The sequence below is a fragment of the Anser brachyrhynchus genome (genome assembly GCF_964034855.1).
Source record: "Anser brachyrhynchus genome assembly, chromosome: 4".
Lineage (NCBI taxonomy): Eukaryota > Metazoa > Chordata > Aves > Anseriformes > Anatidae > Anser > Anser brachyrhynchus.
The window spans coordinates 14,524,309-14,576,235 of record NC_137698.1 but is presented as its reverse complement, the minus strand read 5'-3'; the positions used below and the strand labels follow the sequence as shown (position 1 = coordinate 14,576,235).

Sequence of the window (51,927 nt, the reverse complement as noted above, 5' to 3'; positions counted from 1 at the left end):
GGTTACTTTTGATTGGCTGTCATAGCTCACCTAACTTATCTCTACTGAGTGTGCTCATTACAAAGGAACAGTGGTGGAGGGGAGGACACCAAATCCCACATCAGCATACATTAGCATTTTGATGGGCGTGATTTTTAATATGTTAATGACCCTTATTGAGCAAAAGGTAACTATAGTTGGAAAACCAGTCTGGAGCTGGTTTTCTCCTTCTTCTTTTTAACCTTTTATCCCTTATCTTCCTTGCTTCTGCTAGCTCAAGGCTACCTGTCTCTTTCCTTCAGCTAAAAGACTACACAAGCTGCAGGCCTCCCAATTTTCTTCAAGGTTTTCTTGTTTTTTCCCAGCTTTGGGACTACATTTGGACATGGATGGGGGGATCGGAGCACTGGTGCTTTGGCCCTGACCCTCCCCATCCCACCAGTGCTGAGAGGTTTGCAGGCAGCGCTGCCTGGCCCCAGCTCCCACCAATGCCACCCTGGGAAGGACCCAGTCCACAGCCGCTGTGCTCTCTGGATTTTTATTCTGTGGGTGCTCAGGCCTCTGCAAGCTCGGGGACGTCTTCTGTGTGCCCCGAGAGATCTTCTGCATGCTCTGGGATGTCTTCAGCATGCTTTGGGCTGCCTTCTTTGTGCTCCGGGCTGGCTTCTGTAGCGTGGGGAAGAAGAGGCAGTGTCAAGATACGGCCCCTGGCCGTGCCCTCCTGGGCACCGTAGGGAAGGCGGCTGGGGCAGCGCTTGGCGGCCCCTGGGCCGCCCCGGTGGGAGCGGAGCAGAGAGCTCCGTCCCGGCTCTCACCAAGGACGTGGAGAGTGGCATCTGTGGACCGCTACTCCAGTGGTGGCTTCTGCTGGCGCTTCAGTGTCTTCAGCAGCTCGGGAGCATGTGTCTCCTGGGGGAGAGCAGGGAGGTGTGAATTCTGCTTGGGCCGGAGAGGCCTCGCTGCCGAGCCCTCAGACTCCCGGGGAGCATGCGGCGGGACGGACGGACGCGTCACGCCATGCTCCCCGCTCGGTGCCGGGCCCCGTGGCCCCAGCGTCGCCCCGGGACAGGGCTCACTCACCAGGTAAGAGCAGACCTCGCTCTGCAGCTGTGCTCCACTGCGCCCGATGGCATTCTTGACGACTACCTGCAGCCCCTTTGGCTCGACGAAAGGAGCGCAGACATAGAGGGCTGTCCTGCAAACCTGGAAAAGAGCATTGTGCTCGGTCGTTCCTTCTCCCTTGCCAGGGAGGCAGCTCCTCAGGGAGCCTTTCTGTGGGTTGGCAAATAAGCTCAGGGGGTTCTTACGCTGGATACTGCACAGCTGGGGTCCTGGAGGTGCAGGAAGAGGCTTCCCAATATCTGCTCCACTTCTCCGCTGAAGAACGTGGTGAGATTGTCCTTGGCGCCAGCAGCCAGGGCCGTGTAGAGACTGAAGGCCGCAAAACGAAGGTCCTCTTGCTCCTGCAACCCAGAAAGCCATCTGTGAGCTGGGTCACGAATGCATCGTCTCCCAGCCTCTCTGCAACAACGAAGCATCAGGGACTGACAACTGAGGGCGAGCGAGCACAGCGCTGTTGGCAGTGGCCCTTTGGAAACCAGCTCCAGAACGAGGTCACCTCATCCCGGCCCCTTCCCTGCCATGTGGAAGGTCCCTTCCTCGTCCCACCCCTAAGAAATGGCACCTGAGTGCCGGGGCGCTCGGTGCGTCCCACCCGCAGGAGAGAGAGAGAGAGGGGCCACGGCAGCTGGTTGCCTGGAGGAGCACCTCCACGCAGCACGGGCAGGCCCCTGCCCACCCCACGCCCCTTGGACAAGTGGGAGAAAAGTAGGTTCACTCACGGCATCAAGGAACTTCCTGGTGGAGCGGGCGATGCGTCTGAAGGCCCCGCCCAAGCCCTTCGCCGTCTGCTTTGCAAGTATTTCTGCCAGGGCCAACATGCTCTCCGCAGCCACCTCTGGATGGTCCACGTTCCTCATTTCACGCTCCAGTGCTGCCACGATGCTCCTCTTGTGCTTTTGAACCTGCAACGCCAAAGATGCGCACAAGCTGCTCGCGGCTCCTGCCTGCAATGCCCACCCTTTCTCCCCACGTCTGTTCGGCAAGGGGGTGCGGCTGCGGCACAACCCCGTGACGAACGGCACTCGCACGGTTCCCCGCTGCCACCGTGCTGAGCTTGGAGAGCAGCCCGGCCGTTGGGAAGCCCCCATCTGCCCGTGCTGCTCTGCCCCAGGCTCCCGAACTGCCCCGCGGCTCTGCTTGGCTCTCACTCAGCCTCTGCCCGGCTCTCTGCTGGGGGGCTGCAGCCAGAGCAGAGGAAAGTGCGCCTCACCTTCTTGGGCAAGCCACTGACAGCACTGCCCAGGCCTCTCGCTGCCATGTGCTGCACAGCACAGCTCGGATGCTGCAGCTTCTCCAGGAAGAGCCGTACCAGGGGCTTCAGGAGATCCTTCCCCTCAGCTGGCGGGTCCTTCATCAGCTACAAGACAGCCAAAGGTCTGTTAGTGCTGGCATGGGACCTCGGCTGGTCTCTTCCATAAAGAGACACCCCAAGCAGCAGTTTCTTCCGAAAAGCCCTCTGAGCCCGCCCCGCCCCACGCGCCGCCTCACCTCAGCGAAGAAAGCCAGTGCCGTGACCTGCAGGTTTGGCAAGGGGGAGTGCAGCCACGGCAGGAAGGTCTGTATGAGCGCACGCGAGACGAGCCGGGCACGGAGCAGCACACTGCACACAGAGCACAAGCAGGTGACGTGGTCAGGTGGGAAGGCCACGGGCCACGGCCCGAAACGTCCCCTGCTGCGACGCAGGCGCTGCCCTGCCTCCCAGGAGAGCTCCCCAGGCACACGGGAAGGGTCCTGCGGCTGCTTCCCGGGGCACAGCCACCCGCTGGGCTCTCACCTGGTCAGCAGCTGCACGCTGTTGCAGTGCCACTGAGGCAAGTCCAGGGATGGCCACACTCCGTGCCTGCAGAGCACCTGCTGCCACCTCTCGTCCAGGCATCTTCTCAGCACTTGCTCCAGAGCATCACAGTAGAGTCTGGCGAAAGAAAACCCACAGAAATCTCACATCGTGGCACCAGAGGGGAAGTTTTGTCTTGGCTCTGCCGAAACGCCCCGGTCCCAGCGCCCCGGGCTGCCCCACGCCTGGGGTCTCCCCTGTCCCGAGAGCTGCCAGCCCTGCGCAGGGTTTGACGCCCGGTCTCTCCTGGATCGGTCCAGGGAGAGGAAGGACACGCTGTAATCGGGGATGCAGAGGAGACAGGCCGAGAGCAGCCGTCGGTCCCGTCCCGTCTGGGAACAGATCCTTCTCCAGCAGAGGACAGAAGTCAAACGAGCCCCGGCGACCCGTTTCCACACCTGGGAGACAGGGCAGGCTTGGGAAACAGGGCAGCCCTTTGGCTCCCTCAGCACCACGAACAAACGTGCCTGGCTGGGGAACTGAAGCCCCCCGTTCCCCGCCCCTGCTGCTCCTTACCCGCACAACAGCTCCTCTTGTCCCGTGTCCTTGAAGAGGAGGAGTCCTCTTGGAGGACTCAGAGGGGGAAACAGCAACTCTACCCCCAGTTCGTTGCTGACCCACTGCAGGAGGACTGGAAGGAGGTGAGGAAGCAGGTCCCGGACTGCCTCCGCGGTCAGCAGAGCAGACACTACCTCAGAGATCGCACAGAGGAGCTGCAGGGAAATGTGACCCACAAGAACCTGTTAAACACCGCCTTTCCCACCAGCCCGCTGGTGCCCCTGTCCCCCTGGGGGACTCTTCCTGCCGGCAGGTCTCACACCTGGGACAGCCTCGGATGACCCCCAACTCCCTCACCCTGATGAGCTAAGTTAGAAAGCAGGTGGGAAGCTGCAGAAATGCTTCTGCCGACGAACATACCTTGAGACGATGCGGCTCTTGATCAGCATCGTTGCACAAAGGTCTGGTTTTAGGTGCCTTGTCCAGCCTCTCTGCTAAGTGCCTCAGGACCTGAGGCCCGAGGTCGCTGCTGCCCAGGCTCCTCCAGAGCTGCACCATGTCTCTGCAAGCAACCAGACGTTCACCCGTGAGCCCCGTCCTCTGGCAGCCCTGGTGCCCTCCCCAGAGGCCAAACGCTCTCCTTGCCAGCAGCGGGCATACGATGCCTGCTTCCCCAGAGGCACGAGCGCACGATCTCGCAGAGCCCAGGCTTCTGGGGGAGGAATGGGACCTGCTGCTTCCCTGGATCTGCCTTCCGCAGGCAAGCCTGGGGTTGCTGTTTGGCCACAGCGGGGCAAGGGGGGAGCGCACATACCTCTCTGAGGGCAGTTCTGTCTGGAGGAGGCTGTCCACCACAGGCTGGGGGTGGAAGCCGGCCAGGAGACGGGCTGCCTTGAAGAGCAGGTCCCTGAGGGTGCCCTGCTGCATGGTATACATGGCCTTCCACAGGATGTTCACGACTTCAGGCACCTGCAAGGCAAGGGGCGAGATGGCACACCTCAGCGTATCCTTTGCCTGTGCAGGACCCCAGCACGGTCACTCGGCGCCTGAGCAACGCCTGCCGCCTTGGCACGCTGACAAGCCCTCGTCCCTGAGCCCTGCCTCACGGCTGGGGGCGCGTGTGCTCTCGGCGCTGACGCACACCAACGTGCACACGCGCACACCCCCCTCCGTCGCTGCGTGTGCCTGGGGCCGGCGGTGGCAGCAGCTGAGCGATTTGAGCACACCGAAGGCCTGGGCACGTTTTATGCCCAACAGCCTGGATAATCGCCGGCGCACGGCTGCAGCGATGGGAGATCGCAACCCAGCAGGCTCCGACACCTTGCAGGCAGTGGGGAGGAACGGGAAGGTTGGTGTGTCCCAGCGGTAACTGCCTCGCCCGGGGCAAGGACCTGCGCCGACGGGAGACTTGAGAGTGCAGTGCCTGAGTCCTCGTCAGAGGACCGCACAGAGCAGAACGTGTCAAGCAGCAGCGGTCCCCTCAGCTCCGCGCTCGGGCTGCATTTCTTCAGCCCACACGAGGTGCAGCACAACAGCCAACAGAGAGAAGTCAAGGCCGAGGGGAACAAGGGTCTCCCTTACCTCTGGACGTATTTCCTTTCCGCACGCTTCCAGGAATCCGATCATCCAGTCGCCAGCTGCCTGTGCACGCTCCTCGTTAGCGCATTCGAAGGTCTTCATGATGGCGTCCATGAAGCTCCTGGCCTGTCCCTGGGGGAAGTACTGGCAAACCCCCTGGAGAGACAGGAGAGACACTGTCACAGCTCTGCTCCGGCTCTTTAGAACAGAAAGGAAACTCCAGGGGCCTCTGAGCTCAGCAGCTCGCTGGTCACTGAGAGGGCACTCAGGGCACACTCCTCTGTGCATACGCTGCTTTTTTGTACTTCCTGCAGCGGAGGGGTTTAGAACCATCTCCTCTCGTCTTGTTTCCCTGCGTGCGAAACGCACCTCCTGACAAATGCACTGGGGCCCCCACCTCACTCTCTGGAGCCAGTTACCTTCGCTATTTTGGCAGGGTCCTCACACAGAGACCCGTCCTCCGTGCTCTTCAGCCTCTCACACAGCTCCTTGCAGTCAGGCACTTGGAGCACCGCTCTCCTGGTCTTCGTCATGCCACATGCTGTGAGAGAAGGGAGTCCTGGTTAGGGGAACTGAATCTCTGGCGCCAGACGTGGATAGAGGAGGCTGGGGAGCAAAGGCCAGGGCCCTCCCAACCCTCCCGTGGCAGGATGCCACCAGCCCGGCTCCGTGGCTGACACATCCCGGGCCGCACAGAGCCCTCCTTCCCCTGGAGCTGTTTTGGGGCTGTGGGGTCCCAGCAGCCGCAGGCCTCTGCTCCCAGCTGCTGCGTCCCCAGGTCCTGCACCGGGCACCAGCGTCTCCGGGAGGGAGCAAACCTCCCCGCAAATTCCTCAGCGCAGACGCTGCTCACTGAGGAGGGGGCAGGAGCTCGCTTCCAACCGATTTCTTAGTGGGAACGGTGATTGTGCAGGGCCACAGAGCGCCCCGTCCACTCCCCTCATTCGTCGCGACAGTGTTTCTTGACTGGCTGGGAAGGGACGTAAACAAAAGCCCTCGCTGGGCAGGGAAGGAAGAGAAGATGGGGCTGATGGGGGCCAGGAAGAACCCGCTTTCCTCACCTTGGATCCGGAGGAGGCAGCTGAGGCAGGCCCCTGCCCTCTGCCGGGACGTGGCCTGGGAGTCGCTCAGCAGAGGCCCCAGCACACCGACCAAGGAGCCGAACTGCGAGCAGGTGCGTTCCCTCTGCGGGGGCGAGAGGCAGGAGGAAGCTCGCAGGCAGCCCAGTGCCTGCTCGCCTCCCCAGGCCATGGCCAGGCGTCGGGGCCGTGGCCAGCAGGGAGAGGGGACGGGGCACGCGGGGCTCCCTACTCACCGAACACTTGAAGAGCTCTTCGTAAGTGCCCAGCAGCTGGGCGCAGACCTGCAGGGCCCTCTCTCGCTCCCATGCTTTCGTTGACGTGAGGTGGCGCAGCAAGATCTGGGGTGGAGCACATGCGTCTCGTGACGGGTGTCCTTCTCTCCCCAGCACCCCTCTCTGCCTCCCTCCTCTTCTGGCCCCTTCCCGCAGGGCCTGCCCTGCGGCTCCGCGTGGCCCCAGCCCCGCCAAGCACCGGCACTGCCACCCCCCTGCCCCGCTCGCTCCACGCACCCCTGCCCTCACCCAGGAGCCGTTTCCCCACCGGCATCTCCCTGTGCCAGCCTGGCACTTGGGAGCCTGGCTCTTGGCTTTGCCTCCCACAGGGCCCGTTCCTTTGCCTGCCCTGGCACTGCGGCAGGGAACGGATCCTCCTCTGGGCATCCCCTAAGGCCCCAACTCTGCCCCACTGCCTCATGGATACTCACGGAGACCACGTCCGCGAAGGCGCTGGAGGTCCCTTCTGCTTTGAGAAGGGCTGACACAAGCTGGCCCAGAGCTTCCTCACACGATGCCTGCAGAGACTGAAAACGGGAAAGGAGGAGTGAGGCTGAGCACCGCGGCAGCTGCCAGGGCACAGGGAGCGCTGAGGTGTGCAGGGAAGGGCTGGCAGGTACCTGCAGCTCTGTCTCCTCAGGAGGGCACGACAGGACTCTCCAGCAGCACACAGCCACCTGGGAGCACCTGTTCTCCCAGTCCATGCAAGGCTTCAGCGTGCTGGATGGAGAAAAGAAGGAGAGAACAGTGAGGGGGTTTACCAGCAATCTCCAGAGTGGCCCAAACGCCGACTGGGTTTGAGCCCCAGACCCGGCCCCCCCAGCCCGTGCTGGTGAGCTCCAGCTCCGGCAGTTCCTGGCAGCTCCCTGGCAGCGGCCAAGCACTCACCCCCAGGGGCAAGGAGACCCCCCCCAGGTGCCCGTTCCTTGCCCTTCCCGTCCCCTGGAGAGCCAGGGCCTTTCTGCCGGCACAGCGCTCATGGCTCGCTGACCATGACAGCCCAGCCCCGTCTCTGTGGATGCGGCCCCCCAGCCCCAACAGCCCCCCGGCCTTCGGAAGTCACCCAGGACGGGGCACGCCGTCCCGGCCCAGAGCCGCACAGCTCCCTGCCCCGTACCCGAGACCACTGGGGCTGCACCAGCCGGCTGGGCTGGGACGCACAGCGAGCCCCCACAGCCTGGGGCACAGACCTCACCTCAGCTGCTCCAGGAGCTGAAGCATCTTGAGATGCACTTGGGACACAGGGGTGTCGCAGGCATCCTCCTCCATCAAGTCCTGCAAGTCCCAGAGAGACGCACTCAGGGCGGGCAGTGGCACGGAGAGCCTGCCCACCCGCCCCAGGAGCCGGCTCTGCTGACAGGCCTGCGCCCGCACCAGCCCCTTCATCCCCACGGCCACCACAGAGCCACCGTGCTCCCCAGCCACCGAGTGCCAGCTCCCCAGGGCCCAGAAGCTGGGGACAAGGCTTCGGGAGCTCAGGAGCTGGTGGGTGGCCGGGGGAGACCATCGCACCTCCCCTGCGGGCAGCCCCGGCTCCAGGCACTCACCAGCAGGATCTCTAGCAGCTCCGGCTTCTTGCAGAGCCTGAAGCTGTGCTTGGTGTCCGCAGCCTGGATGGCACAGGTGACCTCCTTGATGCTGTTCAGCAGGGCGAGCTTGTGCTGCAGTTCCTGAGACCCGAGAGAGAAAAACACCAGTTGAACTGCTTGAAGAGCTGGGAGAGGAACACGGGCGAGGGGTTCTTAGGGGCTGGGGTTGGACCTGGACATTCAGGACAAACCACTCAGGGGACGTTCAGAAAGAGACCGTCCACCTCGGCACGTGGGGGCCCCCAGCCCTCCCTGCCCCTCTGTGCCCCACGCTCCTACCTTTCTGCAGGCATGGAAGAGCTCCAGGATGTTGGCCAGGATGTCTTCCTCCACGCAGGCCAGCAGTTCTGACTTGGGCGCGTGCAGTGCAACCTTGCCATAGGTAAGCATGGCTGCAGCCCAAGCGGCCTGAGCTCTCTGGTGTCCCTTCTGCGCCTGTGTTGAGTAAGATGCCCCGAGATGTCAGTCCGCTGGCCCTGCTGTGCCCCAGGACTCGACGAATTTGTGGGGCTGGGGAGCGGGGCTGTAAGGGGCTGTGTGGCTCAGCTGTGCAGGGCCGTGGAAAACCATCCGAAGGAGTTTGTCCCATTCCTGCCCTGAGGTGAGCAGCCTGTGCCCGGCAGGGGCGTACTGGCCATGAAAGGCTTGCCCATGGCCCCCAGGTGAGGGGCAGAGCCAGCAAGAGCTCACAGGGCTCCGGCTCCTGGCCCTCAGCTTTCTGGAGGGGGCAGTGCGTCTTAGGTAGCTCTTACGGGAGGGGTAAATGCAATGTGGCTGCCACGACTCGGCCGCCACTGTTCAGGAAGTGAGAACAGGGCAAGAGAAGGCCGAACACTAAAACCCTGCACCCATTACCTTTCGACGTCTGTCGAATGCGATGAGCCACTGGGTGAACTCACGCATTGCATCCAGGGCCAGGTAGAAGTGGCGCTCAGCAGCATAGGAGACCACTGAAGCTATTCCCTGCAGTGATGGAGAAATGGGAGTGAGCTCTGGCACACGCTGGCCAGTCCTGGCCAGCTACGACGGCAAGGCAGGACATTGCCCGAGGGAAACAGCAGCTACAAGGAAATGAAAAAGGTCCGGAGCAGGGCTGGGACGAGGGGACACCGGGCAGAGCAGGGGCAGGAGAGGAAACCTCACCTGTCTGTCACATGGGCTGGTGGCATCTGTTTCTTTTAAGTATTTCAGCAGCTGCCCTTGGACGTGGGTGAGCTGCCGACAAGAGGCCAGCACCGTGCCGAGAGCCTGGTACAGGAAGTTCTGAAAGAGAAGAGACCGAGACCGAGACGTGGTAACGGCGCGACTTGTCAGGACAGGGCCTGGCCGCGACAGGCCCCAACAGCCCAGGGAGCAGCCGCGGCGCCCGGCTGTAGCCGACCCTGGGCAGCACGGAGGGAAGCATCTTTGGGGCGAGGGCAGGGGGAGCGGTGACGACAGCCCGCACGGGGAACGCGCTCCTTCAGCCCCAGCCCCGGAGCTGGGTGCCCCGGGGCTGTGCTGCCAGGAGGGCGCAGGCAGGGCGCAAACCTTGTCCTCGGCGCTGCTGGAGGGGTTGCTCAGCTGCTGGCTCAGCTCCCGGCTCAGGCACACGACCCATGGCTGGTCCACCAGCATCTCCTCCACCGACTCCGTCAGGAACTGGGGGGGAACACGACAGGAGGCAAATGTTGTCTCGCCCTTTGCCCGGGCCTTTCACGTTCACGTGCCCCAGGAGCTGTCGGGGCACAACTGCCCACAGCCTCACCCCCAGGGATGCTGTACCTTAAGCAGATAGCACTGCCACTCTTCAGAGTCCAGGAAGCCCTCTGTTTTTTCTGGAAAGCAAGAGGAAGCAAAATGCCTCGCTGTCACTTAAGCCAGCACCGGAGAAGAAAGAGTTCAGTGCTCTCCTTCCCTGGGAGCCAAAAACCCCAGAAGTCCCGGGCTTGAAAGGGCCTAAAATTGCCTGCACCAAAGCTCTTGCCAGGCTGCAGACCCGGGCTGGATCCCAGGGACATTGGCCAGAGCCACCGACTCAAGCCGGGGAAGGAAAGACTGACTGGGGCCGATCGCCGCTGCCCGACTGTGATCCCCGCACTACTCGAGCACCGTGCCCCAGCGTGCACAGCCGCACACATTTTCTCCTGACAGACCCAACACTTGCAGCCCATTTAGGGCCTCCTCCCAGGCTACTGCGCTGCCCAGCGTGGGACCGAGCTGCCCAGAACGGCTGCTGCAGACCTGCCCCAGGCACTCGGCCTTCCAGAGCCAGGGGCGCTGGTCCCACCCCTGTCCCAAGCACCGCCCCAGCAGGGGCAGGGGGACACTGCCCAGACCTGCCCTCCACGGGGACATCGATGGCCCCGTCCACCCCTGGGACGAGCTGATCCCAGCAGATCGCTGCCCCCAGCCTCCACGCTGGCTGCCTGGAAGGGGGACGGCAGCGGTTCCCCTACGCCATGCTGGGAGGCTGTTTTCCTGCCCCCTCCAGCTCTCCTGAGCCCGGCCCTCCACACTGGCACCTTACCTTCAAGGTACTGCAGCATGCGGGGGATGCGGATGGGCCACAGTCCCCTCAGGGAGCTGTGGATCCTGCTCTGCAGGGCCTGCAGCAGCTGTAGGGCAGCAACCGCGCATTCTCTGCACTGATCACAAGCCGCCACCACCTAGACGAGGACAGAGAGAGACGGGGTCACTCCTTCCACCAGGGACGCGGCTTCTCCCACGAGGGAGCTCGACTCTGCCTCGGCGCCTCCCCCCACGTGCTTCCAGCCCCAGGGAGGGAGCGGGATCCCCAGCTCGTGGGCTTGGGCACGCTGGGACGCGCTGCCTCCTCCTCGGGGCTGCCAGCAAAAGCATCCCTGCCCCAGCATCTCCCCCTGCCCCTGGCCAGAAAAGCTCTTGCCCCGGGGCCCCGCTACTCACCAACAGCCGAACCAGTAGGGCCTGTGGCGTGGGCTTCTTGGCTGCAAGGAGGAAAAAAGGCAGGGTGAGCCCCTGAGCACCTCTGCACCCAGCCCCTCGCACCTTCGACGCCCCGACGCGGGGCTGAGAGTACCCATGCAGCTGCAGAGCTGGCCTGGGGGCTGCCAGGGTGCAGGGAGGCATGCACCAGGCAGGCCCCTGGCCGAGCCCGGCACAGGTTGCTGGGGCACCTTCTGGTCCCACCTTGCTCCTGGACGTCAGCAGGCTTCTCGGTGTCCTCTTGCCCTTCCGTTTGCTTCTGCCTCTCGATCAGGGCTTGGAGACAACGCAACAGCGGGACCAGCATGCCGCAGTACTGGGCCGGCACCACGTACTGCAGGAGCCGTGGCCACAAGAGCTGCAGAGGAGGAGGAGGAAGTTTGGCACATCAGCATTCCCATCTCGGCTCAGAGGTGAAAAGGATGGCTTGCGCATCCCTTGGAGCCCATTAGGGTCGAGCTCCGGGGGGGCAGGCGAGGGCTGGCAAAAACACCCTGAAGGTGAAAAGTGGCTGCAGCAGCAGGGAGCAGGACCACTTACTTCGGTCATCCCTTCCACAGAGAGATCCAGAGACTCCAGGATACCTATGCACTGGGCCTGAAGGTCTCTTTCCTCTTGGACGTCTTCTACCGCCTGCAAGACAGCGTTGGGAAACCCCCCATTACTCTCAGCTCCCACCTCAGGAGGCTCTGTGGAGGATGAGGACAGCCAGGCCCCACTCAGGGGCCACGTCCCAGCCCCAAGGAAGTGCTGGGCAGCTTGGGAGCAGCGAGCGCTGCACAGGGCTGTCGGGCACACGAGGTTCTGCGGGGCCCAGGCGATGCTGCGAGTGCCACTGAGGGAGCTCTCGGCACAGCCTGGGCACGGGACCGAGCCGCGGGTGTCCCGCTCTGTCCTTACCAGTCTGTCCGAGGCCCGCCTGAACTCGACAAAGATGTGCGCCACCACATCCCATGCCAAGCAGCTCGGGATGCTGACGCTGAGCAGATCCTTGATGAAACCCAGGAGCGCTCTCCTCAACTGCCAAGGAGACAGGGTGGTTACGGTCTGCCCCGCCAGCAGCCAAAGGGAAGCCACCTTTGCCTGGGGGCAGCCCTCGCAGCCCGTGGAGAGGCAACGAGTGCACAGGAGAAGCCTTCGCTGCCAGGGGTCGGGGCTAGGCTTTGTACAGCACAACAACCTGCCCGCTCTGGGGGCTTTCTCTGCCCCACTGGTCTCGCTGTTCCTTCCTAAATGAGCTCACCTGGGTGCCGGACTCAGTGAACAAGGGCTGCACGGCCTCTACAATTAGGGGCAGCTTCTCTCTCACTGCAGGTTCTGCAAGAGACACAGAGAGGTATGCGTTCAGGCAGGGCTCAGATGGCAGAAGGGATCCCTCGAAGCTCCCAGGCTTTTCACAGACGAGCGGGACAGCACAGCAGGGCTGGGCTCTGACTGCAGGGGAAGCACTGGCGTCCCAGAAGGACTTTGTTTCTGCCGCTACTACTGCATTACAGGGCCTGAAAGCTCTGACAGCAAATAGCTTCAGCCCCCTGACTGCCCCAGCCCTGGCTGGCGGCCCTGGCCTGTGGTACTGACCGTCAGAGCGGGCCACAGCTCCCAGCAGAGTCAGCGCTGTCCCGCGGGAGCCCTGGTTCTCGCTGCTCAGCTGGGACAGCAGGAACGTGACCGTCTCCTCCGGGTAGATTCGAGCTGCGGGCAAGAAACCACGTTTTGCATGAATAGTCAGCAAAACCCCATGGCTGAGGTTCACAAGGAAGTTGGGAGAACACGACAGGCATCGTCCCATTCCCTCCCTTACCTTGAAGCACAATGCACTGCCTCAGTTCTTCTTTATGGCCTGCACTGTGCTGCCTGGTCTCGTCCCCAAGCTGTGGGAGAAAGGTCCATTTTAGAGAAAGATCGCAGGCAGAGCAGCGATCAGAGGCTGCCTTTTGGGTCCCGGCACTCCAGAGTCCTCCTGCCAGGTGGCTGAGAGGGAAGTGCTGAAGGAACTGAGCTGCCCCTCGGGCCTGCACAAAACAGCCAGGATCAGGGTGCTCACAGCCTCGAGGCACCTCCAGGAAGGTCCTGGTGGAAGGACGCCCTGCCCTGCCCTGCCCCTCTGTGGCAATCCGGCCTGCAGGACCTGGGCCAGCAGCACAGGCACGGGCTCCCTTTACCTCGCGGTGCACAGCAGCAGCGATGGCACGGAGCTTGTCCTTGGGGGCGACAGCGTGAAGTTCCTCCAAGGTCTTCAGGAAATAATGGAGGCTCTACAAGAGAAGGGAGAGGACGAGTGGGTTAAAGCCACTGAAGCCACGTGGGAAGGAAGAAACCCAGCACGCCTGTGGCATGGGGAACCCCTAACCCCAGCTCCCAGGGAGAACCCCAGAGCTCCTGCCCAGGGCTTCCTGCTCACCTGGGTTGTTCTCTTCCTGCCCGAGCAGCCCAGGAAGCCTCACAGCTCCCCTGCTGCCCCCCTGCCTTCTCGGAGGGCTCCCCGACACCTCGTGGCACTCACACGCACACCACAGCCGCACCAGACCCCGCGCAACGCCTCACCTCTGTCACCCGGGAAGTATCTTGGACCTCCTGGTACTGCTGCAGGAGCCAGACGACCTGCTTCCACACCCGGTCCTGGTGCTGCGCATCATGGAGGACGACAGCCATCATAGCAGTCACTGCTCCGAAGATGGCCTGCTTGTCCTGCAGAGGGAAGAGACGAGATGCTCTGAGGGCTGTCTAGCACTCGGCGTCCCCCAGCACATGCCTGCCTTTGCACAGAGAGGGCTTTCCCTTTCCCTTCTGCCCCACAGAAGGGCTCTCTCCAGAGGACAGCAAGCATTCCCCTGCCAAAGGGCCCTGGGGCCCAAGCACTTGCCAGCTGGGAGCCCCCAGCCCCGGGCACGGCGTCAGCCCGCCCGCTCCCTCCCCTCACCCCTCTGCTCCCACCCAGGGGGCACGGGCAGCCCCAGCCAGGCACAGCCCCGCTGCTGCCCCAGCAGCGCTCACCTCCTCCTTCTTATGGCGGCCCAGCCAGTTTACCACAGCGTGGCAGAACAGGGAGTACACCTGCTCGCAGAGCTGCTTCTCCCCGATGCGAGGGAAGGGGCACTGCTCCCAGGCGTTGAAGTAAGCGTTGATCGCCCTCGACCACTGCTCCAGCACTGCACCAGAAGGAAGGAGCTCGTCAAAGTCTGCAACAGGCAGCGTGCCTGGCTCCCTCACCCACGCCTGCGTGGAGCAGTCCCTGGCTCACCAGGCATTGGCTTGGGACTGCCAAGTGCTGCGCTCCCGGCATCTGAACTAAAATACGGTGCCCCTTCTCCCCTTCTGCACACCGCACCTCCTCCTCCTCCTCCTCCTCCTCTTCCTCGCAGGCCTCTTCCCCTCCAGCACTTACCATTGCAGCCCCCGCCCTGCCCTTCCCAAAGTTTGCCCCCCAGCGCAGGACCACGCCGCGATCCGAGCGAGGCACCGAGGGCCTGCCCGGCCCCTTCCCCTCTACTCACCACTGCAGATGGTGCGCAGGATCCGGCTGCTCTCCACTTGTCTCAGCATGGCGTGCAGAGCAAGGAGCGTCATTTCGACGAAGGGGATGCACCGCAGGGCTGCAGAGAGAGGACAGGCAGAGGGACAGAGGGAGCCACGGTCAGCCAGAGCCAGAGCAGCACCGCGGGCAGGAGGGCTGGGGCTGCCGGGCTGGGGGACGTGTCAGAGGGACAGGGGAGGTCGCTGCGGGTTCAGTCCCCAGCAGCTTCCACCCTTGCAGCACTGGCATTGGGGTGGTGGGGCGGAAATCCCAGCTCCAGGCGAGGAGGTGCCACAACCCCACAGCCCTCCGGCCCAAAACAGCGTTCAGGGAGGGGCAGGGTCCCTGCTCCTGGCCGTCATGGACCATAACCCAGAGCACGAGGCCAAAGGGGCCATACCATAGCTGCTGGCCAGTTTGCTCAAGGTGGTGAGCACAAACTCCTGGCATGCTCCTCCCCTCATGGTCTTCAGGTGGCCCTGGAGCTCGGACATCACAAATCCGAAGTGAGAACGAGCCAGAGCCACCAGGACGTCACCAGCAGCTGCTGTCACATTGTTCATTGCACCCTGAAAAAGAGCCACAGGTGAAATGCTGCCCAGGAGAAAGGCTGAGGCACCAGGTCAGGCCCTGCTGGCCAGTGAGGACCACGGGGCTTCAGCTCATCGTTTTGCTGTCAGAGCCACTGGCGAGACGACCGCGTCTCCCCCACAGAACACCCCCGGGACAGCTGTGCCCGAGCTGGGACGCGTCCCCAGAGCCTCTGCGTTAAGCAGGAGTCGCGCGAGGCAGGAACTGGGGGACTGCACGGCCCAACTCCGGCCCTGGGAGGTGGCGCACACGTCGCCTGGCGTGGAGGAGCTCACCACGCTCTGCACAGTCTGGAGCAGGGCTGGATACGGCCTTTCCCCTAGCGGGATGCGCTCCCTGGGAGAGGGAGCAGCCACAGGGGCACTGGGGAAGTCCCCAGGCCTGAATCCCAGTGAACCATCTGTGCGCCACTCCATGTCACACCCACAGCTGGGGAGAGGCAGGCTGCTCCGTTCGCCCTTCTAGAGAACAAGCTCACCTGGGCTGCCTTCATGTCTCCAGACACCTCTGCGAGCACTCGGTTCACAACGCCGCTCTGCAGACGGGTATCATCTCCTTGCAAGACATGCTGGAGGCGGCGGTAAGTCTCCGCTCGGTCACCCTAGGGAGAGACCATGACACCACTTGCTTTGCCCTTATTCCCGGGCAGCTGCGAGCTGCTGCCCCTCACTCTAGAGTGAGAGCCCACAAGCAGCACCACCGCGTCCTGTCCCAGCTTGTGTCCAGCTACACAAAGGAGCCGAGGGAGCAGCAGCCCTGGGAACCGACCAAACACCAGGCACCAGCCTGGGACCATGGTACAGGGCCAGGACAAGGATGGATGCTTGGGCAGCTCCAGGCTGAGCTGCTGCGGGAAAGGAGGCAGCGCAGCAGCGTCAGCCCAGCGTGACCGCAGGATCAGCCTTTGGGGACCGGGCACCAGCAGCAGGACAGAGGGGCCATCAGGCAAGACCCCTCGGTGGCACCCAGGGTGGAGGGGAGCCCTCAACCCCCCACGGCACAGCGGGATGTCCGCAGCTCACCTCTCTGTCTTGCAGCTTCTTTAACAAGGAATTCACGACGGTGGCAGAGATGGCAACAGTCTCAGACCCTGTCTCTCTGCCACCGTCCTCATGACGTGTAGGTCCAGTCCTGACCCCTACACAAGCAAAGGAAGCTGGAAGGAAACAACCAAACAGTTTGCGTCAGCTTGGCTGGCTGTGGGGATTCGCACCAGGTTGGGGCAGGCATCCTCCCAGCCTGGAGAGGAATCCTCCCCAGCACCAACAGCACAGGCTGGGGTCCCCATCTCTGGTCGTGCTGGGAACTCATAGGGATGCAGCCCCCGGCCTCCCCCTGCCCCTCACCAAAAAATCTTCTCAGCCTCCCCATCACAGCAGGATCACCCCAGAATCTCTCTCCAGGTCCTCCTCCTGTGGCCGCCGAGAAGCAATGGGCCACCTGCGCTCACCGCAGCAGCTATGAGGCACCCAGCCATTGTGAACTCCCTGAGGGCTGCCATGGATACGGGGACACATCACAGGGCAGGGCCGGAGGTGGCAGCACCCCCATGGCCCAAACCCACAGCATATCCCCACTCTCCATCGCTCCAGTTCGCTCCGGTCCTTGCGTGGTTTTCAGCAACGGCCTTCCGTGCGCTTCTCTGCCCAGCCCCGGTCCCATCTGGTTCCACTCTCCAGGGGCCCCAGGTCCCTGGAGAAGGGAGAGGACGAGTGGGTTAAAGCCACTGAAGCCACGTGGGAAGGAAGAAACCCAGCACGCCTGTGGCATGGGGAACCCCTAACCCCAGCTCCCAGGGAGAACCCAAAGCTCCTGCCCAGGGCTTCCTGCTCACCTGGGTTGTTCTCTTCATGCCCGAGCAGCCCAGGAAGCCTCACAGCTCCCCTGCTGCCCCCCTGCCTTCTCGGAGGGCTCCCTGACACCTCGTGGCACTCACACGCACACCACAGCCGCACCAGACCCCGCGCAACGCCTCACCTCTGTCACCCGGGATGACACCAGGCACACGACCCATGGCTGGTCCACCAGCATCTCCTCCACCGACTCCGTCAGGAACTGGGGGGGAACACGACAGGAGGCAAATGTTGTCTCGCCCTTTGCCCGGGCCTTTCACGTTCACGTGCCCCAGGAGCTGTCGGGGCACAACTGCCCACAGCCTCACCCCCAGGGATGCTGTACCTTAAGCAGATAGCACTGCCACTCTTCAGAGTCCAGGGAGCCCTCTGTTTTTTCTGGAAAGCAAGAGGAAGCAAAATGCCTCGCTGTCACTTAAGCCAGCACCGGAGAAGAGTTCAGTGCTCTCCTTCCCTGGGAGCCAAAAACCCCAGAAGTCCCGGGCTTGAAAGGGCCTAAAATTGCCTGCACCAAAGCTCTTGCCAGGCTGCAGACCCGGGCTGGATCCCAGGGACATTGGCCAGAGCCACCGACTCAAGCCGGGGAAGGAAAGACTGACTGGGGCCGATCGCCGCTGCCCGACTGTGATCCCCGCACTACTCGAGCACCGTGCCCCAGCGTGCACAGCCGCACACATTTTCTCCTGACAGACCCAACACTTGCAGCCCATTTAGGGCCTCCTCCCAGGCTACTGCGCTGCCCAGCGTGGGACCGAGCTGCCCAGAACGGCTGCTGCAGACCTGCCCCAGGCACTCGGCCTTCCAGAGCCAGGGGCGCTGGTCCCACCCCTGTCCCAAGCACCGTCCCAGCAGGGGCAGGGGGACACTGCCCAGACCTGCCCTCCACGGGGCACATCGATGGCCCCCTGCAGTACAAGCACAAAAAAGCAATTTCTGCTGTTGGAGACTCCATGGGCTTGGTTTGCAGATGTGTCTGAGGGAAAAAAAAAAAAAATATATATATATATATATATATAAGAAAAGGAGGCAATTGGCATCTCCTGGACTTGCTTCACTAGATTACCAGGGGTGGTGGGAGGTGCACCACTAGACCTTCTGTTCACAAACAGAGAAGGACTGGTGGGAGATGTGGTGGTTGGGAGCTGTCTTGGGCAGAGTGACCACGAAACGGTAGAGTTCTCTATCCTTGGCGATGTCAGGAGTGGGATCAGTAAAACTGCTATCTTGGACTGTCGGAGGGCAGACTTTGAGCTGTTCAGGACACTGGTTGGCAGAGTCCCTTGGGAGGCAGTCCTGAAGGGCAGAGGAGTCCAGGAAGGCTGGGCACTCTTCAAGAAGGAAATCTTAAAGGCTCAGGAGCAGACCGTCCCCACGTGCCCAAAGACGAGCCAGCATGGAAGAAGACCGGCCTAGCTGAACAGAGAGCTCAGGAAGAAAAAGAGGGTTTATGGCCTTTGGAAAAGAGGGTGGGCCACTCAGGAGGATGATAAGGCTGTTGCGAGGCTGTGCATGGGCAAAATTAGAAAGGCCAAAGCTCATCTGGATCTCAATCTGGCTACTGTTTTTATAAATACATGAACACAAAAAGGAGGACTAAGGAGAATCTCCATCCTCTACTGGATGCGGGGGGAAACCTAGTGACAAGAGACGAGGAGAAGGCTGAGGTGCTTAATGCCTTCTTTGCCTCAGTCTTTAGCGGCAAGGCCAGTTGTTCTCTTGGGTACCCAGCCCCCTGAGCCGGTGGAAGGGGATGGGGAGCAGAATGTGGCCCTCATAATCCACGAGGAAATGGTTGGCGACCTGCTACAGCACTTAGATGTATGGAAGTCAACGGGGCCAGAGAGGATCCACCCGAGGGTGCTGAGAGAACTAAGTGGTGGAAGTTCTGACCAAGCTGCTTTCCATCACTTATCAGCAGTCCTGGCTATCAGGGGAGGTCCCAGTCCACTGGCGGCTAGCAAATGTGATACCTATTTAAAAGAGGGGCCGGAGGGTGGACCTGGGAAACTATAGGCCTGTCAGTCTGACTTCGGTGCCAGGGAAGCTCATGGAGCAGATTATCTTGAGTGTTATCACGCGGCACTTGCAGGGCAACGAGGCGATCAGGCCCAGTCAGCATGGGTTTATGAAAGGCAGGTCCTGCTTGACGAACCTGATCTCCTTCTATGAAGAAGTGACGCGCTTAGTGGACGAGGGAAAGGCTGTGGAAGTGGTCTACCTTGACTTCAGTAAGGCTTTTGACACCATTTCCCACAGTATTCTCCTCAAGAAACTGGCTGCTCATGGCTTGGACTGGCGTACGCTTTGTTGGGTTAAAAACTGGCTGGATTGCTGGACCCAAAGAGTCGTGCTGAATGCAGTTAAATCCAGTTGGACGCCAGTCACTAGTGGAGTCCCCCAGGGCTGAGTACTAGGGCCAGTTCCCTTCAATATCTTTATCAATGATCTGGATGAGGGGATTGAGTGCACCCTCAGTAAGTTTGCAGGCGACACCAAGTTGGGTGCATGTGTTGATCTGCTCGAGGGTAGGAAGGCTCTGCAGGAGGATCTGAATAGGCTGAACCGATGGGCTGAGGCCAACCGTATGAAGTTCAACAAGGCCAAGTGCTGGGTCCTGCATTTGGGGCACAACAACCCCAAGCAGTGCTACAGGCTGGGAGATGAGAGCCTGGAACTGCCTGGCAGGGAAGGACCTGGCAGTATTGGTTGATAGTTGGTTGGATATAAGCCAGCAGTGTGCTCAGGTGGCCAAGAAGGCCAACAGCATCCTGGCTTGTATCAGAAACGGCGCGGCCAGCAGGACTAGGGAAGTGATTGTCCCCCTGTACTCGGCTTGGTGAGGCCACACCTGGAGTGCTGTGTTCAGGTTTGGGCCCCTCACTACAAGACGGACATCGAGGTGCTCGAGCGTGTCCAGAGAAGGGCAATGAAGCTGGTGAGGGGTGTGGAGAACAAGTCTTACGAGGAGCGGCTGAGGGAGCCGGAGTTGTTTAGCCTGGAGAAGAGGAGGCTCAAGGGCGACCTTATCGCTCTCTACAGATACCTTAAAGGAGGCTGTAGCGAGGTGGGGATTGCTCTGTTCTCCCACATGCCCAGTGACAGGACGAGGGGGAATGGGCTAAAGTTGCGCCAGGGGTGGTTTGGGTTGGATAGTAGGAAAAACTTCTTTACTGAAAGGGTTGGTAGGCATTGGAATGGGCTGCCCAGGGAAGTGGTTGAGTCACCATCCCTGGAGGTCTTTAAAAGACGTTTAGATGTGGAGCTTAGTGATATGGTTTAGTGGAGGACTGGTTCATGTTAGGTCAGAGGTTGGACTAGGTGATCTTGGAGGTCTCTTCCAACCTAGATGATTCTGTGACTGTGTGATTAAATTTTGCTTGCTTTGACAAGCCAACGGAACTAACTGCTGAGCCACCTGTGCTATCTATCACTGGGCTGGCAGCACTCAGACCACGGGGAACCTCAACTTTGGGTGTCAGACTCGTTTCTTCTGGTGAAGAATGGCAAAGCTGAGGCAGAAACGGCCATCTAACAGCCCTAACGACCACATAACGACTGTAACGGCCACCTAACAGCCATGGAACGGTCTCCTCAGCAAGGGCGCTGAGGGGCTGCCTCACGCCCGCCAGGCGGCGCTGTGGTAACGGCAGCCGCGCGGCGAGGCCCGGCCCCTGTGCCCGGTTCCCGGCCCCTGTTCCCGGTTCCCGGCCCCAATTCCCGGCCCCTGTTCCTGGTTCCCAGCCCCTGTTCCCGGTTCCCGGCCCCAATTCCCGGCCCCTGTTCCCGGTTCCCGGCCCCTGTTCCCGGTTCCCAGCCCCTGTTCACGGTTCCCGGCCCCAATTCCCGGCCCCTGTTCCCGGTTCCCGGCCCCCTCCAGTCGCGTTGGAGCCAGCCCGGGCGTAGGCAGGGCTGTAAATGCGTCTCTGTCACGACGGTCGGTCTTCATCTTCGTGCTGTGCTCACATGTTGTGTGAACGCTGACCGGCTGTGTTGTGCGTGTAATTACCTGTCTGCAGGTAATTACAGCTGGTGCTTGTCCCAAAAGCCTGGGCAACTCGATCGCTGTTCTAACTGAAATGTTAATGCCAGACGCCCTATAGTTGTGCACTGTATACATAGTAACTAATACAGTCTGGCCTGGCTGAGGGCTTGGCCCCAAAGCAGCCGGTGGGTTCAGTTTCTGAGCCTGAGTACACTGGCACTGGGCTCGATTCCGAGATCCCAAAACGTGCTGCTTACTCTCCATTTCTGAGCCCCCAGGCTGGACAGATGAGCCTGGCTGGGCCCACAAAACACAGCAGGTGGTCTCCCTTTTCAAGCCGCCCACAGCTGCCCAACGAGCCTCCTATAAAGGCTGGAAACCACAGGACTGCCTGCATTGCTGAGCCTGAAAACCAGCCAAACACGGCTCATTTTGAGCCCCCCAAAGACAGATGATGACTCCATCTTCACATAGGGCCCCAAAGCTAGTGCACAAAGACTGGCGTTGAGCCCCAACGTGCAACATTTCACCTCTGTTTTCGTGCCCCAGCCCAGTTTCCCCAGCTGTGATCCCAGCCGCCATCAGCAGCCCCCCCGTTTTGCTTTCTTTCTGCCCCAGGCCGTGTTTGTGTAGTCCGTAGGTTCGTGCCCGCGCCAACAAGCACACAGAGTCAGAATCCACATGAAGGTCGTTTAATTAAATAATTAATTATATAACTCTGCAGAGTCGGGTGCTTGGCGATCTTTCTCAAAGCAAGCACACCTCTGACTCGAATCACCGTAATTTATACACAGCAAACTTGTGAAAACTCTCTCTTTGGTTACTTTTGATTGGCTGTCATAGCTCACCTAACTTATCTCTACTGAGTGTGCTCATTACAAAGGAACAGTGGTGGAGGGGAGGACACCAAATCCCACATCAGCATACATTAGCATTTTGATGGGCGTGATTTTTAATATGTTAATGACCCTTAATGAGCAAAAGGTAACTATAGTTGGAAAACCAGTCTGGAGCTGGTTTTCTCCTTCTTCTTTTTAACCTTTTATCCCTTATCTTCCTTGCTTCTGCTAGCTCAAGGCTACCTGTCTCTTTCCTTCAGCTAAAAGACTACATAAGCTGCAGGCCTCCCAATTTTCTTCAAGGTTTTCTTGTTTTTTCCCAGCTTTGGGACTACATTTGGACATGGATGGGGGGATCGGAGCACTGGTGCTTTGGCCCTGACCCTCCCCATCCCACCAGTGCTGAGAGGTTTGCAGGCAGCGCTGCCTGGCCCCAGCTCCCACCAATGCCACCCTGGGAAGGACCCAGTCCACAGCCGCTGTGCTCTCTGGATTTTTATTCTGTGGGTGCTCAGGCCTCTGCAAGCTCGGGGACGTCTTCTGTGTGCCCCGAGAGATCTTCTGCATGCTCTGGGATGTCTTCAGCATGCTTTGGGCTGCCTTCTTTGTGCTCCGGGCTGGCTTCTGTAGCGTGGGGAAGAAGAGGCAGTGTCAAGATACGGCCCCTGGCCGTGCCCTCCTGGGCACCGTAGGGAAGGCGGCTGGGGCAGCGCTTGGCGGCCCCTGGGCCGCCCCGGTGGGAGCGGAGCAGAGAGCTCCGTCCCGGCTCTCACCAAGGACGTGGAGAGTGGCATCTGTGGACCGCTACTCCAGTGGTGGCTTCTGCTGGCGCTTCAGTGTCTTCAGCAGCTCGGGAGCATGTGTCTCCTGGGGGAGAGCAGGGAGGTGTGAATTCTGCTTGGGCCGGAGAGGCCTCGCTGCCGAGCCCTCAGACTCCCGGGGAGCATGCGGCGGGACGGACGGACGCGTCACGCCATGCTCCCCGCTCGGTGCCGGGCCCCGTGGCCCCAGCGTCGCCCCGGGACAGGGCTCACTCACCAGGTAAGAGCAGACCTCGCTCTGCAGCTGTGCTCCACTGCGCCCGATGGCATTCTTGACGACTACCTGCAGCCCCTTTGGCTCGACGAAAGGAGCGCAGACATAGAGGGCTGTCCTGCAAACCTGGAAAAGAGCATTGTGCTCGGTCGTTCCTTCTCCCTTGCCAGGGAGGCAGCTCCTCAGGGAGCCTTTCTGTGGGTTGGCAAATAAGCTCAGGGGGTTCTTACGCTGGATACTGCACAGCTGGGGTCCTGGAGGTGCAGGAAGAGGCTTCCCAATATCTGCTCCACTTCTCCGCTGAAGAACGTGGTGAGATTGTCCTTGGCGCCAGCAGCCAGGGCCGTGTAGAGACTGAAGGCCGCAAAACGAAGGTCCTCTTGCTCCTGCAACCCAGAAAGCCATCTGTGAGCTGGGTCACGAATGCATCGTCTCCCAGCCTCTCTGCAACAACGAAGCATCAGGGACTGACAACTGAGGGCGAGCGAGCACAGCGCTGTTGGCAGTGGCCCTTTGGAAACCAGCTCCAGAACGAGGTCACCTCATCCCGGCCCCTTCCCTGCCATGTGGAAGGTCCCTTCCTCGTCCCACCCCTAAGAAATGGCACCTGAGTGCCGGGGCGCTCGGTGCGTCCCACCCGCAGGAGAGAGAGAGAGAGGGGCCACGGCAGCTGGTTGCCTGGAGGAGCACCTCCACGCAGCACGGGCAGGCCCCTGCCCACCCCACGCCCCTCGGACAAGTGGGAGAAAAGTAGGTTCACTCACGGCATCAAGGAACTTCCTGGTGGAGCGGGCGATGCGTCTGAAGGCCCCGCCCAAGCCCTTCGCCGTCTGCTTTGCAAGTATTTCTGCCAGGGCCAACATGCTCTCCGCAGCCACCTCTGGATGGTCCACGTTCCTCATTTCACGCTCCAGTGCTGCCACGATGCTCCTCTTGTGCTTTTGAACCTGCAACGCCAAAGATGCGCACAAGCTGCTCGCGGCTCCTGCCTGCAATGCCCACCCTTTCTCCCCACGTCTGTTCGGCAAGGGGGTGCGGCTGCGGCACAACCCCGTGACGAACGGCACTCGCACGGTTCCCCGCTGCCACCGTGCTGAGCTTGGAGAGCAGCCTGGCCGTTGGGAAGCCCCCATCTGCCCGTGCTGCTCTGCCCCAGGCTCCCGAACTGCCCCGCGGCTCTGCTTGGCTCTCACTCAGCCTCTGCCCGGCTCTCTGCTGGGGGGCTGCAGCCAGAGCAGAGGAAAGTGCGCCTCACCTTCTTGGGCAAGCCACTGACAGCACTGCCCAGGCCTCTCGCTGCCATGTGCTGCACAGCACAGCTCGGATGCTGCAGCTTCTCCAGGAAGAGCCGTACCAGGGGCTTCAGGAGATCCTTCCCCTCAGCTGGCGGGTCCTTCATCAGCTACAAGACAGCCAAAGGTCTGTTAGTGCTGGCATGGGACCTCGGCTGGTCTCTTCCATAAAGAGACACCCCAAGCAGCAGTTTCTTCCGAAAAGCCCTCTGAGCCTGCCCCGCCCCACGCGCCGCCTCACCTCAGCGAAGAAAGCCAGCGCCGTGACCTGCAGGTTTGGCAAGGGGGAGTGCAGCCACGGCAGGAAGGTCTGTATGAGCGCACGCGAGACGAGCCGGGCACGGAGCAGCACACTGCACACAGAGCACAAGCAGGCGACGTGGTCAGGTGGGAAGGCCATGGGCCGCGGCCTGAAACGTCCCCTGCTGCGACGCAGGCGCTGCCCTGCCTCCCAGGAGAGCTCCCCAGGCACACGGGAAGGGTCCTGCGGCTGCTTCCCGGGGCACAGCCACCCGCTGGGCTCTCACCTGGTCAGCAGCTGCACGCTGTTGCAGTGCCACTGAGGCATGTCCAGGGATGGCCACACTCCATGCCTGCAAAGCACCTGCTGCCACCTCTCGTCCAGGCATCTTCTCAGCACTTGCTCCAGAGCATCACAGTAGAGTCTGGCGAAAGAAAACCCACAGAAATCTCACATCGTGGCACCGGAGGGGAAGTTTTGTCTTGGCTCTGCCGAAACGCCCCGGTCCCAGCGCCCCGAGCTGCCTCACGCCTGGGGTCTCCCCTGTCCCGAGAGCTGCCAGCCCTGCGCAGGGTTTGACGCCCGGTCTCTCCTGGATTGGTCCAGGGAGAGGAAGGACACGCTGTAATCGGGGACGCAGAGGAGACAGGCCGAGAGCAGCCGTCGGTCCCGTCCCGTCTGGGAACAGATCCTTCTCCAGCAGAGGACAGAAGTCAAACGAGCCCCGGCGACCCGTTTCCACACCTGGGAAACAGGGCAGGCTTGGGAAACAGGGCAGCCCTTTGGCTCCCTCAGCACCACAAACAAACGTGCCTGGCTGGGGAACTGAAGCCCCCCGTTCCCTGCCCCTGCTGCTCCTTACCCGCACAACTGCTCCTCTTGTCCCATGTCCTTGAAGAGGAGGAGTCCTCTTGGAGGACTCAGAGGGGGAAACAGCAACTCTACCCCCAGTTCGTTGCTGACCCACTGCAGGAGGACTGGAAGGAGGTGAGGAAGCAGGTCCCGGACTGCCTCCGCGGTCAGCAGAGCAGACACCACCTCAGAGATCGCACAGAGGAGCTGCAGGGAAATGTGACCCACAAGAACCTGTTAAACACCGCCTTTCCCACCAGCCCGCTGGTGCCCCTGTCCCCCTGGGGGACTCTTCCTGCCGGCAGGTCTCACACCTGGGACAGCCTCGGATGACCCCCAACTCCCTCACCCTGATGAGCTAAGTTAGAAAGCAGGTGGGAAGCTGCAGAAATGCTTCTGCCGATGAACATACCTTGAGACGATGCAGCTCTTGATCAGCATCGTTGCACAAAGGTCTGCTTTTAGGTGCCTTGTCCAGCCTCTCTGCTAAGTGCCTCAGGACCTGAGGCCCGAGGTCGCTGCTGCCCAGGCTCCTCCAGAGCTGCACCATGTCTCTGCAAGCAACCAGACGTTCACCCGTGAGCCCCGTCCTCTGGCAGCCCTGGTGCCCTCCCCAGAGGCCAAACGCTCTCCTCGCCAGCAGCGGGCATACGATGCCTGCTTCCCCAGAGGCACGAGCGCACGATCTCGCAGAGCCCAGGCTTCTGGGGGAGGAATGGGACCTGCTGCTTCCCTGGATCTGCCTACCGCAGGCAAGCCTGGGGTTGCTGTTTGGCCACAGCGGGGCAAGGGGGGAGCGCACATACCTCTCTGAGGGCAGTTCTGTCTGGAGGAGGCTGTCCACCACAGGCTGAAGGTGGAAGCCAGCCAGGAGACGGGCTGCCTGGAAGAGCAGGTCCCTGAGGGTGCCCTGCTGCATGGTGTACATGGCCTTCCACAGGATGTTCACGACTTCAGGCACCTGCAAGGCAAGGGGCGAGATGGCACACCTCAGCGTATCCTTTGCCTGTGCAGGACCCCAGCACGGTCACTCGGCGCCTGAGCAACGCCTGCCGCCTTGGCACGCTGACAAGCCCTCGTCCCTGAGCCCTGCCTCACGGCTGGGGGCGCGTGTGCTCTCGGCGCTGACGCACACCAACGTGCACACGCGCACACCCCCCTCCGTCGCTGCGTGTGCCTGGGGCCGGCGGTGGCAGCAGCTGAGCGATTTGAGCACACCGAAGGCCTGGGCACGTTTTATGCCCAACAGCCTGGATAATCGCCGGCGCACGGCTGCAGCGATGGGAGATCGCAACCCAGCAGGCTCTGACACCTTGCAGGCAGTGGGGAGGAACGGGAAGGTTGGTGTGTCCCAGCGGTAACTGCCTCGCCCGGGGCAAGGACCTGCGCCGACGGGAGACTTGAGAGTGCAGTGCCTGAGTCCTCGTCAGAGGACCGCACAGAGCAGAACGTGTCAGGCAGCAGCGGTCCCCTCAGCTCCGCGCTCGGGCTGCATTTCTTCAGCCCACACGAGGTGCAGCACAACAGCCAACAGAGAGAAGTCAAGGCCGAGGGGAACAAGGGTCTCCCTTACCTCTGGACGTATTTCCTTTCCGCACGCTTCCAGGAATACGATCATCCAGTCGCCAGCTGCCTGTGCACGCTCCTCGTTAGCGCATTCGAAGGTCTTCATGATGGCGTCCATGAAGCTCCTGGCCTGTCCCTGGGGGAAGTACTGGCAAACCCCCTGGAGAGACAGGAGAGACACTGTCACAGCTCTGCTCCGGCTCTTTAGAACAGAAAGGAAACTCCAGGGGCCTCTGAGCTCAGCAGCTCGCTGGTCACTGAGAGGGCACTCAGGGCACACTCCTCTGTGCATACGCTGCTTTTTTGTACTTCCTGCAGCGGAGGGGTTTAGAACCATCTCCTCTCGTCTTGTTTCCCTGCGTGCGAAACGCACCTCCTGACAAATGCACTGGGGCCCCCACCTCACTCTCTGGAGCCAGTTACCTTCGCTATTTTGGCAGGGTCCTCACACAGAGACCCGTCCTCCGTGCTCTTCAGCCTCTCACACAGCTCCTTGCAGTCAGGCACTTGGAGCACCGCTCTCCTGGTCTTCGTCATGCCACATGCTGTGAGAGAAGGGAGTCCTGGTTAGGGGAACTGAATCTCTGGCGCCAGACATGGATAGAGGAGGCTGGGGAGCAAAGGCCAGGGCCCTCCCAACCCTCCCGTGGCAGGATGCCACCAGCCCGGCTCCGTGGCTGACACATCCCGGGCCGCACAGAGCCCTCCTTCCCCTGGAGCTGTTTTGGGGCTGTGGGGTCCCAGCAGCCGCAGGCCTCTGCTCCCAGCTGCTGCGTCCCCAGGTCCTGCACCGGGCACCAGCGTCTCCGGGAGGGAGCAAACCTCCCCGCAAATTCCTCAGCGCAGACGCTGCTCACTGAGGAGGGGGCAGGAGCTCGCTTCCAACCGATTTCTTAGTGGGAACGGTGATTGTGCAGGGCCACAGAGCGCCCCGTCCACTCCCCTCATTCGTCGCGACAGTGTTTCTTGACTGGCTGGGAAGGGACGTAAACAAAAGCCCTCGCTGGGCAAGGAAGGAAGAGAAGATGGGGCTGATGGGGGCCAGGAAGAACCCGCTTTCCTCACCTTGGATCCGGAGGAGGCAGCTGAGGCAGGCCCCTGCCCTCTGCCGGGACGTGGCCTGGGAGTCGCTCAGCAGAGGCCCCAGCACGCCGACCAAGGAGCCGAACTGCGAGCAGGTGCGTTCCCTCTGCGGGGGCGAGAGGCAGGAGGAAGCTCGCAGGCAGCCCAGTGCCTGCTCGCCTCCCCAGGCCATGGCCAGGCGTCGGGGCCGTGGCCAGCAGGGAGAGGGGACGGGGCACGCGGGGCTCCCTACTCACCGAACACTTGAAGAGCTCTTCGTAAGTGCCCAGCAGCTGGGCGCAGACCTGCAGGGCCCTCTCTCGCTCCCATGCTTTCGTTGACGTGAGGTGGCGCAGCAAGATCTGGGGTGGAGCACATGCGTCTCGTGACGGGTGTCCTTCTCTCCCCAGCACCCCTCTCTGCCTCCCTCCTCTTCTGGCCCCTTCCCGCAGGGCCTGCCCTGCGGCTCCGCGTGGCCCCAGCCCCGCCGAGCACCGGCACTGCCACCCCCCTGCCCCGCTCGCTCCACGCACCCCTGCCCTCACCCAGGAGCCGTTTCCCCACCGGCATCTCCCTGTGCCAGCCTGGCACTTGGGAGCCTGGCTCTTGGCTTTGCCTCCCGCAGGGCCCGTTCCTTTGCCTGCCCTGGCACTGCGGCAGGGAACGGATCCTCCTCTGGGCATCCCCTAAGGCCCCAACTCTGCCCCACTGCCTCATGGATACTCACGGAGACCACGTCCGCGAAGGCGCTGGAGGTCCCTTCTGCTTTGAGAAGGGCTGACACAAGCTGGCCCAGAGCTTCCTCACACGATGCCTGCAGAGACTGAAAACGGGAAAGGAGGAGTGAGGCTGAGCACCGCGGCAGCTGCCAGGGCACAGGGAGCGCTGAGGTGTGCAGGGAAGGGCTGGCAGGTACCTGCAGCTCTGTCTCCTCAGGAGGGCACGACAGGACTCTCCAGCAGCACACAGCCACCTGGGAGCACCTGTTCTCCCAGTCCATGCAAGGCTTCAGCGTGCTGGATGGAGAAAAGAAGGAGAGAACAGTGAGGGGGTTTACCAGCAATCTCCAGAGTGGCCCAAACGCCGACTGGGTTTGAGCCCCAGACCCGGCCCCCCCAGCCCGTGCTGGTGAGCTCCAGCTCCGGCAGTTCCTGGCAGCTCCCTGGCAGCGGCCAAGCACTCACCCCCAGGGGCAAGGAGACCCCCCCCAGGTGCCCGTTCCTTGCCCTTCCCGTCCCCTGGAGAGCCAGGGCCTTTCTGCCGGCACAGCGCTCATGGCTCGCTGACCATGACAGCCCAGCCCCGTCTCTGTGGATGCGGCCCCCCAGCCCCAACAGCCCCCCGGCCTTCGGAAGTCACCCAGGACGGGGCACGCCGTCCCGGCCCAGAGCCGCACAGCTCCCTGCCCCGTACTCGAGACCACTGGGGCTGCACCAGCCGGCTGGGCTGGGACGCACAGCGAGCCCCCACAGCCTGGGGCACAGACCTCACCTCAGCTGCTCCAGGAGCTGAAGCATCTTGAGATGCACTTGGGACACAGGGGTGTCGCAGGCATCCTCCTCCATCAAGTCCTGCAAGTCCCAGAGAGACGCACTCAGGGCGGGCAGTGGCACGGAGAGCCTGCCCACCCGCCCCAGGAGCCGGCTCTGCTGACAGGCCTGCGCCCGCACCAGCCCCTTCATCCCCACGGCCACCACAGAGCCACCGTGCTCCCCAGCCACCGAGTGCCAGCTCCCCAGGGCCCAGAAGCTGGGGACAAGGCTTCGGGAGCTCAGGAGCTGGTGGGTGGCCGGGGGAGACCATCGCACCTCCCCTGCGGGCAGCCCCGGCTCCAGGCACTCACCAGCAGGATCTCTAGCACCTCCGGCTTCTTGCAGAGCCTGAAGCTGTGCTTGGTGTCCGCAGCCTGGATGGCACAGGTGACCTCCTTGATGCCGTTCAGCAGGGCGAGCTTGTGCTGCAGTTCCTGAGACCCGAGAGAGAAAAACACCAGTTGAACTGCTTGAAGAGCTGGGAGAGGAACACGGGCGAGGGGTTCTTAGGGGCTGGGGTTGGTCCTGGACATTCAGGACAAACCACTCAGGGGACGTTCAGAAAGAGACCGTCCACCTCGGCACGTGGGGGCCCCCAGCCCTCCCTGCCCCTCTGTGCCCCACGCTCCTACCTTTCTGCAGGCATGGAAGAGCTCCAGGATGTTGGCCAGGATGTCTTCCTCCACGCAGGCCAGCAGTTCTGACTTGGGCGCGTGCAGTGCAACCTTGCCATAGGTAAGCATGGCTGCAGCCCAAGCGGCCTGAGCTCTCTGGTGTCCCTTCTGCGCCTGTGTTGAGTAAGATGCCCCGAGATGTCAGTCCGCTGGCCCTGCTGTGCCCCAGGACTCGACGAATTTGTGGGGCTGGGGAGCGGGGCTGTAAGGGGCTGTGTGGCTCAGCTGTGCAGGGCCGTGGAAAACCATCCGAAGGAGTTTGTCCCATTCCTGCCCTGAGGTGAGCAGCCTGTGCCCGGCAGGGGCGTACTGGCCATGAAAGGCTTGCCCATGGCCCCCAGGTGAGGGGCAGAGCCAGCAAGAGCTCACAGGGCTCCAGCTCCTGGCCCTCAGCTTTCTGGAGGGGGCAGTGCGTCTTAGGTAGCTCTTACGGGAGGGGTAAATGCAATGTGGCTGCCACGACTCGGCCGCCACTGCTCAGGAAGTGAGAACAGGGCAAGAGAAGGCCGAACACTAAAACCCTGCACCCATTACCTTTCGACGTCTGTCGAATGCGATGAGCCACTGGGTGAACTTGCGCATTGCATCCAGGGCCAGGTAGAAGTGGCGCTCAGCAGCATAGGAGACCACTGAAGCTATTCCCTGCAGTGATGGAGAAATGGGAGTGAGCTGTGGCACACGCTGGCCAGTCCTGGCCAGCTACGACGGCAAGGCAGGACATTGCCTGAGGGAAACAGCAGCTACAAGGAAATGAAAAAGGTCCGGAGCAGGGCTGGGACGAGGGGACACCGGGCAGAGCAGGGGCAGGAGAGGAAACCTCACCTGTCTGTCACATGGGCTGGTGGCATCTGTTTCTTTTAAGTATTTCAGCAGCTGCCCTTGGACGTGGGTGAGCTGCCGACAAGAGGCCAGCACCGTGCCGAGAGCCTGGTACAGGAAGTTCTGAAAGAGAAGAGACCGAGACCGAGACGTGGTAACGGCGCGACTTGTCAGGACAGGGCCTGGCCGCGACAGGCCCCAACAGCCCAGGGAGCAGCCGCGGCGCCCGGCTGTAGCCGACCCTGGGCAGCACGGAGGGAAGCATCTTTGGGGCGAGGGCAGGGGGAGCGGTGACGACAGCCCGCACGGGGAACGCGCTCCTTCAGCCCCAGCCCCGGAGCTGGGTGCCCCGGGGCTGTGCTGCCAGGAGGGCGCAGGCAGGGCGCAAACCTTGTCCTCGGCGCTGCTGGAGGGGTTGCTCAGCTGCTGGCTCAGCTCCCGGCTCAGGCACACGACCCATGGCTGGTCCACCAGCATCTCCTCCACCGACTCCGTCAGGAACTGGGGGGGAACACGACAGGAGGCAAATGTTGTCTCGCCCTTTGCCCGGGCCTTTCACGTTCACGTGCCCCAGGAGCTGTCGGGGCACAACTGCCCACAGCCTCACCCCCAGGGATGCTGTACCTTAAGCAGATAGCACTGCCACTCTTCAGAGTCCAGGAAGCCCTCTGTTTTTTCTGGAAAGCAAGAGGAAGCAAAATGCCTCGCTGTCACTTAAGCCAGCACCGGAGAAGAAAGAGTTCAGTGCTCTCCTTCCCTGGGAGCCAAAAACCCCAGAAGTCCCGGGCTTGAAAGGGCCTAAAATTGCCTGCACCAAAGCTCTTGCCAGGCTGCAGACCCCGGCTGGATCCCAGGGACATTGGCCAGAGCCACCGACTCAAGCTGGGGAAGGAAAGACTGACTGGGGCCGATCGCCGCTGCCCGACTGTGATCCCCGCACTACTCGAGCACCGTGCCCCAGCGTGCACAGCCGCACACATTTTCTCCTGACAGACCCAACACTTGCAGCCCATTTAGGGCCTCCTCCCAGGCTACTGCGCTGCCCAGCGTGGGACCGAGCTGCCCAGAACGGCTGCTGCAGACCTGCCCCAGGCACTCGGCCTTCCAGAGCCAGGGGCGCTGGTCCCACCCCTGTCCCAAGCACCGCCCCAGCAGGGGCAGGGGGACACTGCCCAGACCTGCCCTCCACGGGGACATCGATGGCCCCGTCCACCCCTGGGACGAGCTGATCCCAGCAGATCGCTGCCCCCAGCCTCCACGCTGGCTGCCTGGAAGGGGGACGGCAGCGGTTCCCCTACGCCATGCTGGGAGGCTGTTTTCCTGCCCCCTCCAGCTCTCCTGAGCCCAGCCCTCCACACTGGCACCTTACCTTCAAGGTACTGCAGCATGCAGGGGATGGAGATCGGCCACAGTCCCCTCAGGGAGCTGTGGATCCTGCTCTGCAGGGCCTGCAGCAGCTGTAGGGCAGCAACCGCGCATTCTCTGCACTGATCACAAGCCGCCACCACCTAGACGAGGACAGAGAGAGACGGGGTCACTCCTTCCACCAGGGACGCGGCTTCTCCCACGAGGGAGCTCGACTCTGCCTCGGCGCCTCCCCCCACGTGCTTCCAGCCCCAGGGAGGGAGCGGGATCCCCAGCTCGTGGGCTTGGGCACGCTGGGACGCGCTGCCTCCTCCTCGGGGCTGCCAGCAAAAGCATCCCTGCCCCAGCATCTCCCCCTGCCCCTGGCCAGAAAAGCTCTTGCCCCGGGGCCCCGCTACTCACCAACAGCCGAACCAGTAGGGCCTGTGGCGTGGGCTTCTTGGCTGCAAGGAGGAAAAAAGGCAGGGTGAGCCCCTGAGCACCTCTGCACCCAGCCCCTCGCACCTTCGACGCCCCGACGCGGGGCTGAGAGTACCCATGCAGCTGCAGAGCTGGCCTGGGGGCTGCCAGGGTGCAGGGAGGCATGCACCAGGCAGGCCCCTGGCCGAGCCCGGCACAGGTTGCTGGGGCACCTTCTGGTCCCACCTTGCTCCTGGACGTCAGCAGGCTTCTCGGTGTCCTCTTGCCCTTCCGTTTGCTTCTGCCTCTCGATCAGGGCTTGGAGACAACGCAACAGCGGGACCAGCATGCCGCAGTACTGGGCCGGCACCACGTACTGCAGGAGCCGTGGCCACAAGAGCTGCAGAGGAGGAGGAGGAAGTTTGGCACATCAGCATTCCCATCTCGGCTCAGAGGTGAAAAGGATGGCTTGCGCATCCCTTGGAGCCCATTAGGGTCGAGCTCCGGGGGGGCAGGCGAGGGCTGGCAAAAACACCCTGAAGGTGAAAAGTGGCTGCAGCAGCAGGGAGCAGGACCACTTACTTCGGTCATCCCTTCCACAGAGAGATCCAGAGACTCCAGGATACCTATGCACTGGGCCTGAAGGTCTCTTTCCTCTTGGACGTCTTCTACCGCCTGCAAGACAGCGTTGGGAAACCCCCCATTACTCTCAGCTCCCACCTCAGGAGGCTCTGTGGAGGATGAGGACAGCCAGGCCCCACTCAGGGGCCACGTCCCAGCCCCAAGGAAGTGCTGGGCAGCTTGGGAGCAGCGAGCGCTGCACAGGGCTGTCGGGCACACGAGGTTCTGCGGGGCCCAGGCGATGCTGCGAGTGCCACTGAGGGAGCTCTCGGCACAGCCTGGGCACGGGACCGAGCCGCGGGTGTCCCGCTCTGTCCTTACCAGTCTGTCCGAGGCCCGCCTGAACTCGACAAAGATGTGCGCCACCACATCCCATGCCAAGCAGCTCGGGATGCTGACGCTGAGCAGATCCTTGATGAAACCCAGGAGCGCTCTCCTCAACTGCCAAGGAGACAGGGTGGTTACGGTCTGCCCCGCCAGCAGCCAAAGGGAAGCCACCTTTGCCTGGGGGCAGCCCTCGCAGCCCGTGGAGAGGCAACGAGTGCACAGGAGAAGCCTTCGCTGCCAGGGGTCGGGGCTAGGCTTTGTACAGCACAACAACCTGCCCGCTCTGGGGGCTTTCTCTGCCCCACTGGTCTCGCTGTTCCTTCCTAAATGAGCTCACCTGGGTGCCGGACTCAGTGAACAAGGGCTGCACGGCCTCTACAATTAGGGGCAGCTTCTCTCTCACTGCAGGTTCTGCAAGAGACACAGAGAGGTATGCGTTCAGGCAGGGCTCAGATGGCAGAAGGGATCCCTCGAAGCTCCCAGGCTTTTCACAGACAAGCGGGACAGCACAGCAGGGCTGGGCTCTGACTGCAGGGGAAGCACTGGCGTCCCAGAAGGACTTTGTTTCTGCCGCTACTACTGCATTACAGGGCCTGAAAGCTCTGACAGCAAATAGCTTCAGCCCACTGACTGCCCCAGCCCTGGCTGGCGGCCCTGGCCTGTGGTACTGACCGTCAGAGCGGGCCACAGCTCCCAGCAGAGTCAGCGCTGTCCCGCGGGAGCCCTGGTTCTCGCTGCTCAGCTGGGACAGCAGGAACGTGACCGTCTCCTCCGGGTAGATTCGAGCTGTGGGCAAGAAACCACATTTTGCATGAATAGTCAGCAAAACCCCATGGCTGAGGTTCACAAGGAAGTTGGGAGAACACGACAGGCATCGTCCCATTCCCTCCCTTACCTTGAAGCACAATGCACTGCCTCAGTTCTTCTTTATGGCCTGCACTGTGCTGCCTGGTCTCATCCCCAAGCTGTGGGAGAAAGGTCCATTTTAGAGAAAGATCGCAGGCAGAGCAGCGATCAGAGGCTGCCTTTTGGGTCCCGGCACTCCAGAGTCCTCCTGCCAGGTGGCTGAGAGGGAAGTGCTGAAGGAACTGAGCTGCCCCTCGGGCCTGCACAAAACAGCCAGGATCAGGGTGCTCACAGCCTCGAGGCACCTCCAGGAAGGTCCTGGTGGAAGGACGCCCTGCCCTGCCCTGCCCCTCTGTGGCAATCCGGCCTGCAGGACCTGGGCCAGCAGCACAGGCACGGGCTCCCTTTACCTCGTGGTGCACAGCAGCAGCGATGGCACGGAGCTTGTCCTTGGGGGCGACAGCGTGAAGTTCCTCCAAGGTCTTCAGGAAATAATGGAGGCTCTACAAGAGAAGGGAGAGGACGAGTGGGTTAAAGCCACTGAAGCCACGTGGGAAGGAAGAAACCCAGCACGCCTGTGGCATGGGGAACCCCTAACCCCAGCTCCCAGGGAGAACCCCAGAGCTCCTGCCCAGGGCTTCCTGCTCACCTGGGTTGTTCTCTTCCTGCCCGAGCAGCCCAGGAAGCCTCACAGCTCCCCTGCTGCCCCCCTGCCTTCTCGGAGGGCTCCCCGACACCTCGTGGCACTCACACGCACACCACAGCCGCACCAGACCCCGCGCAACGCCTCACCTCTGTCACCCGGGAAGTATCTTGGACCTCCTGGTACTGCTGCAGGAGCCAGACGACCTGCTTCCACACCCGGTCCTGGTGCTGCGCATCATGGAGGACGACAGCCATCATAGCAGTCACTGCTCCGAAGATGGCCTGCTTGTCCTGCAGAGGGAAGAGACGAGATGCTCTGAGGGCTGTCTAGCACTCGGCGTCCCCCAGCACATGCCTGCCTTTGCACAGAGAGGGCTTTCCCTTTCCCTTCTGCCCCACAGAAGGGCTCTCTCCAGAGGACAGCAAGCATTCCCCTGCCAAAGGGCCCTGGGGCCCAAGCACTTGCCAGCTGGGAGCCCCCAGCCCCGGGCACGGCGTCAGCCCGCCCGCTCCCTCCCCTCACCCCTCTGCTCCCACCCAGGGGGCACGGGCAGCCCCAGCCAGGCACAGCCCCGCTGCTGCCCCAGCAGCGCTCACCTCCTCCTTCTTATGGCGGCCCAGCCAGTTTACCACAGCGTGGCAGAACAGGGAGTACACCTGCTCGCAGAGCTGCTTCTCCCCGATGCGAGGGAAGGGGCACTGCTCCCAGGCGTTGAAGTAAGCGTTGATCGCCCTCGACCACTGCTCCAGCACTGCACCAGAAGGAAGGAGCTCGTCAAAGTCTGCAACAGGCAGCGTGCCTGGCTCCCTCACCCACGCCTGCGTGGAGCAGTCCCTGGCTCACCAGGCGTCGGCTTGGGACTGCCAAGTGCTGCGCTCCCGGCATCTGAACTAAAATACGGTGCCCCTTCTCCCCTTCTGCACACCGCACCTCCTCCTCCTCCTCCTCCTCCTCCTCTTCCTCGCAGGCCTCTTCCCCTCCAGCACTTACCATTGCAGCCCCCGCCCTGCCCTTCCCAAAGTTTGCCCCCCAGCGCAGGACCACGCCGCGATCTGAGCGAGGCACCGAGGGCCTGCCCGGCCCCTTCCCCTCTACTCACCACTGCAGATGGTGCGCAGGATCCGGCTGCTCTCCACTTGTCTCAGCATGGCGTGCAGAGCAAGGAGCGTCATTTCGACGAAGGGGATGCACCGCAGGGCTGCAGAGAGAGGACAGGCAGAGGGACAGAGGGAGCCACGGTCAGCCAGAGCCAGAGCAGCACCGCGGGCAGGAGGGCTGGGGCTGCCGGGCTGGGGGACGTGTCAGAGGGACAGGGGAGGTCGCTGCGGGTTCAGTCCCCAGCAGCTTCCACCCTTGCAGCACTGGCATTGGGGTGGTGGGGCGGAAATCCCAGCTCCAGGCGAGGAGGTGCCACAACCCCACAGCCCTCCGGCCCAAAACAGCGTTCAGGGAGGGGCAGGGTCCCTGCTCCTGGCCGTCATGGACCATAACCCAGAGCACGAGGCCAAAGGGGCCATACCATAGCTGCTGGCCAGTTTGCTCAAGGTGGTGAGCACAAACTCCTGGCATGCTCCTCCCCTCATGGTCTTCAGGTGGCCCTGGAGCTCGGACATCACAAATCCAAAGTGGGAACGAGCCAGAGCCACCAGGACGTCACCAGCAGCTGCTGTCACATTGTTCATTGCACCCTGAAAAAGAGCCACAGGTGAAATGCTGCCCAGGAGAAAGGCTGAGGCACCAGGTCAGGCCCTGCTGGCCAGTGAGGACCACGGGGCTTCAGCTCATCGTTTTGCTGTCAGAGCCACTGGCGAGACGACCGCGTCTCCCCCACAGAACACCCCCGGGACAGCTGTGCCCGAGCTGGGACGCGTCCCCAGAGCCTCTGCGTTAAGCAGGAGTCGCGCGAGGCAGGAACTGGGGGACTGCACGGCCCAACTCCGGCCCTGGGAGGTGGCGCACACGTCGCCTGGCGTGGAGGAGCTCACCACGCTCTGCACAGTCTGGAGCAGGGCTGGATACGGCCTTTCCCCTAGCGGGATGCGCTCCCTGGGAGAGGGAGCAGCCACAGGGGCACTGGGGAAGTCCCCAGGCCTGAATCCCAGTGAACCATCTGTGCGCCACTCCATGTCACACCCACAGCTGGGGAGAGGCAGGCTGCTCCGTTCGCCCTTCTAGAGAACAAGCTCACCTGGGCTGCCTTCATGTCTCCAGACACCTCTGCGAGCACTCGGTTCACAACGCCGCTCTGCAGACGGGTATCATCTCCTTGCAAGACATGCTGGAGGCGGCGGTAAGTCTCCGCTCGGTCACCCTAGGGAGAGACCACGACACCACTTGCTTTGCCCTTATTCCCGGGCAGCTGCGAGCTGCTGCCCCTCACTCTAGAGTGAGAGCCCACAAGCAGCACCACCGCGTCCTGTCCCAGCTTGTGTCCAGCTACACAAAGGAGCCGAGGGAGCAGCAGCCCTGGGAACCGACCAAACACCAGGCACCAGCCTGGGACCATGGTACAGGGCCAGGACAAGGATGGATGCTTGGGCAGCTCCAGGCTGAGCTGCTGCGGGAAAGGAGGCAGCGCAGCAGCGTCAGCCCAGCGTGACCGCAGGATCAGCCTTTGGGGACCGGGCACCAGCAGCAGGACAGAGGGGCCATCAGGCAAGACCCCTCGGTGGCACCCAGGGTGGAGGGGAGCCCTCAACCCCCCACGGCACAGCGGGATGTCCGCAGCTCACCTCTCTGTCTTGCAGCTTCTTTAACAAGGAATTCACGACGGTGGCAGAGATGGCAACAGTCTCAGACCCTGTCTCTCTGCCACCGTCCTCATGACGTGTAGGTCCAGTCCTGACCCCTACACAAGCAAAGGAAGCTGGAAGGAAACAACCAAACAGTTTGCGTCAGCTTGGCTGGCTGTGGGGATTCGCACCAGGTTGGGGCAGGCATCCTCCCAGCCTGGAGAGGAATCCTCCCCAGCACCAACAGCACAGGCTGGGGTCCCCATCTCTGGTCGTGCTGGGAACTCATAGGGATGCAGCCCCCGGCCTCCCCCTGCCCCTCACCAAAAAATCTTCTCAGCCTCCCCATCACAGCAGGATCACCCCAGAATCTCTCTCCAGGTCCTCCTCCTGTGGCCGCCGAGAAGCAATGGGCCACCTGCGCTCACCGCAGCAGCTATGAGGCACCCAGCCATTGTGACCTCCCTGAGGGCTGCCATGGATACGGGGACACATCACAGGGCAGGGCCGGAGGTGGCAGCACCCCCATGGCCCAAACCCACAGCATATCCCCACTCTCCATCGCTCCAGTTCACTCCAGTCCTTGCGTGGTTTTCAGCAACGGCCTTCCGTGCGCTTCTCTGCCCAGCCCCGGTCCCATCTGGTTCCACTCTCCAGGGGCCCCAGGTCCCTGGAGAAGGGAGAGGACGAGTGGGTTAAAGCCACTGAAGCCACGTGGGAAGGAAGAAACCCAGCACGCCTGTGGCATGGGGAACCCCTAACCCCAGCTCCCAGGGAGAACCCAAAGCTCCTGCCCAGGGCTTCCTGCTCACCTGGGTTGTTCTCTTCATGCCCGAGCAGCCCAGGAAGCCTCACAGCTCCCCTGCTGCCCCCCTGCCTTCTCGGAGGGCTCCCTGACACCTCGTGGCACTCACACGCACACCACAGCCGCACCAGACCCCGCGCAACGCCTCACCTCTGTCACCCGGGATGACACCAGGCACACGACCCATGGCTGGTCCACCAGCATCTCCTCCACCGACTCCGTCAGGAACTGGGGGGGAACACGACAGGAGGCAAATGTTGTCTCGCCCTTTGCCCGGGCCTTTCACGTTCACGTGCCCCAGGAGCTGTCGGGGCACAACTGCCCACAGCCTCACCCCCAGGGATGCTGTACCTTAAGCAGATAGCACTGCCACTCTTCAGAGTCCAGGGAGCCCTCTGTTTTTTCTGGAAAGCAAGAGGAAGCAAAATGCCTCGCTGTCACTTAAGCCAGCACCGGAGAAGAGTTCAGTGCTCTCCTTCCCTGGGAGCCAAAAACCCCAGAAGTCCCGGGCTTGAAAGGGCCTAAAATTGCCTGCACCAAAGCTCTTGCCAGGCTGCAGACCCGGGCTGGATCCCAGGGACATTGGCCAGAGCCACCGACTCAAGCCGGGGAAGGAAAGACTGACTGGGGCCGATCGCCGCTGCCCGACTGTGATCCCCGCACTACTCGAGCACCGTGCCCCAGCGTGCACAGCCGCACACATTTTCTCCTGACAGACCCAACACTTGCAGCCCATTTAGGGCCTCCTCCCAGGCTACTGCGCTGCCCAGCGTGGGACCGAGCTGCCCAGAACGGCTGCTGCAGACCTGCCCCAGGCACTCGGCCTTCCAGAGCCAGGGGCGCTGGTCCCACCCCTGTCCCAAGCACCGTCCCAGCAGGGGCAGGGGGACACTGCCCAGACCTGCCCTCCACGGGGCACATCGATGGCCCCCTGCAGTACAAGCACAAAAAAGCAATTTCTGCTGTTGGAGACTCCATGGGCTTGGTTTGCAGATGTGTCTGAGGGAAAAAAATATATATATATATATATATATATATAAGAAAAGGAGGCAATTGGCATCTCCTGGACTTGCTTCACTAGATTACCAGGGGTGGTGGGAGGTGCACCACTAGACCTTCTGTTCACAAACAGAGAAGGACTGGTGGGAGATGTGGTGGTTGGGAGCTGTCTTGGGCAGAGTGACCACGAAACGGTAGAGTTCTCTATCCTTGGCGATGTCAGGAGTGGGATCAGTAAAACTGCTATCTTGGACTGTCGGAGGGCAGACTTTGAGCTGTTCAGGACACTGGTTGGCAGAGTCCCTTGGGAGGCAGTCCTGAAGGGCAGAGGAGTCCAGGAAGGCTGGGCACTCTTCAAGAAGGAAATCTTAAAGGCTCAGGAGCAGACCGTCCCCACGTGCCCAAAGACGAGCCAGCATGGAAGAAGACCGGCCTAGCTGAACAGAGAGCTCAGGAAGAAAAAGAGGGTTTATGGCCTTTGGAAAAGAGGGTGGGCCACTCAGGAGGATGATAAGGCTGTTGCGAGGCTGTGCATGGGCAAAATTAGAAAGGCCAAAGCTCATCTGGATCTCAATCTGGCTACTGTTTTTATAAATACGTGAACACAAAAAGGAGGACTAAGGAGAATCTCCATCCTCTACTGGATGCGGGGGGAAACCTAGTGACAAGAGACGAGGAGAAGGCTGAGGTGCTTAATGCCTTCTTTGCCTCAGTCTTTAGCGGCAAGGCCAGTTGTTCTCTTGGGTACCCAGCCCCCTGAGCCGGTGGAAGGGGATGGGGAGCAGAATGTGGCCCTCATAATCCACGAGGAAATGGTTGGCGACCTGCTACAGCACTTAGATGTATGGAAGTCAACGGGGCCAGAGAGGATCCACCCGAGGGTGCTGAGAGAACTAAGTGGTGGAAGTTCTGACCAAGCTGCTTTCCATCACTTATCAGCAGTCCTGGCTATCAGGGGAGGTCCCAGTCGACTGGCGGCTAGCAAATGTGATACCTATTTAGAAGAGGGGCCGGAGGGTGGACCTGGGAAACTATAGGCCTGTCAGTCTGACTTCGGTGCCAGGGAAGCTCATGGAGCAGATTATCTTGAGTGTTATCACGCGGCACTTGCAGGGCAACGAGGCGATCAGGCCCAGTCAGCATGGGTTTATGAAAGGCAGGTCCTGCTTGACGAACCTGATCTCCTTCTATGAAGAAGTGACGCGCTTAGTGGACGAGGGAAAGGCTGTGGAAGTGGTCTACCTTGACTTCAGTAAGGCTTTTGACACCATTTCCCACAGTATTCTCCTCAAGAAACTGGCTGCTCATGGCTTGGACTGGCATACGCTTTGTTGGGTTAAAAACTGGCTGGATTGCTGGACCCAAAGAGTCGTGCTGAATGCAGTTAAATCCAGTTGGACGCCAGTCACTAGTGGAGTCCCCCAGGGCTGAGTACTAGGGCCAGTTCCCTTCAATATCTTTATCAATGATCTGGATGAGGGGATTGAGTGCACCCTCAGTAAGTTTGCAGGCGACACCAAGTTGGGTGCATGTGTTGATCTGCTCGAGGGTAGGAAGGCTCTGCAGGAGGATCTGAATAGGCTGAACCGATGGGCTGAGGCCAACCGTATGAAGTTCAACAAGGCCAAGTGCTGGGTCCTGCATTTGGGGCACAACAACCCCAAGCAGTGCTACAGGCTGGGAGATGAGAGCCTGGAACTGCCTGGCAGGGAAGGACCTGGCAGTATTGGTTGATAGTTGGTTGGATATAAGCCAGCAGTGTGCTCAGGTGGCCAAGAAGGCCAACAGCATCCTGGCTTGTATCAGAAACGGCGCGGCCAGCAGGACTAGGGAAGTGATTGTCCCCCTGTACTCGGCTTGGTGAGGCCACACCTGGAGTGCTGTGTTCAGGTTTGGGCCCCTCACTACAAGACGGACATCGAGGTGCTCGAGCGTGTCCAGAGAAGGGCAATGAAGCTGGTGAGGGGTGTGGAGAACAAGTCTTACGAGGAGCGGCTGAGGGAGCCGGAGTTGTTTAGCCTGGAGAAGAGGAGGCTCAAGGGCGACCTTATCGCTCTCTACAGATACCTTAAAGGAGGCTGTAGCGAGGTGGGGATTGCTCTGTTCTCCCACATGCCCAGTGACAGGACGAGGGGGAATGGGCTAAAGTTGCGCCAGGGGTGGTTTGGGTTGGATAGTAGGAAAAACTTCTTTACTGAAAGGGTTGGTAGGCATTGGAATGGGCTGCCCAGGGAAGTGGTTGAGTCACCATCCCTGGAGGTCTTTAAAAGACGTTTAGATGTGGAGCTTAGTGATATGGTTTAGTGGAGGACTGGTTCGTGTTAGGTCAGAGGTTGGACTAGGTGATCTTGGAGGTCTCTTCCAACCTAGATGATTCTGTGACTGTGTGATTAAATTTTGCTTGCTTTGACAAGCCAACGGAACTAACTGCTGAGCCACCTGTGCTATCTATCACTGGGCTGGCAGCACTCAGACCACGGGGAACCTCAACTTTGGGTGTCAGACTCGTTTCTTCTGGTGAAGAATGGCAAAGCTGAGGCAGAAACGGCCATCTAACAGCCCTAACGACCACATAACGACTGTAACGGCCACCTAACAGCCATGGAACGGTCTCCTCAGCAAGGGCGCTGAGGGGCTGCCTCACGCCCGCCAGGCGGCGCTGTGGTAACGGCAGCCGCGCGGCGAGGCCCGGCCCCTGTGCCCGGTTCCCGGCCCCAATTCCCGGCCCCTGTTCCCGGTTCCCGGCCCCTGTTCCCGGTTCCCAGCCCCTGTTCCCGGTTCCCGGCCCCAATTCCCGGCCCCTGTTCCCGGTACCCGGCCCCTGTTCCCGGTTCCCGGCCCCAATTCCCGGCCCCTGTTCCTGGTTCCCAGCCCCTGTTCCCGGTTCCCGGCCCCAATTTCCGGCCCCTGTTCCCGGTTCCCGGCCCCTGTTCCCGGTTCCCAGCCCCTGTTCCCGGCCCCTGTTCCCGGTTCCCGGCCCCTGTTCCCGGTTCCCGGCCCCCTCCAGTCGCGTTGGAGCCAGCCCGGGCGTAGGCAGGGCTGTAAATGCGTCTCTGTCACGACGGTCGGTCTTCATCTTCGTGCTGTGCTCACATGTTGTGTGAACGCTGACCGGCTGTGTTGTGCGTGTAATTACCTGTCTGCAGGTAATTACAGCCGGTGCTTGTCCCAAAAGCCTGGGCAACTCGATCGCTGTTCTAACTGAAATGTTAATGCCAGACGCCCTATAGTTGTGCACTGTATACATAGTAACTAATACAGTCTGGCCTGGCTGAGGGCTTGGCCCCAAAGCAGCCGGTGGGTTCAGTTTCTGAGCCTGAGTACACTGGCTCTGGGCTCGATTCCGAGATCCCAAAACGTGCTGCTTACTCTCCATTTCTGAGCCCCCAGGCTGGACAGATGAGCCTGGCTGGGCCCACAAAACACAGCAGGTGGTCTCCCTTTTCAAGCCGCCCATAGCTGCCCAACGAGCCTCCTATAAAGGCTGGAAACCACAGGACTGCCTGCATTGCTGAGCCTGAAAACCAGCCAAACACGGCTCATTTTGAGCCCCCCAAAGACAGATGATGACTCCATCTTCACATAGGGCCCCAAAGCTAGTGCACAAAGACTGGCGTTGAGCCCCAACGTGCAACATTTCACCTCTGTTTTCGTGCCCCAGCCCAGTTTCCCCAGCTGTGATCCCAGCCGCCATCAGCAGCCCCCCCGTTTTGCTTTCTTTCTGCCCCAGGCCGTGTTTGTGTAGTCCGTAGGTTCGTGCCCGCGCCAACAAGCACACAGAGTCAGAATCCACATGAAGGTCGTTTAATTAAATAATTAATTATATAACTCTGCAGAGTCGGGTGCTTGGCGATCTTTCTCAAAGCAAGCACACCTCTGACTCGAATCACCGTAATTTATACACAGCAAACTTGTGAAAACTCTCTCTTTGGTTACTTTTGATTGGCTGTCATAGCTCACCTAACTTATCTCTACTGAGTGTGCTCATTACAAAGGAACAGTGGTGGAGGGGAGGACACCAAATCCCACATCAGCATACATTAGCATTTTGATGGGCGTGATTTTTAATATGTTAATGACCCTTAATGAGCAAAAGGTAACTATAGTTGGAAAACCAGTCTGGAGCTGGTTTTCTCCTTCTTCTTTTTAACCTTTTATCCCTTATCTTCCTTGCTTCTGCTAGCTCAAGGCTACCTGTCTCTTTCCTTCAGCTAAAAGACTACATAAGCTGCAGGCCTCCCAATTTTCTTCAAGGTTTTCTTGTTTTTTCCCAGCTTTGGGACTACATTTGGACATGGATGGGGGGATCGGAGCACTGGTGCTTTGGCCCTGACCCTCCCCATCCCACCAGTGCTGAGAGGTTTGCAGGCAGCGCTGCCTGGCCCCAGCTCCCACCAATGCCACCCTGGGAAGGACCCAGTCCACAGCCGCTGTGCTCTCTGGATTTTTATTCTGTGGGTGCTCAGGCCTCTGCAAGCTCGGGGACGTCTTCTGTGTGCCTCGAGAGATCTTCTGCATGCTCTGGGATGTCTTCAGCATGCTTTGGGCTGCCTTCTTTGTGCTCCGGGCTGGCTTCTGTAGCGTGGGGAAGAAGAGGCAGTGTCAAGATACGGCCCCTGGCCGTGCCCTCCTGGGCACCGTAGGGAAGGCGGCTGGGGCAGCGCTTGGCGGCCCCTGGGCCGCCCCGGTGGGAGCGGAGCAGAGAGCTCCGTCCCGGCTCTCACCAAGGACGTGGAGAGTGGCATCTGTGGACCGCTTCTTCAGTGGTGGCTTCTGCTGGCGCTTGAGTGTCTTCAGCAGCTCGGGAGCATGTGTCTCCTGGGGGAGAGCAGGGAGGTGTGAATTCTGCTTGGGCCGGAGAGGCCTCGCTGCCGAGCCCTCAGACTCCCGGGGAGCATGCGGCGGGACGGACGGACGCGTCACGCCATGCTCCCCGCTCGGTGCCGGGCCCCGTGGCCCCAGCGTCGCCCCGGGACAGGGCTCACTCACCAGGTAAGAGCAGACCTCGCTCTGCAGCTGTGCTCCACTGCGCCCGATGGCATTCTTGACGACTACCTGCAGCCCCTTTGGCTCGACGAAAGGAGCGCAGACATAGAGGGCTGTCCTGCAAACCTGGAAAAGAGCATTGTGCTCGGTCGTTCCTTCTCCCTTGCCAGGGAGGCAGCTCCTCAGGGAGCCTTTCTGTGGGTTGGCAAATAAGCTCAGGGGGTTCTTACGCTGGATACTGCACAGCTGGGGTCCTGGAGGTGCAGGAAGAGGCTTCCCAATATCTGCTCCACTTCTCCGCTGAAGAACGTGGTGAGATTGTCCTTGGCGCCAGCAGCCAGGGCCGTGTAGAGACTGAAGGCCGCAAAACGAAGGTCCTCTTGCTCCTGCAACCCAGAAAGCCATCTGTGAGCTGGGTCACGAATGCATCGTCTCCCAGCCTCTCTGCAACAACGAAGCATCAGGGACTGACAACTGAGGGCGAGCGAGCACAGCGCTGTTGGCAGTGGCCCTTTGGAAACCAGCTCCAGAACGAGGTCACCTCATCCCGGCCCCTTCCCTGCCATGTGGAAGGTCCCTTCCTCGTCCCACCCCTAAGAAATGGCACCTGAGTGCCGGGGCGCTCGGTGCGTCCCACCCGCAGGAGAGAGAGAGAGAGGGGCCACGGCAGCTGGTTGCCTGGAGGAGCACCTCCACGCAGCACGGGCAGGCCCCTGCCCACCCCACGCCCCTCGGACAAGTGGGAGAAAAGTAGGTTCACTCACGGCATCAAGGAACTTCCTGGTGGAGCGGGCGATGCGTCTGAAGGCCCCGCCCAAGCCCTTCGCCGTCTGCTTTGCAAGTATTTCTGCCAGGGCCAACATGCTCTCCGCAGCCACCTCTGGATGGTCCACGTTCCTCATTTCACGCTCCAGTGCTGCCACGATGCTCCTCTTGTGCTTTTGAACCTGCAACGCCAAAGATGCGCACAAGCTGCTCGCGGCTCCTGCCTGCAATGCCCACCCTTTCTCCCCACGTCTGTTCGGCAAGGGGGTGCGGCTGCGGCACAACCCCGTGACAAACGGCACTCGCACGGTTCCCCGCTGCCACCGTACTGAGCTTGGAGAGCAGCCTGGCCGTTGGGAAGCCCCCATCTGCCCGTGCTGCTCTGCCCCAGGCTCCCGAACTGCCCCGCGGCTCTGCTTGGCTCTCACTCAGCCTCTGCCCGGCTCTCTGCTGGGGGGCTGCAGCCAGAGCAGAGGAAAGTGCGCCTCACCTTCTTGGGCAAGCCACTGACAGCACTGCCCAGGCCTCTCGCTGCCATGTGCTGCACAGCACAGCTCGGATGCTGCAGCTTCTCCAGGAAGAGCCGTACCAGGGGCTTCAGGAGATCCTTCCCCTCAGCTGGCGGGTCCTTCATCAGCTACAAGACAGCCAAAGGTCTGTTAGTGCTGGCATGGGACCTCGGCTGGTCTCTTCCATAAAGAGACACCCCAAGCAGCAGTTTCTTCCGAAAAGCCCTCTGAGCCCGCCCCGCCCCACGCGCCGCCTCACCTCAGCGAAGAAAGCCAGCGCCGTGACCTGCAGGTTTGGCAAGGGGGAGTGCAGCCACGGCAGGAAGGTCTGTATGAGCGCACGCGAGACGAGCCGGGCACGGAGCAGCACACTGCACACAGAGCACAAGCAGGTGACGTGGTCAGGTGGGAAGGCCACGGGCCGCGGCCCGAAACGTCCCCTGCTGCGACGCAGGCGCTGCCCTGCCTCCCAGGAGAGCTCCCCAGGCACACGGGAAGGGTCCTGCGGCTGCTTCCCGGGGCACAGCCACCCGCTGGGCTCTCACCTGGTCAGCAGCTGCACGCTGTTGCAGTGCCACTGAGGCAAGTCCAGGGATGGCCACACTCCGTGACTGAAGAGCACCTGCTGCCACCTCTCGTCCAGGCATCTTCTCAGCACTTGCTCCAGAGCATCACAGTAGAGTCTGGCGAAAGAAAACCCACAGAAATCTCACATCGTGGCACCGGAGGGGAAGTTTTGTCTTGGCTCTGCCGAAACGCCCCGGTCCCAGCGCCCCGAGCTGCCCCACGCCTGGGGTCTCCCCTGTCCCGAGAGCTGCCAGCCCTGCGCAGGGTTTGACGCCCGGTCTCTCCTGGATCGGTCCAGAGAGAGGAAGGACACGCTGTAATCGGGGACGCAGAGGAGACAGGCCGAGAGCAGCCGTCGGTCCCGTCCCGTCTGGGAACATCCCCTGGGGACATCCTGGGAACGATCCTGTCTGGGATCCTTCTCCAGCAGAGGACAGAAGTCAAACGAGCCCCGGCGAACCGTTTCCACACCTGGGAAACAGGGCAGGCTTGGGAAACAGGGCAGCCCTTTGGCTCCCTCAGCACCACGAACAAACGTGCCTGGCTGGGGAACTGAAGCCCCCCGTTCCCCGCCCCTGCTGCTCCTTACCCGCACAACTGCTCCTCTTGTCCCATGTCCTTGAAGAGGAGGAGTCCTCTTGGAGGACTCAGAGGGGGAAACAGCAACTCTACCCCCAGTTCGTTGCTGACCCACTGCAGGAGGACTGGAAGGAGGTGAGGAAGCAGGTCCCGGACTGCCTCCGCGGTCAGCAGAGCAGACACCACCTCAGAGATCGCACAGAGGAGCTGCAGGGAAATGTGACCCACAAGAACCTGTTAAACACCGCCTTTCCCACCAGCCCGCTGGTGCCCCTGTCCCCCTGGGGGACTCTTCCTGCCGGCAGGTCTCACACCTGGGACAGCCTCGGATGACCCCCAACTCCCTCACCCTGATGAGCTAAGTTAGAAAGCAGGTGGGAAGCTGCAGAAATGCTTCTGCCGACGAACATACCTTGAGACGATGCAGCTCTTGATCAGCATCGTTGCACAAAGGTCTGCTTTTAGGTGCCTTGTCCAGCCTCTCTGCTAAGTGCCTCAGGACCTGAGGCCCGAGGTCGCTGCTGCCCAGGCTCCTCCAGAGCTGCACCATGTCTCTGCAAGCAACCAGACGTTCACCCGTGAGCCCCGTCCTCTGGCAGCCCTGGTGCCCTCCCCAGAGGCCAAACGCTCTCCTCGCCAGCAGCGGGCATACGATGCCTGCTTCCCCAGAGGCACGAGCGCACGATCTCGCAGAGCCCAGGCTTCTGGGGGAGGAATGGGACCTGCTGCTTCCCTGGATCTGCCTACCGCAGGCAAGCCTGGGGTTGCTGTTTGGCCACAGCGGGGCAAGGGGGGAGCGCACATACCTCTCTGAGGGCAGTTCTGTCTGGAGGAGGCTGTCCACCACAGGCTGGGGGTGGAAGCCGGCCAGGAGACGGGCTGCCTGGAAGAGCAGGTCCCTGAGGGTGCCCTGCTGCATAGTGTACATGGCCTTCCACAGGATGTTCACGACTTCAGGCACCTGCAAGGCAAGGGGCGAGATGGCACACCTCAGCGTATCCTTTGCCTGTGCAGGACCCCAGCACGGTCACTCGGCGCCTGAGCAACGCCTGCCGCCTTGGCACGCTGACAAGCCCTCGTCCCTGAGCCCTGCCTCACGGCTGGGGGCGCGTGTGCTCTCGGCGCTGACGCACACCAACGTGCACACGCGCACACCCCCCTCCGTCGCTGCGTGTGCCTGGGGCCGGCGGTGGCAGCAGCTGAGCGATTTGAGCACACCGAAGGCCTGGGCACGTTTTATGCCCAACAGCCTGGATAATCGCCGGCGCACGGCTGCAGCGATGGGAGATCGCAACCCAGCAGGCTCTGACACCTTGCAGGCAGTGGGGAGGAACGGGAAGGTTGGTGTGTCCCAGCGGTAACTGCCTCGCCCGGGGCAAGGACCTGCGCCGACGGGAGACTTGAGAGTGCAGTGCCTGAGTCCTCGTCAGAGGACCGCACAGAGCAGAACGTGTCAGGCAGCAGCGGTCCCCTCAGCTTCACGCTCGGGCTGCATTTCTTCAGCCCACACGAGGTGCAGCACAACAGCCAACAGAGAGAAGTCAAGGCCGAGGGGAACAAGGGTCTCCCTTACCTCTGGACGTATTTCCTTTCCGCACGCTTCCAGGAATCCGATCATCCAGTCGCCAGCTGCCTGTGCACGCTCCTCGTTAGCGCATTCGAAGGTCTTCATGATGGCGTCCATGAAGCTCCTGGCCTGTCCCTGGGGGAAGTACTGGCAAACCCCCTGGAGAGACAGGAGAGACACTGTCACAGCTCTGCTCCGGCTCTTTAGAACAGAAAGGAAACTCCAGGGGCCTCTGAGCTCAGCAGCTCGCTGGTCACTGAGAGGGCACTCAGGGCACACTCCTCTGTGCATACGCTGCTTTTTTGTACTTCCTGCAGCGGAGGGGTTTAGAACCATCTCCTCTCGTCTTGTTTCCCTGCGTGCGAAATGCACCTCCTGACAAATGCACTGGGGCCCCCACCTCACTCTCTGGAGCCAGTTACCTTCGCTATTTTGGCAGGGTCCTCACACAGAGACCCGTCCTCCGTGCTCTTCAGCCTCTCACACAGCTCCTTGCAGTCAGGCACTTGGAGCACCGCTCTCCTGGTCTTCGTCATGCCACATGCTGTGAGAGAAGGGAGTCCTGGTTAGGGGAACTGAATCTCTGGCACCAGACGTGGATAGAGGAGGCTGGGGAGCAAAGGCCAGGGCCCTCCCAACCCTCCCGTGGCAGGATGCCACCAGCCCGGCTCCGTGGCTGACACATCCCGGGCCGCACAGAGCCCTCCTTCCCCTGGAGCTGTTTTGGGGCTGTGGGGTCCCAGCAGCCGCAGGCCTCTGCTCCCAGCTGCTGCGTCCCCAGGTCCTGCACCGGGCACCAGCGTCTCCGGGAGGGAGCAAACCTCCCCGCAAATTCCTCAGCGCAGACGCTGCTCACTGAGGAGGGGGCAGGAGCTCGCTTCCAACCGATTTCTTAGTGGGAACGGTGATTGTGCAGGGCCACAGAGCGCCCCGTCCACTCCCCTCATTCGTCGCGACAGTGTTTCTTGACTGGCTGGGAAGGGACGTAAACAAAAGCCCTCGCTGGGCAGGGAAGGAAGAGAAGATGGGGCTGATGGGGGCCAGGAAGAACCCGCTTTCCTCACCTTGGATCCGGAGGAGGCAGCTGAGGCAGGCCCCTGCCCTCTGCCGGGACGTGGCCTGGGAGTCGCTCAGCAGAGGCCCCAGCACGCCGACCAAGGAGCCGAACTGCGAGCAGGTGCGTTCCCTCTGCGGGGGCGAGAGGCAGGAGGAAGCTCGCAGGCAGCCCAGTGCCTGCTCGCCTCCCCAGGCCATGGCCAGGCGTCGGGGCCGTGGCCAGCAAGGAGAGGGGACGGGGCACGCGGGGCTCCCTACTCACCGAACACTTGAAGAGCTCTTCGTAAGTGCCCAGCAGCTGGGCGCAGACCTGCAGGGCCCTCTCTCGCTCCCATGCTTTCGTTGACGTGAGGTGGCGCAGCAAGATCTGGGGTGGAGCACATGCGTCTCGTGACGGGTGTCCTTCTCTCCCCAGCACCCCTCTCTGCCTCCCTCCTCTTCTGGCCCCTTCCCGCAGGGCCTGCCCTGCGGCTCCGCGTGGCCCCAGCCCCGCCGAGCACCGGCACTGCCACCCCCCTGCCCCGCTCGCTCCACGCACCCCTGCCCTCACCCAGGAGCCGTTTCCCCACCGGCATCTCCCTGTGCCAGCCTGGCACTTGGGAGCCTGGCTCTTGGCTTTGCCTCCCGCAGGGCCCGTTCCTTTGCCTGCCCTGGCACTGCGGCAGGGAACGGATCCTCCTCTGGGCATCCCCTAAGGCCCCAACTCTGCCCCACTGCCTCATGGATACTCACAGAGACCACGTCCGCGAAGGCGCTGGAGGTCCCTTCTGCTTTGAGAAGGGCTGACACAAGCTGGCCCAGAGCTTCCTCACACGATGCCTGCAGAGACTGAAAACGGGAAAGGAGGAGTGAGGCTGAGCACCGCGGCAGCTGCCAGGGCACAGGGAGCGCTGAGGTGTGCAGGGAAGGGCTGGCAGGTACCTGCAGCTCTGTCTCCTCAGGAGGGCACGACAGGACTCTCCAGCAGCACACAGCCACCTGGGAGCACCTGTTCTCCCAGTCCATGCAAGGCTTCAGCGTGCTGGATGGAGAAAAGAAGGAGAGAACAGTGAGGGGGTTTACCAGCAATCTCCAGAGTGGCCCAAACGCCGACTGGGTTTGAGCCCCAGACCCGGCCCCCCCAGCCCGTGCTGGTGAGCTCCAGCTCCGGCAGTTCCTGGCAGCTCCCTGGCAGCGGCCAAGCACTCACCCCCAGGGGCAAGGAGACCCCCCCAGGTGCCCGTTCCTTGCCCTTCCCGTCCCCTGGAGAGCCAGGGCCTTTCTGCCGGCACAGCGCTCATGGCTCGCTGACCATGACAGCCCAGCCCCGTCTCTGTGGATGCGGCCCCCCAGCCCCAACAGCCCCCCGGCCTTCGGAAGTCACCCAGGACGGGGCACGCCGTCCCGGCCCAGAGCCGCGCAGCTCCCTGCCCCGTACTCGAGACCACTGGGGCTGCACCAGCCGGCTGGGCTGGGACGCACAGCGAGCCCCCACAGCCTGGGGCACAGACCTCACCTCAGCTGCTCCAGGAGCTGAAGCATCTTGAGATGCACTTGGGACACAGGGGTGTCGCAGGCATCCTCCTCCATCAAGTCCTGCAAGTCCCAGAGAGACGCACTCAGGGCGGGCAGTGGCACGGAGAGCCTGCCCACCCGCCCCAGGAGCCGGCTCTGCTGACAGGCCTGCGCCCGCACCAGCCCCTTCATCCCCACGGCCACCACAGAGCCACCGTGCTCCCCAGCCACCGAGTGCCAGCTCCCCAGGGCCCAGAAGCTGGGGACAAGGCTTCGGGAGCTCAGGAGCTGGTGGGTGGCTGGGGGAGACCATCGCGCCTCCCCTGCGGGCAGCCCCGGCTCCAGGCACTCACCAGCAGGGTCTCTAGCACCTCCGGCTTCTTGCAGAGCCTGAAGCTGTGCTTGGTGTCCGCAGCCTGGATGGCACAGGTGACCTCCTTGATGCCGTTCAGCAGGGCGAGCTTGTGCTGCAGTTCCTGAGACCCGAGAGAGAAAAACACCAGTTGAACTGCTTGAAGAGCTGGGAGAGGAACACGGGCGAGGGGTTCTTAGGGGCTGGGGTTGGTCCTGGACATTCAGGACAAACCACTCAGGGGACGTTCAGAAAGAGACCGTCCACCTCGGCACGTGGGGGCCCCCAGCCCTCCCTGCCCCTCTGTGCCCCACGCTCCTACCTTTCTGCAGGCATGGAAGAGCTCCAGGATGTTGGCCAGGATGTCTTCCTCCACGCAGGCCAGCAGTTCTGACTTGGGCGCGTGCAGTGCAACCTTGCCATAGGTAAGCATGGCTGCAGCCCAAGCGGCCTGAGCTCTCTGGTGTCCCTTCTGCGCCTGTGTTGAGTAAGATGCCCCGAGATGTCAGTCCGCTGGCCCTGCTGTGCCCCAGGACTCGACGAATTTGTGGGGCTGGGGA

The 51,927-nt window shown here is 61.7% G+C and overlaps 4 protein-coding genes across 9 annotated transcripts; all 4 read right to left on the bottom strand.

Moving 5' to 3' along the window:
• Positions 1-503: 503 nt before the first annotated feature.
• LOC308193893 (maestro heat-like repeat-containing protein family member 2B) lies at positions 504-31,599 on the bottom strand. 5 transcript variants are annotated; one of them, XM_080588995.1, is made up of 23 exons: positions 31,377-31,599; positions 31,143-31,253; positions 30,756-30,875; positions 30,468-30,575; positions 29,892-30,047; positions 29,571-29,693; positions 29,219-29,298; positions 28,644-28,743; positions 28,455-28,550; positions 27,985-28,089; positions 27,731-27,854; positions 27,523-27,639; positions 27,089-27,210; positions 26,673-26,825; positions 25,512-26,060; positions 3,452-3,648; positions 2,876-3,013; positions 2,590-2,701; positions 2,312-2,458; positions 1,821-2,003; positions 1,287-1,442; positions 795-1,182; positions 504-645 (listed from the first exon to the last, which is right to left on the bottom strand). In XM_080588995.1, exons 2-22 carry the CDS (start codon positions 31,227-31,229, stop codon positions 826-828), a joined length of 3,330 nt encoding a protein of 1,109 aa, XP_080445121.1. In that variant the 5' UTR covers positions 31,230-31,253; positions 31,377-31,599; the 3' UTR covers positions 504-645; positions 795-825. The 5 variants fall into 5 exon arrangements, with proteins under 5 accessions (XP_080445121.1, XP_080445123.1, XP_080445124.1 ...); XM_080588997.1 differs by having other exon boundaries at positions 795-888; positions 1,060-1,182; positions 31,143-31,592; XM_080588998.1 differs by having other exon boundaries at positions 25,512-25,653; positions 25,906-26,060; positions 31,143-31,592.
• LOC308194707 (maestro heat-like repeat-containing protein family member 2B) lies at positions 4,372-16,437 on the bottom strand. The gene is made up of 27 exons (XM_080590907.1): positions 16,028-16,437; positions 15,484-15,606; positions 14,815-14,983; positions 14,395-14,493; positions 13,895-14,049; positions 13,445-13,588; positions 12,702-13,155; positions 12,479-12,592; positions 12,144-12,217; positions 11,441-11,920; positions 11,105-11,258; positions 10,862-10,902; positions 10,464-10,602; positions 9,719-9,771; positions 9,485-9,595; positions 9,098-9,217; positions 8,810-8,917; positions 8,234-8,389; positions 7,913-8,035; positions 7,561-7,640; positions 6,986-7,085; positions 6,797-6,892; positions 6,327-6,431; positions 6,073-6,196; positions 5,865-5,981; positions 5,431-5,552; positions 4,372-5,167 (listed from the first exon to the last, which is right to left on the bottom strand). The coding sequence occupies exons 2-27, from the start codon at positions 15,496-15,498 to the stop codon at positions 4,895-4,897; spliced, it is 3,726 nt and encodes a 1,241-aa protein (XP_080447033.1). The 5' UTR covers positions 15,499-15,606; positions 16,028-16,437; the 3' UTR covers positions 4,372-4,894.
• LOC308193894 (protein maestro-like) lies at positions 21,517-24,898 on the bottom strand. Of its 2 annotated transcripts, XM_080589000.1 has the most exons (8): positions 24,534-24,893; positions 24,248-24,359; positions 23,970-24,116; positions 23,479-23,661; positions 22,945-23,100; positions 22,718-22,840; positions 22,453-22,546; positions 21,517-22,303 (listed from the first exon to the last, which is right to left on the bottom strand). In XM_080589000.1, the coding sequence occupies exons 1-7, from the start codon at positions 24,572-24,574 to the stop codon at positions 22,484-22,486; spliced, it is 825 nt and encodes a 274-aa protein (XP_080445126.1). In that variant the 5' UTR covers positions 24,575-24,893; the 3' UTR covers positions 21,517-22,303; positions 22,453-22,483. The 2 variants fall into 2 exon arrangements, with proteins under 2 accessions (XP_080445126.1, XP_080445125.1); XM_080588999.1 differs by having other exon boundaries at positions 22,453-22,840; positions 24,534-24,898.
• Positions 31,600-43,926: 12,327 nt separating the features above from the next.
• Positions 43,927-47,841, bottom strand: LOC308194621 (maestro heat-like repeat-containing protein family member 2B). The gene is made up of 11 exons (XM_080590730.1): positions 47,705-47,841; positions 47,311-47,452; positions 46,909-47,105; positions 46,298-46,435; positions 46,012-46,123; positions 45,734-45,880; positions 45,243-45,425; positions 44,709-44,864; positions 44,482-44,604; positions 44,217-44,310; positions 43,927-44,067 (listed from the first exon to the last, which is right to left on the bottom strand). The coding sequence occupies exons 1-11, from the start codon at positions 47,824-47,826 to the stop codon at positions 43,955-43,957; spliced, it is 1,527 nt and encodes a 508-aa protein (XP_080446856.1). The 5' UTR covers positions 47,827-47,841; the 3' UTR covers positions 43,927-43,954.
• Positions 47,842-51,927: the final 4,086 nt, after the last annotated feature.

Bases quoted from the DNA above. Each gene is read 5' to 3' on its own strand.
- LOC308193893 (XM_080588994.1), bottom strand. From the start codon at position 31,229: ATGCTGGTGGACCAGCCATGGGTCGTGTGCCTGAGCCGGGAGCTGAGC. The intron at 28,744-29,218 runs GTGAGGTCTGTG...TTCTCCATCCAG, and splicing joins CAGCTCCTGGAGCAGCTGAG to CACGCTGAAGCCTTGCATGG. The intron at 27,855-27,984 runs GTGAGTAGGGAG...TCGCCCCCGCAG, and splicing joins AAGAGCTCTTCAAGTGTTCG to AGGGAACGCACCTGCTCGCA.
- LOC308193894 (XM_080588999.1), bottom strand. From the start codon at position 24,574: ATGCCTCAGTGGCACTGCAACAGCGTGCAGCTGCTGACCAG. The intron at 23,662-23,969 runs GTGAGGCGCACT...TTGGCGTTGCAG, and splicing joins TCAGTGGCTTGCCCAAGAAG to GTTCAAAAGCACAAGAGGAG. The intron at 23,101-23,478 runs GTGAGTGAACCT...TCTGGGTTGCAG, and splicing joins CCAGGAAGTTCCTTGATGCC to GAGCAAGAGGACCTTCGTTT.
- LOC308194707 (XM_080590907.1), bottom strand. The intron at 12,593-12,701 runs GTAAGGGAGGGA...TCTTGCCCGCAG, and splicing joins GCAGTGCATTGTGCTTCAAG to CTCGAATCTACCCGGAGGAG. The intron at 7,641-7,912 runs GTGAGTGCCTGG...TGGGACTTGCAG, and splicing joins AGCTGCTAGAGATCCTGCTG to GACTTGATGGAGGAGGATGC.
- LOC308194621 (XM_080590730.1), bottom strand. From the start codon at position 47,826: ATGTACACTATGCAGCAGGGCACCCTCAGGGACCTGCTCTTCCAGGCA. The intron at 45,881-46,011 runs GTGAGGCGGCGC...GCTGTCTTGTAG, and splicing joins CGCTGGCTTTCTTCGCTGAG to CTGATGAAGGACCCGCCAGC. The intron at 44,311-44,481 runs GTGAGTGAGCCC...GCTCTCCCCCAG, and splicing joins GCGAGGTCTGCTCTTACCTG to GAGACACATGCTCCCGAGCT.